Below are 72,089 nucleotides of genomic sequence, written 5' to 3' on the forward strand. Positions count from 1 at the left end.
GCTGCCATATTACTTGAAATTTGCCACCACATTAAGAAATTAATTCAGCAAATAGATAGAAAACACACTTTAAACCTGTTTTTTTAAGAATATGATAAAAAAATTCTGTCTTGTAAAAAGATATTATAGCTTTAAATATAATCTTTAAATATAATAGTTTTAAATATTTGAAAATGAAAAAATTGAAGTGCTAAACTTCACAGGGAAATTAAAATCATAGAAACATTTGACTGAAAAGATTTTCACTCCATTTTTAGTAAAAACTAGCTTCAAAACTAACAGAAACCAAATGGTGATACTCTGAATTGGTCAGATATTAGAGGCAGATCTCCATAATTTCTCTTTCCATATATGGAGTTGATATAACCCTGAAAGTTGTCTAGATAGGGAAAAAAAAAAAAAAGCCCCATGTAATACCTCTTCAAATCCCAATAAAAGCACTACAAAGTTATATTGCATTAGAATAGAAATGAGAGCACTGATTTTTCAGAGAAAGCTCAAAATCACTACATCAGGAAGGAGGACTTAATATCTAAATCCCCCTTGCAGTCTGGATTTCAGCTGACTTGTGGGATTTATGAGTAGAGGAGAATCCTGATCAGTGCCTTCCCAGCAGGGTGGGTCTCTTCCATCCCTGCTGAGGTTTGCTGCTGTCTCCCCTCTGTCCCCTGGATCCTCTCTGCTGCCCTGGGCTGCAGTTCTGGCTGTGACTCTCCATCCCTGCAGCACTCTGATTTTTTCCTTTGTTTATCCTAACTTGGTCACCAGGAGCTGCCCAAATCAGAGCTCCAACCCGAGGCTGGCATTTTTGTCTAAAAGAAAAGTAACACGTTAAAAAGGAGCATATGAAAGAAATACTCTCTTGTTTCCTTCAGATGGCTGAGGAGTTAGCAATGCTGGGGTGTGTGCAAGAGCATTTGTGGCTTGTGTCCTGCCCTGGTTTGCCATCTCCCAAACTGGGAGCAGTATTATTCACAGCAAACTTCCCAGGAGAAGTGGAACTGGGGGAGGCACCAGTGCAGGCCGTGCCAGACACAGCACAGACCCATTTCCTCACCAGCAGCCAGGGTGCTGGATACAGAAGCAGCTGCAGCCCCATAAACCTGCTGCAGTTTGGTTTCCAAACCCACTGAAATTCTGCACTCCAGTAAGCCCCAACCACAACGTTACATCCCTGCAAACTGCTTGCACTGCAAGTTTTTTCATTTTAAAAGAACTGTCTTCTGATTGGAAAGTGTTTCATATGAAATTTTTAATTACCCCTAGTAAGCACATTATGGGCTTACCTACTGTATTTGCTCTAATTGATACCTGTTTTATACATCCTGGGATGGATGGTGTATTTCTATCACTTTATCTTCTTATGCTTTAAAAACAGTATCTTTTTTTTTCTATTTCTGTTTAAAGGAAGGTAAATTTAAATCCTTCTGAACAAAACTGCTTCACCTTAATATTGATTCACTAGTAAAAACAGGAAAAATTAAACTAATCATTCACATTGATATTAATCTAACTAGATGTCTACTCCATGAACCGGCTTTGATTAACAATTATTTGAAAAAATTCTATTCATTTCTATATTGCCTACATTCCCAGGTTCGTGGGAAATGTGCAGTTTTATCGGTTTGTACATTTTATGGTATATAATAGAATTATCTTTCCTTTTTCACAGTTTCCAATTTTATTACTGCAAAGTCAATTTATTACCTTTTAGCATGTTCCTAAGGAAAAAAAAAAAAGTCTCTTTTACAGGAGTTGATGCTATTTTCTCTGAATGTCCAACTTTCATTCAATGATATGCAGAGGAAAGCAGTACAGAAAGATCAATGTCTTCTTAGTAAATACATCTCAAAACTGACAAATGTTGCAATATCATTTGAAAATCTCTTATGAAGCTAATTTTTCATTAAAGTCTTCAAATAAAGAGAATAACCTTTTCTTAAAATAGAGAAAATCTGAATTTTAAAACGTGATTTGAAAAGAAAATTCATTAAGAGACACTTATTTTTGACTTTGTGGAATTTACCTGTGTTACAATATTTGGTTAACACATGGTACAGAGAAACACTTAATAATGTCTGAAAGACCCCCTTGGTTTTGGACATACACACTTCTGATGTTGGACTTCAAAGCAAGGTGGAAATTTATCACCACTCCACATCCCTCTCACCTGTTTGGGTTTTTTTTGTTTGTTTTTTTGTTTTTAATTATATTCAAAGCCATACAGTACCCAGTTCTTAGAAAGCTCTCAATGATCCTGAGCATCTCTGACAGGATGCAATTTTCTCAATGGACAGGGGGAAGGTTACAGGGGTTTTTGTTTTGTTACACAGTACAGCCTATTAAAATAGATATGAACATGTATTTTTCAAGAGAAATCTGGTAAGTAAGGAGCAGGTATTCAGCTGACTTCAGCTAAATTAGGAAAAGTCAAGCCAGTTTCCATCAGCTGAGGATCTGACCTGATGGCTCTTTGTTTGGGATTACACACATTTTTCTGACAGGCAGACATGTAGCCTGATTTAACAACTTCTCATGCTGCTTCTCTCCTTTCTATATTTGTACTAAACATCAGTTGAATCCTTTGAATATTCATACTGAGTTTACATGTCCTTACTTTTCACATTCAGGTTTTGAATAATGATATTCTGAGAACTTCATCAGAGGCAGCAAAATAATTTGCAAATCTGAGGAGCCTTGTGTACTCTCTGTTACCTTGAGGCCATAGTACTTCAGTTCATATTTTCTGAAGCTTTTCTGCTGGCAGAAGGTGAGATTTTCAATAGCTTCATGTTCCTTCATGTTGCAACTTGTTTTCTTTTTGTGGTGCTTAATCGAGCTTCCTATAACTCACAGGATAGCTAAGATTTTTTTTGTTGTAGCTTTTTTTATTTTTTTCTTTCTCAAACACATATTCTGAGTAATGTTCACCACTGCATATAAAAAGGCACCTGGCCATGCAATGAGAGATCTCAGGTAACCAATTAATACATGATTAAATGTTATGGTTTTGCAAGCAATGGTATTGTCACAGTACAGGCCATGCCCAAGACATAGGGAGTTTTCAGGAAATGAAATTTTGAGCTGCTGGTTCCCTGGAGGAAATCTAGGTTTTGAGTTTGTGGCAGTCTAGTTATACTTGAGAATTTCAGTGGGATATTGCCCAAAACCTTTGGCATGTGAGGTGCTCCTTTGGATGTGGACCATTTCATCATATCTAGTCCAACCAAAGCAGTTTTCTGACAAAAGAGCTTCCTTATGTGCCCTAGACCCCTTAAATTTTCTAGAGCATAGGTTTGTGAATCTTACATGAACTCCAAGATGTTTATCTCAGCTAAAAATTTTGTAGATATGAGGCACGATCATAATAAAAAGAACAGCAAAAGAAGAACTGGAAGGAGATAAATATACTCCAACACAGTTAGATGTTGCCCAGAAAAAGGGACTGCAATCTTCACATGGGTGAAAATTTCTCAGTCCTGGAAGGCAGGACTGGAAGTGTGGAAATACCTTGGGACTGAAGGAGTCCACAGCACAGAAATTACAATAGAGTAATTTCCTGTGGCAGAGCTGAAAGGGCAGCATTTCCTCTGGCCTTGCACAGGAGGGTCAATTGAAAGAGTGTTGAGAGCATCTGGATGAGATCTGCAAGACCTCCTAAAGATGGGTTAGATGATCTGCAGGGATGCAATGGGTTTTTGAGGAGGCTCTCACCCCTGGCCACTCTTTCTTGATCCCACCAAGTGCACTAACACCATTATGGGGCTGAGATGAAAAGTGACTGAGTGCATCTCAGTCAAAACTCCTTGTTTGGAACAGTCAGTAACAGCAAACTAAGGGGGAAATGGCAAAATTCTAAAGGTTACTTTATTTCTGAAAGCAACAGCTACATTTTACTTCTACCCAAAGAGAAATTTAAGTCCCAGGGCCCATCTTAGCTAAGAGAAATAAATTCATAAGCTTCATTCTGACTTGAAAAAGATTCCTGTCTTCTGAAAAGCATTAAAATGGCATTACATTAAAGAGTTTCCTGAGGCTTGCTCACTGAAAAGGAGCTCAATCTTGTTCCACATTTTGAAACTAAATTTTTACACTCTTCTCTGCCATTACCCCATAGTATTTTAAGCAGTCCCAGTCTAGTAGTCAAACATTTCAATTTGTCTCTGTGATTGACATTCAGCAAATGTAAATGATGAATTCTTGGGGAAACTGTCAACAGACTGAGGGACTGAAAGCAAATTGTGTGCTGCCCCAGGAGACCATGGTTCCAGTACCAGCCTCTGTGTGACCTCTCTGCCCCTTGGCTGGCAGAGGTGCTCCTGGTCCTTTGGCAGAGCTTTTCTCACCAGGATGAGTATGGTTCCAAGCTCAGCTGGTAATTCAGCATGACTCCTTTCCTGTGCCACTGTTTTGCTGCTACTCATTAAATTTATGATCTGACACTGGAACTTCAAATACTGGTGGTTTAAGTAGCTTTTAGAAAAGGGTGGGAGGTTTTTGGGCCAGTTGTGCAGTATGTTGAATATGAAACTGAAGAGTGGAAGGAGCAATTTTAGTAAATTTCAGCCTCTAAAAGTAGGAGCAGTGCTAGGAGTTAAGGCAGTCAGTGCACAGTAAAAATATTATCAATGACAGTCACAAATTAATTGAGATGGAGTAGAAATACTTGTGAGCAGATAAGGCACTTGAAGTAGTCAGTGGATGTAGCAGTCACTTTTATGTTTACATTTCTGAAGCTTATCTCCATGTAGTTATAGCTCACATGGCTTTGATTTTGCAGTTTGGCAACCCAAAACAAAAATACCCAGGAGGGAGAGATAGGGCTGAAGATTGCAAACCTTCCAAAGAAATTGTCTTTGCACGTAATATGTCTAAATGACAGCTGTACAATGCAGCATGTACAATCTTCTGTAGAAGAAAAATATGTAAGGCATTTTCTTGTAAAAACTAAACCACAAACTGATTTAGGGACTGCTCCAAAGTCCTTAAAATCATCAGGAGTTTTTCCATGCACTCCAATGGGATCAACCTCTAAAGGTGATGGATCTTGCAACAGAGGCAGTGAAATCCATGGTAACAGTGTGATCAGTAAGAGTCCCAAATACCCACAGAAGTCATGCATGTGGTGATTACTGTAAAAGAAAAGATAGCAAAAATGGGTGTTTTGATGAATATTGACTAGGAATTAATCTGATTTCAAGAGGATGTCAGATTTCTAAAACAAGTGAAAGAGAAATGGGCACCTACCAGGTTCAAGGCAGGAAGTTTTCTGAGCACTGCTTAAAGTATCATTCAAATGGCTCAAAGGCACAGGTTATCAAAGAGACAACCAGAGAAGACACGAAAAAATATAGGAGCCTGGAAGTGCATTTTAGAATGAGCACATTTTAAAAAGTGTACTCATCTGGTTCCATCTGTGCATGACTCAGTTCTACTGCTGAGTCCTGCCAGACTTCACAGCTACATATAAACCAAAATGAAGGAGTGCAGTGTGTTAATTGGACCTCCCTTACTCCCAAATGAATCTCTGAAATTATTTGGAAAGAACTTTGTAGGAGTGTATTCAACTTCATTCCAAATCTGTCCTGCTGGTCCCAGAGGACTGGTAATTATAACAGTGCTAGCTTTGACTTCCAGATTAAGAAAGATCTTTTCTCACAATATAAACTCGTTTTGACAAGAACTGGTCAGTATTTGTGCAGTCCCAAGATGCTTTGATAGGACAAACAAAAAATACCATTTGCTTCCATTCTCATCATCACACCCATGTATGAATGGCTTGTCTTTGTCCTTTAATATCTTTTACTGAATCATGATGAGTAACTATGATATTATTTGATGTGTTTGCTGACACTGCCAGACCTGAGAGATGACTTTGTAAAGAATAATCTACTAGAAAAGTTGCTTGAAGGGCAGGTTGTGATGAATCTTTTGTTTAAGTCATCCCTTTCCCTAATGAAGGCAATGAAAGAAGTTTTTAAGATAGGAATCTAATAATAGAATATAGTATTTTCATATAAATATCCTAAAGAATTCTCCAGCTGACAAAAGATCTGCCATCACTGAACTAACAGTTCAAAACAATCTGTGCTGGATGACATTTCCTTATCTGATAATGTACAAATGGTGTGAACCTTGGCTGAGGTACAGCTCTGCAGCCTTTTTCCCAGAAAGGCTTTGGGGACAGTTGTGTGTGAGCTGCAGTTTCCTGGTGCTGACCTGGGACACACTGAGCCTGGCAGTGCCAAGGGCCCATCACAGCCAAAGGGCTGGGAACTGTTCTTGCACTGCAAGCTGGGGACAGCTCTGGGAGCCTTTGGGTGTCACCCCTTCCCAAACCTTGACAGTGAAGGAAGTTCCTCAGCTGATTATTGCTGACTCTGTGTGTATGAGTGTGCCCAGTGCATATGGAACAGGATTCCATGGGCACAAGGCTCATGGACAACAACCACACTCATGGATGATGCACACACAGGCAGTAACTCAGCTCTGTCCCACCTGCACTCTTCAGATGTGTGTCCAAAGTGCATGTCTGCAGGTGTCCCACAGCTCATTGTTCTAGCCAGCAGATTTTTCATTTTGCCACAGTGCTAAGGGAAAGCAGCACAATAAGCAATATGGATGGTATTGCATTTGTGGGTTTTGGAATAAAGAAGGCATTAGAGACTCTGAAGATCCCTGTCTAGTCATATATTTTAGAGAATATTATAATGTGACTTTTGAAAGCAAACAGGGTGGGAATCTGGCTGCACCAGGTTTATGGCACCAGATATTTGTTCAAAAGGTCCAGGCAGACTAAAGATATACTCGGTAAACTGCAAGGGTGGGAGTGGGGCAGCACAAGTGTATGATACAATAGAGCTATAATCATAAAGCATAAGACCTACTGAGCTACTTTATGACCTTTTTCTTCTCCAGTGAAGAAAGCCTTAATAAGTCACTTCTGGCTGTGCCAGTCATGAATTACTGCTGTCTGCACAAAGGAAGATAAATATTGTAACACATCATAGAACATCTCCCCCTTTAAATACTGTAAATGGATAAAGATATAAAACCCAAGAGGAACCTGAAGTAATAAGTGAAAAACTAAGTCAAAGAACAAGAATGGAATTAATTCAGTGTGTATCAGTTTTGAGAGCAAACCTTTGATATAAAATTTCTCTTTTTCTAATGATAAATAGGAACAAGACTAGAAGCACATCTGTAGCTGCCCAGAGCTGACAGTGAGCTCTCCCATTGAACCCGCAAAGGACATTTTGTGACACTCTCAAATATTTGTAGCTACCAGTCTACTCTCCTTTCTCAAATATTTATTTCAGTGTCCTGGCTGAAGCCTTCACCATCCTCTCCCTGCTCAACCCCCTCCCCAGCAGAAACTGTCTCCAGCAGAGCAGGCAGAGGAGCTGCCTGTGTGAGAAATGCTCTGACCTGTTTAACTGGCCCAGGTCTTTTGAAATGAACCAGGTTTGTAAAGAGCTGTTTAAGCTGCTTAAGTAAATATGGCTTGTGTTTGCTAAAAAGGATTAGGAGGAGCAGCAGGAACAAACAGCAGGTTTGAAGAGTTTATTGTAGGAACAATGAGAAGCATCTGAGGGAACCGTCCCCTTCTCAGCCAGCAAAGCTGCAGCTGCAGAAAACATCTGGGCAAATACTTCCTCTCATTTGCTGAGCAGAAGACATGTTAATGCCAGTGTATATCACAAAACTGAAACAGAAACAGCAGGAGCCCTGACAAAAATAAGTCTAGAAAGCAGAAATAATAGTTATGTCTGATTTCTGTGGAAACACTACGTAGCTGCTCTCCTGAAACAATAGTTAGGAAAGTGTGCTGGTTTTGGCAGGGATAAAGTTAATTTTCTTCACAGTTGCTGGTGTGGAGCTGTGCTTTGGATTGGTGCTGAACATGGGTTGATAACACAGAGATGTTTTTGCTATTGCAGAGCAGGGCTCACACTGAGCCAAGGCTTTCTCTGCTTTCCTTACAGCCACAGTGGGCAGGAGCTGGGGGTGCCTGGAGGAAACACAGCCAGCACAGGTGACCCCAGCTGACCAAAGGGACATTCCAGACCACAGACATCATGTCAGTGTGTGAACTGGGGGGAGGAAGGGGGAAAGAGGGACATGAGGAGTGATGGGGTTTGTCTGCCTCAGTCACTGTTAGTGATGCTCTGCTCTCCTGGGAATGGCTGAACACCTGCCTGCACATGGGAATCACTGAATTAATTCCTTGCTTTGCTTTGCTTCTGTGTCAGACTTCTTTCCTACTAAATATTGTTTATTTCAGCCCATGAGTTTTCCACCTTTTACTCTTCCAACTCCATCCCTGATCCCACTGGAGGGGGAATGAACCAGTGGTTGTGTGTGGCTTGGCTGCTACTGGGGTTGAACCATGACAGAAAGAATCTTTTTCATGGACACTACCTTGGACAAATATCTGTGCACCAAAATTACCTCAAAATCACTGGTAGTATGAACTCACTTACAAACTGACAATTTTCATTACTGTGCCAGATAGAAGACTGTCAAATACCAAGAGGAAAACTGCTATGTTTAAGAGATTAAAATTAAAATACAATTGAAAGATAGCAGAAGTGAGTTTTGAAAATGACACATTTTTAGTTTAGAAAGAAAAGTTATTATTTGTTAATATTATTTAGAAATAAAAGTTATTAATTATCCAATGTTTTCTAAATATATTTCATTTCTAGTGAACAATACTATTGAGATGATTATTTAACAAGAGTCAAGCATCTGACCTGCAAAAAAAGAAAGTTTATGTTTAGTTTGACAGGTAAAGGGAAGTTTCAAGGAAGTTTCATAGAGATAAATGCTCATACACATTCTTAATGGAACTTTTGGTTTCTTAGTACTACTTATGGCAGATGAATAGTCCTCATTTTAAAGCATGTTTGGGATTTTTGACATTTTAGAGAAACAATAAAACTGCTTTCCTGAAACTCAAACCATAAACTGAAGCTCAAGGTACTTTCTGCTGTTTATTTTGAGCGGGGTGTTGGGCCAGATGACTTCCAGAGATCCTTGCCTCTCCTGTTCTGTCATTTTGCAACAAAAAATATCGACAATCTGCATATTGGAATAATCAGTTTGAGTTTTTTGTGTTTTATTTTGTTTTTTAACTGTATGAGGAAAACAGAACCAGAAAATTACAGCTTCCCAAGAGACACTGTACAAAGACTATGCAGACCTCTCTCCTCTCCAGCTGGGGCCCAAAGAAATGCCAAAGGGGAAAGATGTTCCTCAAATGAACATGCCGAATTATCCCCTTGGTGTGTGCCACAAGGTACATCCCAGAAAGTTTTCAGAGCAGTTTGTTGGCTAATTTAGTCAAAATATTTAAGCCTTGAAAAAGGCAACAATGTGCAAGAAATTTCAATGTTTCGTATTTTCCTTACCAATCCTTTTTTTTTTCTTTTTATTAATAACCATCTATTTTATAAATAATCATTCCCTTTCAGCTCAGTTTTTTTCATGATTGGTATTAATTATATATCCAAAAAATCAATTTTTGCAAGTGTTATCTCCATTGAGCCATTTCATTAATTTCAAAACAGTAGGAAAACTACTTGCTCTGTATAACCTTGAGAAAATGGTAACTTATCATGCTCCCAGCTATTCTTTATCTGGTCAGCTTGAAATCTGAGCAAACACATGCAGATACAGGATGGTCAATTTTCTTGCACATCCATGAATAATGTTTACTGCAGGATGATAATCCATGATGTCTTTGGTAAGTCTTCTGTAAAACAAGGACAGTGATGCATCATAAGAGTCTTCAAATTTCAGATAGCATATTTCTCTTTCATAATGTAACAAGGAAAATTTTGAGATAACTATAAATTTTTTAGCATTTAAACAACAAAGCTTTCTGATCTTTAAAACATCAATAAAATATTTTTTAAAAAATCATACATTACAATGAAGCATATGGATGGCATTATAAAATATACATCGATATTATTTCCCTTCTGTAAATTCCCAGAGGCTGATTTCATTCTGATTCGTCTTGGGATCACCACAGGTATGTTCTTAATTTGAATGGTGAGTTTATTTGGATTATAATGGAAACAGGCACCATGTGGCTAAACCTATTCAAGCAAATGATTTCATCATTATGGTTTAGAAAAAGATCTTCCTGATCTATTAAGAATATTTCACTTATTGTAAGGACAATCTCAGTGACACAACTCAGGAATTATGTAGACTCCTTAGAAAGTGATTAATTAGAATAAAGGGAACCTGCTGAGACAGTGGTTTCCTACAGTTTATGAATAATTGTCTGCATTTCTCTTTAGATCTATTGCTTTATGTTAAAGCTTAGCTCAGCCAAAGGTAAAATTTAATATCTGTAGCTTTACTAATTTATAATACTAGATATTGATATGTTTGTGGAGGTTTTATAATTTGGTGAATTTTTGCCCTTTTTTAAGGATACAAATTTTTCCAATTCCACCTTTTTTTTCTTACATTCCTAGAAAGCCTAATTGAGACTTATTTTTCTCTCTGAATCAGGTGGTGAAGTTGTGAACATACTGGGAGTATTTGGTGGTTTAAAAAGACAATGTCATTCTCACCAGCTTCCTATGGTATCTGGCACTACTCTTGTGTGCAAAAAAATAATAAATTAATTTAAAATAAAATCTTAAGAAAAGACCTGTCTCTCTAGTGAATCTGGAATTCCAGAGAGTTGTTAGTTTGCCAGGCTGGAAGTTAATAACTCCTTAAGATACCTAATTTCATTAGGTGCCAGAAGCATTCTCTGAGAACTTTTTTTTTTCTGCTCTATATATTCTAGGGAAATCCATGTTTTTTCCTCAACATGAGCCCACCTATGAGCAGGACTAAGTTGAGACACACTCGACTTCTGAAAAAGGAAATTCAAGAAATGCAAACAAAAAAGTTGTCATCACAACTATGGTTAACTTTATTTAACATAATCAAAGTAATAATGGTAATATTCACCGTCTGTTTGATAATCTCACAGTCAGAACACTCACCCAGGAAATGATACATTTCATTATCTAGCTTTAATGGGGTTGGACCCACATTCTTTGGAAAATGTCCCGACCACAATCCGTGAGTTATCCTGGTTAAGACTGCTCTTTATCTTTATACCTGAAGGTGTTCTATTGTGTAAACAGAGGAGCAAAAGTCAGCCAAGATGGAAAAAGGAAATATGGTTTTAAATTAAGTGTTGAGACACTCAGCTGGAACTATGGTTTTGTTGGAATTTTACAAATTGTACATGATATTGTGTTCTAGGAGAAACAAAAGCAGTGCTGGAGACAGGGACCAAAGCTGCACAAGCCTTTGCAACCAAAGGCACAGATGAGAATCAGGATTGTCTTTTCCTGTCTTCATTCTGGACATGTTCTTCTACATCTCCCAGAGGAAAGATCAGCTCTGATCAGATGGATGGGACATTCTCCCTAAGGACACCCCACAGCTCAGCTGTGGAACCTTTGGGAACCTTTTGAGGGTTTTGTAGGTTAACTGTCCTCAATGCCTACTCTCTGTGTCTCCCCAGGTCACAGGTGAGTCTGCAAAACCCCTCAGACACCACTGAAAATCAAGTACCTGAAAAAAAAATGTTAACAAATAGCATATCTTGTAGTTTCTCTTCAGAGTAGAGAAAGATTGCTGCTATTTTAATCAATGATGTGAGAAGGAATTTAAAGGAAGAAAGCTGGACTGCCTCCTTCAGACCTGCAGAAGCACTTCTGTCCCCATGGATTTAGGACTGTATTTAGGATATTCTCTTATACAGCTATTGCAACTGGGAGTTGGGTATTTAAGAGTTTTGTGAGACTTTACCCACATCAGGCACTAAACTTTGGTTGGCAGCAGACTACCCTTTGCCAAAACATAGAAGAAATACTGAATTTTCCAGCTGCATTGTAAACTATTCTCACATGCCTGACCACTGAGACAAAATTATAATCTGGCTATTTGTTTAAAGTCCAGGACAACACATCTGTCACCAAAGGATGATATTTTTAGACTTCAAAGATTTGAATTGTACTGAAAATTAAGTAAAATATGACCACAACAGAAGACTAATATTTTAATGACAGTCATTACACAAATAAAGCAATATTTTGCACACAAATATGATACTACTGACTTCAAAAATAACTGATCAAAGAATGTGTAGAAAAATTGTGATCAAGTATCCTGGTTAGGTTTTTTTTTGGCTCCCACTAAATTTAAGTATCCATGAATGCCATTGAATTTTGTTCATGCATGTCTGTGTGAATACACATACACACACATATAATATACATATACATATACATATACATATACATATACATATACATATACATATACATATACATATACATATACACATACACATACATATACATTTATTTTCTCTCTTGTTCCTGTGGAAAAGCAGGTGGGATGCTCAGATCACTGTACACACAGTAAGGTCAGAGTCCAGGGGTGGCCCAAAGCTTGCTGCTGTTGCAATGTGGTTAAACTTCTGTCCAGAGGATGAAGTCCACTCATGCATTGCAAGACTTGATGAAAACTGAAGTGTTTACAGGAGTGGTTGTCCAGTCAACCTAAACAGTTTTATGACTCCATAGGATGTTGAAGGTTAAAACCATTTCAGTGTTGTACTTTCATAGAAATGCGCTATTGATGCCATCATTTTTCATAATATCAGAACAATTTCTATTAGATGATCAATGTATTATTTTCACTTTAAACTGCCTTGTAAAGTGACCCAGGGGCTAAAGAAACCAAGATTAATTTGGCAGTTTCCTGTCAGGCAAACAAAAAACATAATATCTGAAAGATTTGCCAAGGATAGCTTAATTTTAGACAGTGAACATCAGAAGCCCTAAGTAATCCTTATAATTCTGATTTTGTAGCTAAAATATACCAGAAAATATGGGAAACGAAGAGAGATGAAAGAAAGAAAGAAAGAAAGAAAGAAAGAAAGAAAGAAAGAAAGAAAGAAAGAAAGAAAGAAAGAAGAAAGAAAGAAAGAAAGAAAGAAAGAAAGAAAGAAAGAAAGAAAGAAAGAAAAGAAAGAAAGAAAGAAAGAAAGAAAGAAAGAAAGAAAGAAAGAAAGAAAGAAAGAAAGAAGAAAGAAAGAAAGAAGAAAGAAAGAAAGAAAGAAAGAAAGAAAGAAAGAAAGAAAGAAAGAAAGAAAGAAAGAAAGAAAGAAAGAAAGAAAGAAAGAAAGAAAGAAAGAAAGAAAGAAAGAAAGAAAGAAAGAAAGAAAGAAAGAAAGAAAGAAAGAAAGAAAGAAAGAAAGAAAGAAAGAAAGAAAGAAAAAGAAAATGAAAGACCAGCTACTTGGGTTAAAGTCTTGCTATAAGATTTTCTAACGACTTGAACTTTGTGTTTTGTTGTTGAAGATAAAGTAACCTGCAATCTGTAGCCTAGGATATGAAAGTGGATAATTTAATGGGGGGGAAAAAAAGAGGCCTTTATTATTGTTGGTTATTTACAGAGTTCTAAAGTTCTTTTCTTATTTCCACATGCAGGTTATGGCATGATTCTTCAGAAATCAGCTGTTTGGGGCCAAGAGTATATGCAGAAGGCCAGAAATGTTTCTTGGTATGTTTCCAGATTATAACCCATCCCATTCTGAATTTCCCAAGGGCTTTTTTCCCCAGTATAATTTAGTATAACTTAAAAAAAAAAAAAACAAAACAAAAAAAACAATAACACATTGTTTATCCTATTTATCCTCATATTTCTGGCTGAGTTTGTTTTGTAGAGCAAATGAAACAATCTTGTCCATGAAGAGAAAATTTAAAACTAAGTCAAGGTGTAAGATTCACAGATGCATGAAAACCACCAGAAACCATACATTTCTAGTAAGTGGCCATGTTCCTGTGTGGTGGAACAAATCACATAACAGATTCTGTAGCTACCACTTACAAGATAAGCTGGATAAATGGGAAGAAATCACATCATATTTTTCCCTGCTGGCTTATAATGGCACATTGAACATATCTGGATTTGGATTGTAGTCTGTTGACTGATCAAGATAAAGGACTACTCCTGAAAAAGTGTTCTGTAAATAGATCCTTAGTTCAGATCTGTGTGATTGTCCTGGAGCATGTCATGTCTGTTGACTTCAGTAAACACTTTTCTGTATTTTCTGAGAATCAGAATTTAAAAATGGCAGAGTAGGGCAAAAACATTCTCTTAGTTTACACTATCTTCCCTTCTGTCCTCTATTCATTGAGTGATTCCTTGAGAAGTCTAACTTTTCCTTCAGTCCTTTTTAACATTTTAAAGAATTAATTTTCACTTTATCAAACAGTGCACAGAAAAAGCATTCTGTTCTGTGTGGTAATGGATTCTCACACAGACAGAAGAAGGCATTAGCAAATTCAACTGAGGAGTGCCTAATATTTTACTGTGAATTTACCCCCTTTCCTTAGGAAAAAAAAAACAAAATCACACAGAACGTTTAAGCTGAGATGATATTTTGGGATAGCAAAACTTCCCTTGAAGTAAATATCGGCTGTCTCTCTTCACTAACATTCAAACTAAATTGATATTGTTTGCTTGTGGACAAATGCACAAAAACTATTTGTTGTTTCAGATCAGTAGCAATAAAATCTTGAACTTGATCAGATTTGTCATTACTCTGCAGCAACATGGAAAGGTTGGCTGCTGGCCATATATTAATACAGCAGTAATAATACTTAACACTGTTCAACTCAAAGGCAATTTACACATATTAACTAATTAGGCCTCAGAACATTTGCATGATAGGTGAACAGCATTCATCCCTCTTTAAAGCAGGGTAAGTGGAGGAACAGGAGATAAAGTCACACTTTCAGCAAGAGTCAATAACTGAACGTCCAGCTCGTGACACACTAATTTCATTTTCTGAAATGTTGAACACCTTCAGCTCCAGTTGAAGTCAAGAGAGGTGAACAGTGATCTTGACCTCTGTATATCTATATAAAGATACATCCTGGCTGCCATTTGCAAAAGGAGGCCTTCAGTAATTGCTTTGGAGAGTATTCATTTTCATCCAGATTCACTCTCATCCCTTGCAGTTTTCTGTTACTGATCTTGCAGGTACTCAAAAGTTGCTTCTCACCCTGTATTTTTCCACATCTGCAGAGTTGGATCATTTAAGACATAGATGCCCTAGAACAAAGTCCAGCATGAACCAGAAATTAATATTTGACATTATTGATACAATTGAGGGTGTAAATTGACAGCTATAAAATTCTTCCTTAAAGAAAAAACAAAAAAAAAACCCCAAAAAAAAAGAAACAGAAAAAGGCAGCTCCAGTTGCATTAAGAGGATATACCTGACTTGTGCAGTTATTTACTTATTTAGGAAAGAATTTCCCTGTCTTGTTTTTTTTCTACAATGAGACCAAGATGGATTCCAGGCATGGAACTTGAAGTCTTAGACTTCTAGAAGTAAACAATAAATGAAAATGCAACGTAGTCACTATTGTGTACCTTAAGACTTTCCAATTCAAAGTCAGGAGAGAGAAGATGTTACAGCAAAAATCAAGTTATTAAAAAAAAAAAAAAAAAAAAAAAAAAAAAGCCAAGTCCTGGATAAAGAGAATTGCTAATTTCTCCATTCTGACACAGAGACATTCATTTTTGTCTTTGGAGTTCAGACACCAAGGAGATTTGCACTTAGGTGGACTCTTAGAAGCTGGCCCTGCTCTGCACTTTGTTCCTCCTGTCACAGTTCCTTGCCTGATGTAAATTGATTTTGAGGCTATAATGCCTGCTGCTTGCTCTTTTCAAAGTGTTAACATTCTCCTTCTTTGCTCTGCATTCAGCAGAATCATCCTTCTTCAGTCATAGGTGATGCTTCAGCATTTTTGATAGATGGACATTCATGATGCCAGTGTGCTGCTCACACACCACAGATAAATCTGCCATAAACATAGTTCCACATGGACAACTGCCAGCTTCCATGGGCAATAAATAAAAATGAGGAGATGAGAGCTCACCTGGTACTGCTTCACCATGATCAATGCTGTGCCAAGAACTGGCTGCCAGTACATCCCACCACATAGGAAACAGCTTTTTATTTCTGGTTTGGTTTGGTTTTAGTTGTTTGGGGGCTTTTTAATGAATCTTCTGGAAGTATTAATCTGAGATTAATTACACAATCTCTGCCCTTTCATTTCCTGAAAGACAGGTAACACAAATGTTTTGACCCTTCAGCTTTTATCAAGTTAAGCACAATAATGTTCTGAGGTTCAGCATAGGAAACTAGGTGGTTGGTGTCAGTCTTCTATTGTAAATAATTTAAAAAAGGGGAAGATTATTTAATTAACCAAGATCTAAGTCTTCTTCATTCACTTTTAAAGGAGACATTACTCATTGTAATGGGGCATGCTGGCAGAAATCCTTTGGAGTGCTATACAGGCAACATAAATACACCTTGAGAACACTTGTTCTATTGAAACTCACTGGCAGTTCATAGACTTTAAAGAATATCTTTTGAATTCTCAGCAAAAGAAGCCATTTGTTGCAAACCCTGCACTGGTTTAAGGAACTGCTGACACCCCATGGAAAACATTAAGATTCAACTTATTCAAATATCCCACCAAATATATATTTTTTGGTCCTGCTGTGCCTGTGTCTTGCAACACTCTTCAATTAAATTACTAAAGGCGGACAAAACACAAACAATTCTAAAGTGCTGAAAAAAAAGCCTGCTGGGGTTTGTCTGTTTACTTAGATGCTGGTTTTAGAAAAGATTTGTATCCTATCTCCAGGGTGTATTATGTGATTTGTACAAAATCCAGGGTTGTGGGTGTCCTTCAGGGGATGCACAGGAGGAGACAGTGTTAGCAGAGACTCTTGGTGGTGTGAGTGGATTTTTACTGATTTCCCAAGGCCAAACAAGGAGTTCATGCCACGACCCCAGAGGTCCTTCTCAGCTTCTAGAATTTACTGTGACTCTGATGAGATGGAAAGAAAAATGTGAAGAAATCTCTCCTGTTTTAGGACTATAGACACGCTCTTAAAGGTACACACTTTTTTTCAAAAGTTGAAAACCCACATTGGTGGGTTTGTTTCCAGCCCCTTTAGCTCCTGTCTGTGGTGGTGGTACCTCCACTGGTAGCCTGGCTGCTTTTCAGCTTGCCTGTCAAGGAGGAAACAGGTTTTTGGACAAATGTAAAACCAGTGGCAGGAATGGGGTGAGAACACTAAAAGAAAGAAGAACTTGAAGACTAGACTTTATTCACCACCTTTGTCTTAGAAAGCATTAGTTCCCTCAAGTCACAGATGAAAAAAACCCAAACAAATCCATAGTTATAGACCTTATTTCTGCTGTGCTCTTACTTCAGGGTGTATCCTTGCTCTGCATCCATCCCTCCCATGTGCAGCTGGCACCCATCCCACCCTCTTGTTTAACCCTGCAGAACATGCAGGAGTGTGAAACCTGATGCTGGGCACTGCAGTGGGGTAGTGCCAAGCAGGACTGAGGAAAAAACTCTGTAAAAAGATATGCATCTGTCACTGAAAAGAAAATCTCTTTCTCTTTCATGCTTTCAAGAAAATCAGAAGGAATCCAGTAAAATGTAGGACAGTGGTGGCCTATGGAGGTTATTCAGCACATTCAGTGCCTTCATATTCAACTGAATGCATGTTCAATTCCCAGAATTAGGAAAATCTCCACTCTGCACCACTACACCATGAAGGACTCCTTAAAAATCCATTAAAAATTTAAATCATTATGTAAAAACATCAAAAAACTAAGCCAGTCCCACCACCTACTACGTGCAGTGGGAAGAGACATGAAAAGCTCACAATCCCACTTGGTTGTCCAGCTCCCTCCAGCCACAGAGAACTGTTTTGGTGAAAATCCTCAGAAGAATAAGGCCTAGGTCACCTTCCTAAAGTAGTGGTTACTTATAGAATTTTGGGAAAAATATTTTTCTAATGGCAAATGGATGACATATGGCATGTAGATTATTATAAGGCTTCCTGATTTTTTGGGAATGTTAGTACTGCCCATTCAACATGTCACCTCATACACCTCTTCACTCTCCAGGACACATTGGTGGAAAGCCCTGAACCATGCCTCAATGAAATACAATGGTAGTAGTACAAATTCCATCCAAAAATTGCAACCAATTCTTCTGCCAAGCCACAAAAGCATCACCAGCAAACCAGCTGCCCAGAAGTTCTGTCACAGGTTTTAGTTTCTGTCTCTCTTCAAATCCTGTAGTTCTTTAACCTGGCTAAGCCACTCAGAAACACAAGACTTCAGACTGTGATGCTCATATGGACTCCACAGCAGGTGTTACAAAGAGGAGAAGGGAGAAAATTTCCACTCATCTGAAGAAAAATACTGTGGTGAGTAAGGGAGAGCAGGGCAAATGAAGACTGGAGCGGGGCAAACAGAGAAATACAAGGGGGAAGCTGGGGGTGTTATCAATGACAGAGGGCAGCATGACAACAACAAGGTCACAGAATTAGGGCACAAAGCATAGATCTAACCCCTGAATTCTGTGAAAAAACATTTTTGAGAGACTGAGACCCCCAAAACTTCACCTAATGAGCCCCTTGTCCTTGACCCTCTCTGTCAGCTGAGTTTTCTCACTGTGTGGCTGAGTCTGAGCCTGAACCAGCATAGGGTCCCACAGTCTGAATTATGCCATGAGTTTTGTTGTTGCTGTTGTTTTTTTAAGAAGTGTCTCTGCTATCCAAGCCTCATGTACAAGTTTGACCTATATAACAGACCAAGTAGGTCACTGAGTGCACATTGGACCATGACAAATTGATTTTGAACCATCACTTATCTGGCTCTGTTGCTGTCAAGGAGGATACATCAGTGTGATTAATAAATTATTTACCAAATAGATAAAAGCATGCTTCCCCCACCAGAGATTGTGGAGGGTTTATTGTTTTAAGCTGCTGCACTAATTGGGCTGTACATTCACTTGCAGTTCTGAGAGAGGAGCATTAGGGGAACAATGCTCTTTGCTGCACATGGTGGTGGCACAGCAGAGGCATCCCATGAATTCCTGCAACAAATGATGCTCAGTTTGGTGTTTTCATGGAGTAATTCCCAACACCTCCTCCTTCCACCAGCCTCCATCCAGGGGACAGAACTGGCCTCACAGGGGCACTGAAACATTTTACCTCAAGTTCCACTAAGATGTGAGGAACAGCTTTAAGATTCCACTCTGAAGCCTTCCTCTCTTTATCACAGAAATGGTGCTGGATTCCTTCCTCTGGGATTTAAACCATCACAGCTGAAAAAGTATCCTAGCAGACATAAGAAAAAAAGAGATAATGCCTTTTCCTCAACTAGGAAGTTTTTCTCCATCCTCCTCTGAACTAAAAACAAACCAGAAATCAAATCAACAAGATTAAATAAAACATATTCTGCAGACAGGAGGAAAAAAATACAGGAATGTCTCCCATTCTCAAGGTATATGTCATCTGACTGTAGGAAGCCAGTTAGTAACAGAGCCTCTTGAGGGGTTATTCAGACTCCTGGGTAAAATAACAGATCTCCAAATAGGCTTAAAGTAAATGAAGCTCTTAGCAACTTAATGGTTTTGGGGGGCTTTTTGAAGAGGAAAAAGGAGGAAAGGCAGAAAATAAGTGGGAGGGGGAAAGGAAAAATTACAGAAACTATATTTCTAATTGCAGGAAAGAGACAGTAGAATGTTGGCACTTGTCAGAAATTTTTTGCAGCATCCAAGCATTTTACTTTTTTTGTCTTTATTTTTGTGTTTATTTGCCTTAATTTTTTTATTATTATTTTTTTCTGTATTGCCTTGAAAACCCTTACAAAGGAATCCTAGTTGTGTCTCTCACAGGAAAGAGAGGCTACTTGGATCTGGGGCTGTTGAAGAAAAATGCTTGAGAATCACAGTCCAGATAAAGCTACATGATGTCCTGGCACTTGAATTTAACTGTATTTATTAGCTCTTTTTTAAAATGCTATTTATTAGCTCTTTCCTGTGGGGTATCCACTAATCCTGATCACTAGAAAGAAAGACTGTATTATAATGATTCTTAATTAGATACAGATGCAGCAGATTGATTCATTATTTCCATGGGCTGCTGTCAGTGTTTTGTGTGGTGTTTCCAGTTTCATTAAGCCACTCTGCTCAAATTCCTTCATGAGCTGTCTCTGTCAGCTAAAACAACCCCTCCACCCCCAGCAACACTTCTTGTCCAAGCATCTCTGCTTCTGATTTCTTTTGTAAGCCTTATCTATGGAATTACTCTTTGCTGCTATTGTTTTATACTGGAGGACAATTTTTCACCTTCAGAACTCGAGTTTGTCCTCAGTAATAGAAAAGAAAAAACTTTTAAGTGCGAGAAACTGCAGTGTAATCTAAAATGCATTTTAATCACTGCAACTAATTATGAAGAGTGGTAAATCAGTAAGGGTCAGAGCTCCAGCACTTCACTTCAAATGACAAACAGTAGTACAGCTGATTGTAATGGGATTATTCCTGTGAGTAGCTGCCCATTACTTTTACTGAAAGATTTATAGTCTCTTTGAAAAACTGTCTGCAAGATCATTAATAAAATAATAATTAACAAGGAAACTGAAGCCATTATATCAAGGATTTCTGCAAACAATGGGAAAACTTCATTTATGGTGAAGACAGTGAATCACAGCAGTGAAAATCTGGGTAGCTCTGTATTGCTGTCTGATACAAAATCTCATTTTGGGGGTGGGCAGGGTAGGAGGAAAAAAACAATCTGTTTACAGATCCATGCACTAAATTGTTAAATTGGAGAAGAAACCAGATATTAAGACAACAAATGACCTTTAATAGGTGTTAAGTACTTTGGTCCTCATGCATTTTGAAAGTGATCAGATTTTTTCAATCCTCGTTACTTTTGAGAGAAATAACATCTGTGATTCTTCCATTGAAATAAATGAAATGTTTGTGAGAAGCTTGTGTTCAATAAACTGTCATTGTCCCAGGGCAGGGAGCCATCCAAACCCAGCCTAACTCTCTTGGAGGCAGCTCAGAGGACAGGAGGGTTGGTTCCAAGGCAAATTTACTCCAGTGCAGCATCCTGGGCAAGCAACCCAGGGATTCACAAACTGCTGGGCTCCATGAAGTGGAGCTGCACCTTTTGTGGCTGGGGTTTATCAGCTCCTGGGCAGTGCTGTGAGAGTGCAATTGTTCTGTGCCTGCCTGAAGCTCTGCTCTGCATTACCCTGAGCAGAACCAGCCCCCACTGTCTGTAGCCACTCCTGGAGAGCTGCTGGTCCCCATTACCTCTTTACAGCATGAATGTACCAAAACCCAGGCAGACAGACATGAGAAGGCCTTTAAAGGTTAGAGATGGGATATGGTGCTGGAGGGGCCATCCCTGGTGCCAGAACCCCCTCCCTGTCTGAGTTTAAAAAGGTTTGATCTGTTCAGCAGGGTGAACAAGCACAAGCTGGGCAGGGTTGTGAGGATGTCTGGTCAAGATGCACTTAAAATTTATCATCTCTTGCAAAACTAACATCAGAGCTTCCCTTTGACTTCTCATCCTCAGTGCTCTGCACTTTAGACGACTTTTTTAGGAGATGAACCAAATCAGAAAACTGCACTTGAGCACCCAGTAACTGTTTTGGCTTATCCCACTCTTACCAATTTTTGTCAACAATGTTATTCTGCCTCCTGCATTTCACCACAACATTTCTTGCTGGCAAAGTGGGAAAGGGAAGTAGTGCTTTGTCAGCAGAGAAAATTCCAACGTGTATGTTTCCCTGAGCCCTGAGGCTTTTCTCTAAACATGTGTGGAGATCTGAAACCTGTATTGGTGTCACCAATGACTGCCACTTCTGTGTGGCATGACCCAGACTGGTGTTCACACATTTAAAATAATGAGATTGCATAATGCATGTGATCTTGCAACCTCTCTGGTTAACAAAACACCTGAGACACCCGATCTGGAGCCCTGATTCCATGTGATGTGCCAGAGTGTATCAGTACCCCTGGGGCTGCATGAAATGTGTGCCATATTTCCCCAAAATCTCTGCATAATGTTATCTTTAGACAAAAAGGACAGAAAGAAATCACAGGGTAATGCAGAGGTTAATTTATGTTTTATTCTGTAAAAAAAAAATCAGCCAAAACATATATACATTCAGCCTGGGCAGGCTTCAGAGCTAAATCACTCAAGGTATTTGCCTGACTATTAAAACCCTTTATATGGATATCATGTACAAGTCTCCTAAAGATTTGTTCTATAATTAAGAGTTTTTGTGGTAGATGGTGTTTCTTGTTCCCAGTAATCCCAGTGCTGTTTTCCCTGAAGCTACTGCATCAAGACAAAGGCATGAAAAAGTGAGCAGCAAGGGGAAAAAAAAAGTGCCATTAGATCTCTTCTTTTGTTTATTATGTTTGACTAGGGAATTTACCTTTCTTCTTTTTTTAATCTTGATTTTTTTTTTTGTCTTTCATTAAAATGCAATGTCCTCTAGTTGATAGCATTTGGGCATCTTTCCCAAGTCTGCCTGACAACATCAATGGTGAGCTGTTGAGCTGCAGTGACCCCCTAAGCAAGCTGTCCTCTGCTGTTTTGGCTGCACCTACTATTACTCAAGCAGTGGGAGCCAAACAAATGCGACACTTGGATCTTTCTGACTTGTTCTGCAAAGCCTGGAGTGGGGATGAGCTGCAGAAGGAATCGACAATTCCCCACGATTGCACAGCGGGGCAGCAGAGCTGGGAACTGAACTCTGGGGTATGCAGGGCTGACAAACACAGAGACATATTGATCCTTGCAGTCTGTCTCATCAGTAGAGTAGTAATGGGCTGCATATTAACACAACACCCCTAAGGTGACACAAGACAGGGAAGGACGCTGGAGCTCAGCACCAGGGTGAACGTGCTGTGCCAGCACCACACCTAAAGTGGAAGGTCAACCACCATTGATTGCTTGGCTCAGAGCCTCACCAAGGCTTGGTTAGGCATAAGGATTTAAAATAACCACTTTGGCTGAAGTGTCTGTGCCACAGTGTGCAAGACTAGACAGAGCGAGCAAATTAAGGAAATGAGGCGATGGACAAAAGAACTGGGTAAGAAGGGCTGCTGACAAATCTGCTATTGCTGAATGAACACACAGCTCTTCAGCTGCCTTCAGGGGCAGAAGCAGCTCTCTTGGTTCCTAGAGTTGTAGTAGCAGACACTTCTCTGCCTTCTAAGCACATCACTGTAGAAGCCAGCCCAGTGTCAGGCAGTGCTCTGTGGCACTGAGCTGTGGTGCTGCAGCTTCTGCTGGTTCAGGGTGATTGATGCTGCCAAATATCTCTGCACTCCTCCTCCCCTTACAGAGCCCTGGCAGCCCTGCAACAACCAGCCTGCACAATCCAAACTCCAGAGAAAAGAGATTTAATTGCTTCAAAAGTGTACACATCTGTCCTTTACCTGCATAAAGAGAAGTGTAAATGGAAAAACATGATATCTTATGAAATTTTAGGTTTCTATCAAAAATCCTCAGTGATTTTGAAATGATGTGTTGTAGAAGACAGTGGATTTTGACAGATTATTCTTACAAAACATAAGCACTAAAAATATATTTTTTAGCACTACTATTGCAAACAATATTATTTTAAAATAAGAATACTGAAAAATGCCGTCGACAGTTGATTTTGTCATATGTTATAGGTCGTATATTATTATTACTATTAAAATAAATAACTTGATTAATAATCATGTTGCACTAAAGAATTATTTTAATTCTTGATTATCAGCATCTATTTTAATACCTCTGAGTATGTACTGTTAACACTTTCCATTACAATTTCAGGATGCATATTCATTATGTCAAAATTTCTCATGAAACAGAAATTCTGTTTCCTGGGAAACCCCAGTCTTTTTCTGTGCTTTTTTTTCTCTTTCTTCTCTTTGCTTCTTCTTACGATTTTTCTAGAGGATTTTCGGCACATTCTTGTGTAGGTTGTTTGAATTCCAGGCTTAAGAGGTCTTCAAGCTATTTTTGGGGTGTCTGAAAATGGGGTTTATATTTATTGGAGGTATACTTGCTCTTTCATTAAAAAAAACAAACAAACAAAAAAACCCAACAAAACAAAACAAAACAAAAAAAAAAAACAAAAGCAACCAAAACAAAACAAAAAAGAAAACATAAAAAAAAAATTGAAAATTAGGTAACATTGGTAGAAATTCTCCAGTAGATCACAGTAATTATGACTGATGGTTAGAGCCCCTTATCACCACACTCACATAAATAAAACCCACCTGCATCAGCAGCCAAGTAGCCAAGTACACCTGGGACCTAAATTAACTTCTAAGTACATTGTGAGGACATTCTGCACTGGATGATGAAGACCAAGGAAGATGAATTCACAATTTCATTATTATTTAAGTATCACCGTGCATCACTGATATCCTTCTACTTTGGAATGCTAGGGATAATGGAAAGAAACTAAAAATATTTTAAAAGGACTATATTTAGGCCTAACTGAACAACCTCACTGTATAACCTACATTTTTAACATCATCATATTCTTGCAGTTGCTGCTGACTTCTGCTCTGGAGAAACTCCAGGGCTGTACCCAGCATCAGGAAAAGCTCTAGAAACAAGTGTGGAGGGAGGATGGGGGCAGCTGGATGCTGAGCCCTGGCTGCTGCTTGCAGACCCCAGGAGGAGTGGAGGGTTTGCCTGGCAGGGCTCAGGGCAGGGCTCCTGTCAGGGCAGGGAAGGTCACTCTGTGTCAGTGCAGTGTGCCCTGTCCCTGTCCACACTGGAGTTGAGGATGACTCTCCCATCAGAGCCCTTGGGAGCTGAGTTCAGCCCATTTTGGACAGAGCTTGCTTACACAGCCTGGTCAGAAATGCCCTCCAGCCCCTCCTGCGGGTCTAGTGCCTTGAATTCAATGGCAACATCTCATCTGAGATCAAAATCTGCCCTTGTAGGATAACACAGATTTTCTAATATTATTTCTATTATGGCTTTTAATCGTAGTCTTGACAGTTTCCTCTATTTTCTTTTTTTGTTTTTTTCTTTAACAGAAGCCAAAACCAATGTAATCACTTGGATCAATCTCGACATTATAGCCAATAATATTGATTATACTATACTTAGATAACATCCAATATTAAAACGCTAACATTCAACACTTATTAGATTTTTAGCCATATTGATAACAACCAGAAATATTTAATAATTTAAAGTTCAATTGCATTGCCAATGCAATAAGTTAGTTGAACCCTCCTAGATCAAATCAAGGCTCACACAACATCCTATTTCACAAGTCTATTGAAGGAAACAGTGGAATAATCACAAAACTTAGTTTCCTGTTGATTGCTTGCTAGAAATCTGAAGAGTAGCTAAAATCCAGTTGTAATAAAAATTCTCTCTATATTTTTTATTTAATTTGTGAAAACCACATGGTTCCCCAGCAGTAGGAACAGAAACTCATGGCAGTTATAAATGGCATTTATGGTGCAGAGCAACTTCTTGAGCCTCAGGTGTCCTTCCACACCTTGTACTTGAGTGGCTCTTCCCCTGGGGGTGGTGGGGTCTCTCCCTAACACTGATTTATACCCCTTGGTAAAATCTTTGTGTTATTTTGTTCCTGCATGGCACACAGACACTGTGCACGCTGACTCAAGCCCAGCAGCACAGGACATCCCTGAACAGGGATGCACTGGCCCTGCAAGCAGCCATCCATCAGTGGGGCTGGACTCAGATTTACAGGGACAGGAATTAAGGTCTGAGACCAATAAGGGGCACACAGGAAAAATTCACAAGGTCTTTTACAAGTAAATGGCTGTTTTGTTTTTCCAGATGAGTAGCAACAAAATATTCTCACTGTGTTTTCTTGTTGATGAATAACTTGTGCTGTTCTTGTTTTATTCAATACTGTTCTTTGAAGTGGCTGCATGCCCATACACATCAAATACTTACACATTGAATTCTAGGTGACTGCACATACACCTGCACAGAGAGTACAACATAAAATTTTCTGTTATGAGCCCCAGAAGCTAAGAAGCATTAAACCTGTCACTGATTCAGGTGACAGTCCTAACCACCAGACTAGTCCTTACACATATTAAATGACATCTTTTCCTCCATGTCCTCATTTTTAATCTACACAACTATATATGCTATCACAATGCCCTCACCTCAAAAAAGCCACAAAGCCAACTGAAATGTAGAAGCATCAGTAGTTTTGCGAAGCACAAAAGGTTTATGCCATTTTTCCTTCCTCTCTCAGTCCTGCTGGCACATTACCCTTTGGCTCTGCAGAGGTTTAAGGTGGCCACGTGTGAGCTAACAGGCAGCAGGCAGCTCTCCCCCTGAAAAAGCTGCCTGTGACTGCAGATTTATTTAAATGTGAATGTGTAGCTGGTTTCCTGCATGCAAAATAAAGCAGGTGCTAAAATATTAAACTCTACCACTGTCCACTATTCATTGCATCCAACTGGTGCTGTCAGAAGCAAGCTGCTTGGCTAACCAGGGCCTGTGATTTAGTGTGACATCCCAACTCTAATTACTCCCTCCTCCTGATTCATTTTCTCAGTCTCCAATTTTGAGATTTAGAGAGCCTGGATTCAAGGGGATGTGGGTACAGTTGTGTGCAGGAGAGCTGGAAATGCACTTGCCTCTGAATGCAGAAGGTAATTAATCACCTTGGGGCCCCTGAAATTATATGCTACACAGCTCAGGCTTTCAAGGGTCGATGCAGTTTGCTCTCAGGTGTCTTTGAGGTGCCCTGGAATACTCAACAAGTCTCACACCCTGGGCAGGGGTGTCAGCAGCTGGCTCCCTCCTACTGTGTGCACCAGCCACTGTCACCCAGAGCTCTGCAGCCTGCCCCATCTGCTGGGCACAGATATGCCTTTTTCTGGCATGAAACAGCACAGAAGTGACTGCACTGATATCATTCCCCATGCTGTGCTCAGATTTGTGGCAGGGCATGGATCAGGGCAACCCCAGACACATCTGGGCCCTAAGCAAAGCACAGATAACAAAGAGCAAAGAAAGTAATCAGAAGTGTTTTGAATAAATACACACTCTGCTGCAGGGTTAATCTGCTCACACAACTTACATTTCACCAAGAATGGTCCTTGATAGTCCTATGAATCAACAGCACAGGCAGTAAGAAACAACAGCATCTTTAAAGCTCTATGCAAGATGCTATTTTCCCTAGGAAAACATTTTTCTGTGCTGAAGAAAGTGAATATTTTGTTGACCTCAGTAAAATACTTTTTCTTTTAAAATTTGCCAGTTAAATCAGAAACAACAGAGACTTTCTTTTTGAGAAGAAGAGGGGGAATAAACCCCCTACTTCCTTTTATTTCTTGTTTGCTTTTCAGAAGAGAAAGGCAAAACTTGAAAGCATGTCCCAGAAAAATGAAAACAAGACTTTCCAGACTGTTAAGAAATGCTCTACTTATTTTTTATAACCTCCACACTCTTTAGAAGGTTAAAATAAAATGAGCATTCAGGTTTGACTTTCCCTGGTTAATTTTTATCAATCATATTTTCTCAAGATTTTTTTTATGTTTGGCTGATTTATGTGTCATCTAATGTGCAGGAAGAGGATACCTTTTTCCTAATTGTTTCCCCAAAGTCCACATTTCAGGTGAGGGGACAGGGCCATGCCCATGTCAGGCAATGCAATAGGTGCAGTGCCTGCTGTGTGGGCTGATCCTGTGGAATACTTGCCTTGCTGCCTGCACGTTGCCAGTTCATTACAAATGCTTCCTGACACCAAAATGTTTTATTTGCCTTTTACAGACTTCTTCCCAAGAACTGGGAGCTCCTGTTTGATGTACGCATCCGATTTCTCACCAAAGAATATAATAATAATAAACATAGTCATAGTAATAGTAATAATAATAATAATAATAATAGTAATAAAGTTTAAAGTGGCAGTGGAAAAATCTGACAATAAAAATTTTCTCTGCTGAGCACAACAACCAGGCTTGTCCTCCTGCACCTTCCAAGACACTCTCATTTCCCTGGGCACTTCTCATTTGCCCTTGTTTCAGATAAAATGTGTCTTCTTTGTAATCCATAAATTGCTATTTTGTCCAGATGTGACCACCACCATATGCAGTGGGCTTGCTAAGAGGTGTGTGTAAGGCGAAGAATTTTTCAGAAATCAGTTAATTTCTTAGAAATCAGGATGGATTGTTTGCACATAATTTTCAAATTAAATAATTGTAATAGCAGCTCTGAACCAAAAAGCTCATGTCAGTTTTTTTTTCTGAAGTCAAATCAGCATATTTCCAGTATTTTCTCTCCTATGTGAAATGACTCACAGGACATTCTTTCTTCTTTTCTGTTCTTTCATTTCATTCTTTATTTCCTTTTTGGCTTTCTCTGTGAGCTTACTCATCCTCTAAAACACTTATGCTAAAACCAAACATTGCCAGTAACTTCAGTTTGAATGATCAAATTTTAATGTGGGGTAAATAAAAATAATTCCTCTAAATTGAATTAATTTGCTATCATTATTTATTAAGTTCAAACTGACACTTCTGAGGATTTAGTCAAGATAAGGACCCTTTTTTTGCTGTGCTTTTACAAATATACAACAATATATTGTTCCTGCTGCAGATTATTTATTGTCCAGATAAACAAAGGACAAGGCAAGCAATAACATACAAGGAAGTCAAAAAGGGGAAAAAAAAGCCACATCAGTTGTGGTTCTGGCTATTTATATTGTTTAGGAACAGGATTGCATTTTTGTTGCCAGATTGAAATATACAAGTTTCTCTCTTGGCATTTGGTCATATTAAAACAAGTAAGAGAGACATCTACACCCTTTTTTCTGCTACATATTTATTTTGTGCAGTGGCTTGTGAAAGAAAGTGCTGACTGCTTCTTCTGGCTCAGAAGTCATTCCTCAGTGTGTGTGGGAAACAACAGAGACTCAATTTAAGTCTGTTGATGAATTTATAAATACTTTTAAATCCCAAACTGCAGCACCTTTTTAAACCTTGACCAGGTAGTGGGGGCTGGGCAGATGTACCCACTCCCCTCCTGGTGCCAGCCCTGGAATGGAGTTTCTGGTGCCTCCAGGGTGCAGTCCCCTCTCCCCAGGGCAGGACTGGCTGCTTGCAGCTGCTGAGGTGCTGTGGGTTTGCCTGGGGCTGGGAATTGTGTGGGTTCTCTTTCCCAGGCCATGGGACCCTTATGGCTCTGCCATTCCCTTGTGAACCATACCAGATATAAAAGCCTCTGCACTTCTCTCTCTGCCTGGAAATACTGCAGGAGAAAGTTCTCTCCTCTTCCTCTTGCTCCCAAATCCAACTGTATATATACACACACACATATATATATATATATATATATATATATATATATATATATATATATAACAAATTTAAAGCCAAAAAAATTGGTGGTGTGTTCATTGTAACCTGACCAGTCTTTGTTACTGTGTGCCAGTTTGTGTATATACCAATTCGATTAAAAGCCACAATACAAATAATTTAAAAATTTATACTTCCTTTTTCAACACTGCCATATGGTATAATTACATGATTTCTAGAAGGTGCTTAAAAATGAATTATAGGGTGTTTTCTTTACATTTTCTTGTTGCAAGTGAACTACTGGGCTTGGTATTACGTTCTGTAAATACCATTCCAAATAGTCCTGAAACATCCTATAATTCAATTATAAATAACCTCTGAGAACCATAAAATGCTATATTCTAGGTTAGTGACACAAACAGATGTATTCACCATCCTGACTGTAAAATGAAACCTAAAACAAACCCAGCATTTTCACTTGCTTTTGATCTGCAATGTGCCTCTGTGTATGAAAAGCACAATGGAGCCCATACACTGTAACACTCTCCCTGGAATTAGGCCTTCTCAGAAAAACAAAGTTAAAATCAGAACAATACAAAACACTCAGTGTATTTCCCCTTAAAAAAATAAATAATAAAGGCCTTACTCAGCAGAGGTTGAGATGTAGATATACAGGAAGAATTAACAACCATTGCAGGAAAGGATGTTAGTTGTTGTTTTTTGGGTTTGTTTTTTTTTGCACACTGAATTTTCTCACACAAAAACCATGATGTGGCATTTCTACAGATGGTGTTTTTACTTCCTTGTGTATTAACTTCTGACATCTCTTCAACTTGATGTTTGGTACAATAAGCCCTCTTTGCACTACCAAATAGCAAAATTGAGTTTTAGAATGAATGAACTTTGCATGAATGAATGTGCCAAACTTAAGCTGAGAAGAAGAAGGATTGTTCTTCACCAGGTGACCAAAAGCTCTATAAATCTGTGCTTAACTCAGATATTTTAAATACAAAGGCACTGTTGCTATTGTTTAGCCCAGTTTGAGGTGCTCAGATGAAAAAACCCTGCAGTGTTTAGATCACACAGGACCCAGACAGGGATACAATTTTGTACTGTAAAGCAAAGCCTTAAAAAGCCCCAATAAGTAGCACCCAGGGCTGCATCAGGTTAATGGGGTGAGAGGACAGAGACAAGGTGCAAAGCTGTGTTTTGGCAGGGTGGCCCAGCCTGTGGTGTGGAGCTCACTCAGCACCAGCCCAGGGCTCTGCCCCTGCAGCATCACCTCCCTCCAGCATGGCTGAGGCTCTGGGAGCATCCACCAGAGACATGAGCCTCACAGGGGTGGGTGGTCATGTGTGGGGACAGAAATGAAGCTGCCACGTGTGGCTCATTTTGGTAAGAGGTGCAAAGAGACAAGTTGACTAAATGCAGGATAACATGCTGGGCTAGGTGGGTTTGATTCCTAAAAACCCAGGGTGAAGCCTCACAAATGTGTCATCTCAGATGTCACTGTGGCACCCAATATCACCCTCTGTTTTTTTAGTTCTATCACCAAGTGGGAGGAATAAAATTGATGATCTTCTTCTAGCGCTTTGATAAATAAGTGCAACTGTTTTCCTGCAAGCACCTGTTTCCTTCCTACATCTCTTCTTGGGAGAATTTTTTAAAGAATTTTTTTTTGCCTGAGAAGCAGCTGAATTCCAAATCCCAGGTCACCCCCCATCTGTTTGCAGAACACAAGTTAGTTAATTTTGGTAATGCTAAAAAAAAGTTCCTAAAAGCCTCTTTCACATTGATGCTCCCCAAGACTGGAAGGCAAGGCATATGGGGGAGCAGCAGTTGGTGGAACAATTTTATCTGTGGTATGAGAAACTAGATGAAAGTGTTCTTGTGAGGACACATGATAAATGGCAAAGGCAGATTCAATGATCACCTTTTTCCCCTTGGGCTTTTATTACCTGCATGTTGTGCAGCTGGCACTGACAGCCAGTAATGTGTGTCCAGATATTTTAATATTCACTTTTGGAACAGGGGGGCAGAGACTCCCTGTTTTGTGGTTTGTGGCTCTGTAGGTGTTTGTAACTTTGCAGCTTTCCATCTGCAAGGAAATTCATGCCCACTTCTGGGCACAGTGCTGCCAGGAGACACAGATAAGCTGAAGGGAGCTGGGAGAAAAAGAACAAAAGTTATTGTGAGGCTGGAAGGAGTGATATAAAAAAGAGATAAGTATGCACAGCTTGACTAAACAATGACTAATTGCTAGAGCATAATAACAATTCTGAAAAGAGTCTTAATTGATTTATCTGAGGAATGCTCAAGGCTTCTTTTAAGATGCTTTGCTATTAGAATTATTTATCTGTCTAGGTTAAGGACACAATTGAAGACTTCTGTCCTCATTTGATGTTTGAAATTAAGGAAAACTAAACACACACGGATCCATAAGCACCACAAGGTTATTCAGATGCCAGTGGCACTTAAAATATTCTTTTGTGAATAGTCTTGTGTGTCACCAGAGGAAGCTAATGGGTATCCTAGTGTCTCAGATGGTGATAAACAAGGACATTAAATGATAATGGTTACAGGAATCTTAACAGTGACTTAGTCTAATCCAATACACAAAATGGCACGGCCTGTGAATTGCTGTATAACAAGGAACACCAGCCATGAATCCTGGCTAAGGTGGCCAGCACAAACTGTGCGATAAGACCTGTTAAATGTGGGGAGAAAGGATATGGTATTCCTTCCAAAAAGTTAAAAATATTAGCTTATAATATTCAGATGGTATAAAATGTCACAGCTTTGACTTCAGCAGCACTGTGTTGATTTGCATTAGCTGAAGTTCTGTCTCTAAATTCTTTAAGAAAACCCAAAATGAAACTATAATGAATTTATTTCTGGAAGGACACCATCTGGTGTTTTATTGCTAGCTGACAAGAAGTAGGAAAGGATAGTCTGACTGCTGATTGCAGGAACAGTGCAGGATTTGCATTTTACAGGGGCTAGTGAGGATGATATCTAACCAAATACCTCTTTTAACAGGTCCCCCCACAATAATCTACAAGCTGTAGATGCATTCAAACCAAATCCAGTGACCTGAATATCATAAACTGTCTCTCTTTAAAAGTGATGTAAACTAGGAATAATGGCACAATTCTGTCACGCTTCAGGAGGAAATTAACCCCCTGTCTAGATCTGTATGGTGCCTAACCAATCATCTCCATTTAATGGCTTCAATATTTCTGTTGATTATAAAACTGGCTCTGAATAAAAGTTAAGTCAGGTTTCAGGATGCATAATCCTGTGTAAAACCGAAGAACCTTAATCCTTACCTGTATGCTGACTTCATTGCAAACTCTGATTTCTGTCATTTGTTTCCACACCTCTTCTTCTACACAATAAATAACTTTTTCTGTTTTCCCAGCATATAACTTCATAGAACTATCCATCCCACCACATTACAACACAAGCAAGGTAAAAGTTGCTTTTGTGCTTTGCTCTTGATTATTTTCAGGAAAACAATCTTTATTGTTAGGGTTTATTGTATTTTTTGGTTTTTAATTTTGTGGCTGTGTCAGATGCAACTCTTCCTGTTCAGTGATATTTTTAATAGAACCTCTAGGTAGAATCCTCAAGTTAAGGGACTGTAGAAGCTTTCTGAGGAAGATTAAATAATGGTGCTCTGAGGGACAGTCAGTTTTTCCTTCACCTCAAGCAACAGCCAGTCACAAAGCAAGTGCAGAGACTGAGGAGAAAAACATGAGTGTGAGCTATTTATAAAGGGAGAGCTAAGAAAGCAAAATGCTGTATTTGTCTATTTTTGTAATGAAATGCAGACATAACAAATGGTGGGACTGCAAAAAAAATTAAGGATCCAACTTCTTTTATAGAAATGCATGTTTGGTAGAGGTTCAGCAGAAGAACCTTTGTTTCATGGCATTTGTATTAATTTGCATGATTAGCAAGCACCTGTTGTATGTAGCAGGTAGAGAGAACAAAAGCAGCTGTCAGTGCTGATCCAAAGGCTCCTCATTTGCTTGTGAAGCACAGTTTTCCCTGATGAGACAAGGGATTTGCTATTCTTCACCAGCAAGGGCTGGGTGATGGTGTTTCTGCTGCTGAGCCCATCTCTGCCCCTGCCAGGCCATGGTTCTGTGCAAGAGCCCTCTGTGAGGAGCAGCAGCAGGGCAGAGCCACCCAAAGGCTGGAGCTGTGGCACAGTGGCTCTGTCACACTGCATTCCCTGGGGAGCTGTGCCCACAGCTCTGAGGGGCTGTCTGGGTCTCAGCATTTGCTTTCAGGAGCCCCTGACGTTGTGGCCAGCTCAGCTGACTTTACAAGTACTGTTATGACAAAATAGATGCTTTTCTTTCCACTAGGCACTGCTCTTAGGCTATTGGGAGTTAAATTGTGGACAGTTGCCAAAGAAATGCCTGAGCACAGGAGTTATATGCAGTCAGGGGACTGTGCATAGCTTCTGTTCTGAGGAATAGTACATAAGGATAATCCCATAGTTTCAGCATTAAGACAGCTAATATTATTATTACCTTTACTTCTATTAATGTTGCTTTGAAAATGTAATGTTAGTATATAATTGTAATTATAGCAGGTTGGCAATTATAAATAGAGGCCATGAAGTCAGATTCAGGAATAAAGTGATGTGCCTGCCCTTCTGCATTAGTGTACTTAAAAGGAGATAGTCCTAATGGAAAGCAGCCCCACAGAGACTGAATGGGTAAGGTAGGCAGAGCCTCGTGTACATCTTCTACTATATAAATCCAAAATTCAGCCAAAAAACATGGGACACAAAGAACGTCTTCTAAAGGCAGATACAGAGAGAGACAAGCTTCTCTGTCCGTGTCACACTCAAACAGCAGCTGCATCCAAGCATGGTTAGAAGGCACAAGGGTTGACTGCTCATCCATCAGTCAAGGCTGCAGCTACAGCTTTCACATGGCTCCTCTGGAACCAAGGAGTATCAGCTTGGATCACACTGAGCCAACAAACTGAAGTCAAACTGGAAAATAAGCTGGTGAGAGCATAATGCACTGCTTTGTGCTGATAGATTAACTGGTTCAAGTTTCCACTGCTCTGCACTCCACATGCTTCTGTGCACAGCCCCCATTTAAATAACAGGTTACTTCAATAATTAATGTACTTTAATGTCTCCATGACTTTGCCATAGAATTCCTATGTGCCCTAGGGCAATTCATTTAGTCTCTCTGGCCTTCACTACACCATTTTCAAAATATATATGAAGTCAGAGCTCAATTAACAAAGACAACAGAGAAATGGGATGACCCAGAGAAGGAGAAAATATGGATATTTGAATCCTTGTGGTGCACCAATTTCACAAAGAGAGGATGGAACACAGAAGATCCATGACAATGTTGGCTGTGGAGTGCAGGGGTTCCTGAGCCAGCCTGGAGCTAAGGCATTCAGCCACCCTGCACACTCCTGCCCAAGCACAGCTACAGGAGTGCATCCTTCCACAGACCTGCCAGGGTGCTGCTGCACCCACAGGAAGGGAAATCTGTCATGTGGGTAAGCAACACAGCAATGCTGTGCTGAGGGCTGGTCCAAAGGTACTTAAATGCACATAAAAGATGGATAAAATCATCCTGTAGCCAACAGTATTGTGATTCAGATGTCCCAATGCATCAGGCATCCCTGAGTGATTAAATGCTTTTTTGTTGCAAAGCAGTTTTTATGAGAAGCAGTAGATGCAGCAAATAAGGCAGACAGACTCTAACTGCAGCCTTTCTGCATGTAAGACTGATGACCTGTAACAGAAAGATTTCCCTGAAAGTGAGGTTTTTTACTTTCTATCCAAATGCACGTGTAAGTCACACCCTTTGCAACAAAGGCAAAAATGGGATATACTGTCAACCCTGGATAAATGGCTGAAATGAAAACCTTTTCCAAGCAGTGAGTGATTTAGGAGCTTGTGTATAACTTCAGTGTAGGATTTATGGTCATAACTATTATATATTGTATGCACATACCAAAAATGTTATCCAAAAGCCAAAGTCAGAGAAAGCATGGCTGATTAAGAGAAAGAATTCCCAATATGCTGAACTGTGATTAGGCTAGTGGGAGTGCTGCTGTAAGAATTAAATTTACAATGTAAGTAACTCAGTTTTATCTCTTCTGAGTAATTCAGTACATTCTCACTTTGCTGTTAAAGCTAGCTGTAGCTTTTTTTTCTCTATAATTTATTCAAATATCCCAAAGGGTCAGATAAGAAAATTGCTTTCTTGGAACTAATAATGAATATGGGGTCATTCAATGCAAAACAATATAGTATGCTACCAACAAATATTCTTCATATCAACACAATGTCTGTCTCTAAATCATGTTTTGAAGTATTCCTTCCAAAACTGGAGAATATGGGCCACGTCCCCATTTATAGACTTTCTTTTACAGATGTAACACTTCTGCTGGCCCTCCTCATGCAGCCTGACAGTCTGCCTTGCTGAGGAACATTCTTCTTCCCTTCTTTGAAACACAGAGCACAATCTCACAGACATATTAGAAACCCCTTGATTTGTAGCTGAACATTTCCCAAACTCCCAAGCATTCCTCTGAAACTGAGGATTCTTGGTCACAAGGTGACAAAAAAAAAGAGGCTTAACAAAGACATTTCTAAACAGCTTTGAGGATGCCTGCTTCCTTAAAACAAACAAGACTTAGATTTTTTTAACATAAAAGTTCCTAATGTCTTATCTTACCCTCTTACCCTTACTGTGATATCAGGAAAACCTAATTTTTCAAGCCTGATGAATCTTTCAGCAAGTTCTTTTTATACATCAATGTCTCCTATGCAGCACATTAAACTACTTTTGCCCTCTGTGCTTGTACTTGTACAGACAGTGATTTCTGCCTAGCTCTTTCCTAGATCCTTCCTATACTCCCTCTTAGCATCTGTAGGGAAGAAATATTTTTCTACAGGAGTGGGCCAGCAAGTGAGAGGCGGTCAAAAGCTCTTTTCATGCCTTTGCAGTGCTGACCTTCAATAAGGCTTCAAGAATCTCCCCTAAGCAGAGCATGGCAGAATTCACTACAAAATGTTCATTCAATAGAGAGACATGCCAGTCTGCCACAGCAGCAGGGTCAGTGCTGGTGGAAGGGGAGGAGTGAGGGGTTTAACTTGTGTTCTGCTCTGCTGCAAGCTGCTTTTCCAATTGCACCATCTCCTATTGAGGGTGTCTCTTTGGAAAGCAGACTCCCAGAATTGCAGCTGAAATCAGGAGTCACTTGATGTGAAATCTGTACCAAATCTACCATTTTCAGTGGATTCTAAATTCTGGCTTTTCAAAATCTGTGTCACTGTGTGGAAACTCTTAATGGTGTGTCTGGGTCTGGCCTGTGAGCACCATCTAAGAGAGAAGGGTTATTCATGTGTTAGGACCCCATTGACTTCCTTAATTCTCCTTCTTTTTGCTTGGGTTTTCCTGATGTAGCTCCATGGAAGAAGCATATTAGAAGTGGAAAAAATATGATTAGCTATACAGAAGAGATTTGGTACAGAAGCAGTTCCTTTGTGCAGGGCAATACAATTATTCTTTCTTCATAACAATATTCAATAGAAGAGTAATAAAGCTGATTAAAAAGTATCCTTCATTTGACCTTTTTCAAGGCATACTACCATCATATTGTCATGTGATAGTGATCTTTGATTTTCTTTTCACGATATTTTATTTGACACAGTTGATGAAAAACAAATCCATGTATATTGAATATTGTACTGTGGTTGATTCTGATGTCAAGCCACAGCCATCATCTCAAATTTTGTCTCCATAAATGTAAATGCCCATAAATAACACTTGATGTTTAAATCTTAAGGCTCAATTTCACCTTGCAAATCAAGAAAAACCCTTGGGTATTACTGATTTTAATTTAGAAGGAATGGTCTTTTTTTTTTTTTTTTTGAGTACATTTAAAAAGTAAAAAAAAAAAAGTGGAAAATAGATTACTATGAATTTCCACCCAAGGATGGAAGCATTCCTTAGCTTTCCTTGCAAAAATAGTAGCTAAGCACCTCAGAGAACATTTAGAAATTAATGAATGAATTCCAAGGATAGTCCTCAATGAGAGAACTCCAGTGGTGCTGCAGGATCTCCAGGCGGTTTTCCTGCAGTCCTGGCTGTGACACAATGACTCTGACATTCCAGGAGTGGTAGAACTGCACTGCCTGAGAGAGGGTCAGACTGGCAGGTGTTGCTGCCACTGAAATTTCAGGGTTGTTCTGGGATTCCTGTTCATATTCATCCTGTTCAAACTTAGAGCAGTGAAACCTCTAGCAAACTCTTGTCATCACCTTCTTGTGATTTCCCCTCCAAGCTCTTCCTTCTCTCATCTTGCAGCTCCAGGTGACATGAGAATTTTATTAGATCATTAAGTGAGAGAAATCCTCCAGCTCTGATGTGATGGTATATCTCCTATGTTATGGGTGCAGAAACTGGAGAGAAATTAAATTATTTAACTAAAATCAGTCAGTAGCAAAATAAATGTGGAGGTCACATATCAGGTTAAAGTCTCAGAAATCCTTCACTTTAAATGACATACCATCTTCCCTGTCCTTTAAATCCAGTTTTCTGTGTTTGATTTATAGAGATCCATCCATTAATTCACAAGCATGTGACCATGGGTCCTTAGAAGGAAAATATAGGAAGGTCTGGGGAAGGAGATGACCTGTAAACTTACTTTATACAGGATCCTATGGATAGATGACATTCCTAGCAACACATTACTGATATTTCAAATTTTATCCCAACCAACAGATCTAGGTTTTACTGCCATTATTCATGCAAATGATGTCATTTACTGAATCTGTGCTTTCATTGTTATTAGCTGTTCTCAATTTTTATGTTTGTTAAAAGACAAGAGGAATAAATATAAATCCTGGTAATGGCTGCAGGTACATTGGCTGTTCTGTGTACAATTATACTGTGATGACCTTAATAATTAATGGGTCCATCTATATTGCATAACAGCACCACTGAGAATCTTCATGATCAGACAGCTCTGCTGCCTCCTTGCCCTCACACACATGGCAGATAACAGGCAATGCATGGAATAGTAATGGTGAAATCTTAGCTTTTGTAAACTGACATAATTTCACTCAGTAGTCTTAAAGAAAAAACCCTAAGAACAATTCTTCTCATTGGCATGAGGGTAAATAATGTCTATGTTATGTGTAGTTGGCTTAAAATTCTTGATTAAATGCCAGCCATTCTTCCAGCAAGTTAAGCTCCACTATGGAGAGTAATAGGAACAGCTTCTACAAAATTACAGTGTGAATAATGAAGAGGGAAAAACAAGAAAGAGAATTATCAACAAGGCAAAAAAGGAACAGAAACCAAAGGACAGATTGGCACTAAATGAGAACTGTTCTGGCTCCCTTCACAAAGAGGTTAGGGTCTTGTCCTGCTTAACAATGCACAGTCAATTGATCTTGAAAATATCCATAACAAGCCTTACTACTCCATATCTGTCACTTTTGTTGTGATCATCAAGCTAGGAATTATTTACATAATTATTAGAGAGATCAGGTGTAAAAGTCTGAATATAAGTGAATTGAAAATTATAAAATTGAGATTACTTCATTGGTGGGATTTGTACTATTCTTAAAATATTTTTAAAGAATTTTTGCATGCACATGTTATTCCTTTCCTATATTAAATGTTTACTGATAATCTACTGAACGTCAGACTTGCCATCAAATCAGCATCTTAGAGCTTAATATCTGATCTGTCCCTGGATAGCTGCTTCAAAGGTGTATTAATCACAACCAGTGCCTAAGAGACAGCATATATAAACATAAAATAGGGAGATCCAGGGAGAATAGAAGGAAGGACCATTAGGCAATACCCCACACAAGTCAATTCTTCCATCTCTGAGAAAGTGCTGTCACAGAAATGCTACTGTTCCCATTTAGGACTCACTTATTGCTTGCACTTAGGACTAATTTGGCAAATCACTGACATGCATTAAGTTGATGGGGTTTAAATAGAAGTTTGACTGGTTTTCTGATTTAAGTCTTTATACCCTTCTAAATTATTTCGGAACTCCAATCTTGAAGCACAAAAGAAACCCATCAACATAATGAACAGGAGAACTGGATTGAACACAAACCTAAACCCTGTAATCCTAAAATGAAGAAATGAAAAGAGAAAGCAATCTACTGTGGACAGAAGATTTCTGAACCCAAGAAACAACAGAGAATGGAAATGCATTTCCTGCAGAGACAGATGAACTATCAAGCTATAGTGCAAAAATTATGAGATAATTTTAAAAATCAAGAGGATTTAAGAGAAAAAAATCATAAGAGTAAATTTAAATACTTACGGTTGTTAAGGATAAACCATGAAGAAACAATTAAGGAGTAAAATACATACATACATACATACATATATATATTCTTATATTCTTAGCACTGACTCCTTTTACTCCAAAGGGTACCTGCCCAAAAGATGCTCTTTCAGATTGTAATGATGAGGAACTATAAGAGATTGTTGTGTCAACAGAAAATGTTCAACAAGCTGCAAGAATAAAGGGCAGTAAATCATTAGCTCTGAATTGTGAGAGGAACTATAGGAAATATTCAAGATAATGGAAAAGGCAGCACTATTTAACAGGTTTTCCCCTCTACCACTAATACAGGGCTATTAAATTTAAATGGTAGACAACAAATACAGAATATAGAAGCAAATCCTTAGTTTTTCACAGCATCAAGCAAGGATTAGACATTTTCAGAGATGTTTTGCAATGGCTCCTCATACAGCTATATTATGGTCACAGTGATCCTTTTTGATGTTAAAAATTACAGAAAATGCTAGTGCTATAAACCTCTGAACTGATCTATTGATGACTATTATTAGTTAAAGGATATTGCACTAAGCAAGCCATTGGTCTGCCTTTTGGGACAATTCCCTGTTGTTTAAATTATCACTCATCTTGTGTGTCATGTTGGCATTCTTAATGTCAACTATATAAAAAAAATAAAAAATAATTTAGAAATAACAACATAATGTTGTAAAACCATAAAGAGCAAATAAGATTAGAAAAGCTATTTCCTTTACTGGGATTTGTGAGCTAAAGGTTAACTTCCAATTAGAGTTTAAAAGGAAGAACTTTTATTCTGTGTTGGTTGAGGCTTTTAGCAAATCACATTTATATGTGCAGAACATTTGTATATTCCCTAATAACTTGCCATTACATTAAAGGCTGTAAGCTTGCCAACAGAACTTGGACAACCAATCTGGACACGAGGTATGTAGGGATGAGATTTGTAAATATTGCATTATCAGATGCTATTGCTTTGCTATTGATTGCAATTATGTCACTGTTCAGTTACCAGGTAAATCCTGTGTGCCAGCCTTGTATTTTCATGTATAAATAATATTCAGTAGAGGAAGATTAATTTCTGTGTCACATTTATTTTGTAAGAAAACAGCAATAATAATATTGTATTAAAAATTACATAAAGGGAAAAAGATAAATAGTGCAAAACAATAACCAACATATTTAAACAATAGCAGGCCCAGGGGATTAAGTGATACTTTGCATTTTTATAGAGCTCTCAAAATAAGGATCTCAAAACACTTCACAAACATTAGCAAAATAAGCCTCCCAACACTCTTTAGGTAGGGAAATATTATTATCCTCATTTTACAGATGAATAAGCTTCTTTATGAGGAAGATAAAGCCAAGTGAAGTTCCCAAAGCCACAAAGCATGTCAGAAGCAGAATTACTAAATAGTCTCCGTGCTTAGATTACACAGAGACAGAGACCTTGACAGATAGAAAGGAATTCATACATTCTCTTGAAAGCCAGGTCATATTTATGCAGCCATCATCTTAATGAGAATTACAAAGACAAGAAAGCCAGATTTTCATTTCTGAAGTCAAAACCAGGCTGTAGTGAGACCCTCCCATCAGGCTGCCTGCACTCTCCCCATGGAGGCTCAAGGCAAATCATCACTCACTGTCTGCTTCCCAGATCCCAGGGGTCCTAGCTGGAATCCACTGAAGGCTGTTCCCACACTGTCCACTCCTCTTTAATCTGACTCACAACAACCCAAATTCCTCTTTCATCAACCTGTGGATTTTTTCCTGTTTTCAAATGGTAAAATGTCTTTTTGTGTGTGTGTGTGTGTGTGTAAATGATGTATAATTCAGAGTGCAAGCAGGCCATGAAGAAGATTTTTTTTGGTTCTCCTATATATATATCTTTCTTTTAGCTCTTTGGTTATTACTGAAGTGTATTTTACATGTTTAACTACAGTGTGATTCACTATGAAATATGGATGTTATCTCATGTAGTAGGCAAGACAGGAAGTAGACAGTTCATGTCAGATATCAAAAGCCCAATTCTGACAGAGAAGTTGCACAGGAAAATATAGAGTTATCTCAGGTTTTCACAGCTTTAACAAACTGCAGAACCTGACTGCTGGCATAAAATTAAAAAAAAAAAAAAATAAGTAATAAAACTGCTAAGAATAAAGCAAAATCATTCAGATCCAAGTGTTGGGGTTTTTATTCCACAGTAAATAAAAAGTAAGAAGAGGCAGATGGAGTCTGTCCTTTTTAGGAAGAAATAATGCCCTTCCCTTCCACTTATTTCTGACTGCTACAGATCCTAATGTCATTGCTGCTCAATCAGTCTCAAGGCAGAAGCTTCACCTGTGCCACGAGAAGGACTGCTCAAGCACAGAGTGTGATTTTTGTGTTGTGCTGTGCAGGGCCAGGAATTGGACTGATGATCCTTGAGAGTCCATTCCAACTTAGCATATTCTATGATTTATACATACACACACATTATATTCCTATGGGTACCTGAGCTTTCCAAGCAGGGTTGCAGCAGATTCAAATCCCCTTCTTGAACAAAATACTCTCTCCTTTCACAGCAGGACAAGCCTGCCCCTTCTACAAACAATTGCAGAGGGACTTCAGAAACACTTCTTCCTAGGAAATGTGCTCATGTCAGCTGTTCACATCAGGAAATGATTTCTTGCAGGAGATTTAAGTAAATCTATCAAACCTCATTAAAAAGAAATATGAAAAGTACAGATTGCTTTTCAGCTGGGACAAAAGGGGACACATGGCCAGGAGCAGAGACAGGGGCAGGAACAAGACTTTGAAAGGAGAATGCAGTCATTTTATCCTGAAATGACTGCAAAGACACGTTGTCCATCTTTGAAGAGATGTCACACTTTTTCTCTGTCATTTGTTCATTGGCAATTTTTTTGATATTTAGAAAATTGTTCAACTTAGAGCTGTGCTCGATGTGGAATTACCTGTGTGCCACTGCAGAACTGCTTCATTGTCCTAGCTTCCAAATCCTTTTAGAATGTTTTTCCATCCTCTGAATGAAAAGAGGGACAAAGGCAATATTAAATTTCTCATGACACGATGTTTCCATTAAGTAACACAGATATCAAACATTTGGATCCCTAACTATTTTTGACTTAAGCAGAAATAGATTTACTCTGACAACAAAAAACAAAAGTTTATCCTTAAAAAGGAGAGTGATCTATTGACATTTTGTTGTTTTTAATGAAGACACCTTTTACAGTTTGTCAAAAAGTGCATAATATTCTTACAGCACAGAACAGTAGGCATGGAAGAGCTTCCTAAACCAAGGCTTCTTAATGGAAATACTGTTTAGGATAATTCACTGTTTGCTTACTAAGTCACAGCATGAAGTAAGAATTCTCCAAAACAGCAGTTTACAGAAGAAAAGAAGCAGGAATAGTACTATCATTGGTGTTTTACATTTCTGAAATTGTGAAGAATTACATAATGAAATTTTTCAAATACACCTGAATGAATAAATGAATATATTATATATATACACTGAAAACAAGCAAGCTCAGATTCATATTAAAAGAAAGAAATTGAGGAACCCTAAGTTTGGTGATGAACAGAAAGATTCAAATAAAATCTTCCTGCTGTATCTACAATGCTCATTTAAACATGAAATGTTTTCTCTGGTCGCAAGATTTTATTCTGTACCTCAACACCCACTGCAATACTCAGCATCTGTGAGAGACTCAGTTATCCAGTCTCATAAAGTTTCTCCAAAGTCAGGGATAGAAAACACTGTTCAGCTCACAAGGCAACCACTGTGAGAAGCTCTCTAACATTGTTGGAAAAATCTGCAATCCTGGGAAACTGTCATGTCCATTTCAGATCTAACAGGAAAATATTGGCATTAAAACCTCGGAATGAGATTTCCAAAAGGAGAAAAGCAGCTGCATTCATATTTTCAGGAGAAATTTTTCTAAAAGGGTGATTCCTACTGCTTCACAGTGAACATACCTCAGTCCCCAGCATGGCACTAACTCAACATGACTCCAGCTGATGATGATACCCTGACCCCAGCTCACAGTTGGATTGGAGAGCAAACAAACACAGAAACAAACAAAAGGAAAGGTTTGTTCCGATTTTGTGGAATTAAGTGAAAAGAGGACCAAATAACTGGTTGTAAAAATTATAGCTGGATAATGGTAGTTGAACAGAAGGAAGGGGGAAAAAAACATTGAAGGGAGTAAGAAATAAAAGTGTTTAGACCAGAATCAGCTGTTCAATCACACTGAATTTCAGAATTAAGACAACTTAATGTTTTTTATTACCTTCAAAGTAGAAATATAAAAATATAAACCCATAAAAACAGAAAAATGAAAAGTATACACATATATATGTGTATGCATATATAATAAATACAGATGCTAGTTGAATTGCTATATTGATAAAAATGGAAGAAAAAAAAATTAATTTGTAGTCAAGAACAAACACAGTACAACAGATTAGGAGTAAATCTTCACTGGCAAAGGATTTTACCTAATGTTCTCAGAAGGAGAGTTTCAAGAGTTCAGTGAAGCTTGATTGTTTCTTTTGCTATTTGAATTAGTGCTTTACATGCATGTGTTGAGTATAAGGCTTACTTTCCTGACAGAAAACATTTTCCTAACTTGTTTAGGAAAAATGACCGTCTGAAAATGCCTGACTTTAACAAAGATGGAGGAAAGGATGTTGGACCATCTGTTTATACATTATTTGTGCTTATTTTGCACCTGCAAAGAAAACAAAAAACAAAAAAACCTTCAGTTCCCACGCTTGCCCAAAAAAGAATCAGCCCATAAACAAACAACAGGCTTATATGTGGAAGAGCTAAAAATTGACCTAAAGTCTCCTGATAGTCTCATAAAACTAATAGCCAATGACTTGCAAGGATTTCAGATCCAGGAGGAAACCCCCAGCTGCATCTAGACCACATCACTGCTAAACAGGTGCCTCATCAGTGCTCAGAAACCACCAGAAATCACCACCATGCCACAAAGACAAAGCACTTAATCAGAAATGTATTAGTTTCACCAAGCAAGAGTGGTCTGGGGAAAGGATGTGTCAGGGACAAGCACTAAGGGTGAAGAGCTGAAGAAGATTCACTGACCCAGGCAGTTTTTTCCATGTACAGCAGTGAAGCTTCTGATCTAGTTTTACCCAGTCCAAATTCCAGCACTCACTTCACCCAGAGCCTGTTCAGTCATTTTGGCATTTACAGGAGCAGAGCGTGGGGCAAGGGATAGTATTTATGAGACACCTGAATTATAGTGAGAGGCTGACACAGTTAAAGGAGACCTGAGTCTTCAATAAAGCCAGCACAACCAGCTAAAATTCATTTATGAGTGGCCATTCATCCTGTCTGAAAGAGAAACATTTGAGGACTGTCAGTGCCACGTTCACATGGGCCCAAGGGCAGGGAGATGTATGGGGTTTAGGCCTTACCTCAGCTGTAGGAACTCTTAAATAACACTGACTCTCGTACATTTGGGCTTTTTAATGGCACAGTATTTCATATGACCTAATTCAGAAAATGCTTTCATCATTTTCTGTTGCATCAGGTCTTATGCTCTACCCATATACTGGGGTATTTGGCTGTTTTCTATCAGTTATTTATAAAACTGGCTGATGCAAGCTACCCCACCTCAAAAGCAGCTGAGTAAAATCTCAAACCTTATCTTCTCTGCTTTAAAAGTATTTATGACCTGTAGAGAAAGTCTGGGGTCATTATCTGTAGACAACTAACATATTTGAATTAACTGGAGGTAAAATAAAACTCTGAAATAGAAGAGGTGTTAGGACTCTGAGGTCAGCTATGTGCAACCAAGATGTGATCAGCAAGCCCATGTATTTTACCTTGCAGTAGAACTGCACTGTTTTGTATTTGGTGCAGCACTACTCAGGCCTGAGATGAAATAATCAACCCAGACAGGAAAAAGAGATGCTGGTTCTACACTATTTGTGAATTAATTAGCATGCTAAATAATGATGGAATTTAGCAACTTAAATGAGAAATATCCTCCCCCAAACGTCCGATGTGTACATCCATCCCTAACACAGTTTCATTGTTTCAGCCTCCAAGAAAAACAGGATGCAATATGCCTTCTGTCTATGATAAAGTTTCCTAATACAGTACAGTAATGCAATTTATTTTCATACAGCATCCTGCATATAAAATATTACATAACCCTTTATGAGAAGATAATGCATTACAGACTCAGGCACATTACTGTCTTTCAGGAAGAAATTGAAGGATAATGTTGTGGGAAGGGATGGAGGAAATAGAAGCTGAGGTACAAAAGTAGTTAAGAGAGAAAGTAGTAAATGTACTCTTCTTGTGCCCTTATTATCTGCATGAGACTAGCAGAGGGCAGGTCAGCACTACTGCAGATGCAGTGTAACACAAAATGTTACATGCTCATGGGAAGGGATGGCTCTGATCCTGTGAGTTTGTGCTATAAATAGGCAAGCAGGATGACAAGGTGAGTCACAGAAGTGTCATGTGAATTCCCTGAGATCAAACAGGGAGCTCCAGGTTCAGGAGAGGAATGAACATGACTGTCAAAAAGTTCCAGATGGTGCATAGTCCAAAAAAATAATAGATGAACCAAAATTGCAGACCCAAACTCCTTATGTGGTCTGGAGGGACTCACCCTGGATTCAAATTGTTGCATCTCAGAACCAGAACTGAGTGCTGCAATTTGAAGGCTTAAAGAAGGCAGAGAAACAAGACCTTTGTGCAAACTCCATGGTAAAACAGGGAGATTTTGGATCTGAAAACCAGAATTCCATGCAGGAGAATTTGCTTATTATTTGGAGCAATGGAGTGCACGTTATTCTTGATTCCCTTGCAGGAAATATGAGTAAGCCAAACATGAGGCTGTGCCTAATCTGAAAGGTAGGGAGGGGATAGGGGTGTTGAGGTGCAGCAAGTCTTGTGGGGGTTGAAAGGAAAGGAGAGAAATTAGGTGCACGCTCCAAATGCGGGGAAGGCAACTCTGACCAAAGCCATTTCAATCAAGCATAAAATAAAATAAAATAAAATAAAATAAAATAAAATAAAATAAAATAAAATAAAATAAAATAAAATAAAATAAAATAAAATAAAATAAAATAAAATAAAATAAAATAAAATAAAATAAAATAAAATAAAATAAAATAAAATAAAGCCATGTCAATTACAAAACATAATTATAAAGCATTAAAAATTCCACTATTTCAACTTAAGATGTAACAAATGGAAAAAAAACCTTGCCCAGAGGGCTTAATACTGCTATGGGCTCTGCAAAAGTGTAAATAACTTATGGGAAAAAGAAGTTCCTAGGGAATCTGAACTTTCCATTGAGATTTGAGACACCATTCAGAATACAAGTTTAGGTAACAACCAGTTAAGGATGTAAAGGATGGGGGAAATACAGGGCTGTGTACAACTACAGTGTGATTGGTTTCACATGAGCTACTGAACATATGTACTCCAAGGGAGGAGAGAAGTGGATCTCAGATACACTCTTCTCCTCCTGGAAATGCACCTCTTCAGTGTGCTCTTTTTTCTCCAGAAGCTCAAGGTCTTCTGGAAATTGTGATGATGAAAGCTGGGTTTCTGCCATGACTTCCTGTGTCACCTTGAACACTATATCCAGATGTGCTCAAGGGGGTGGAAGCAGCAAACAGGAGCTACTCTGCTGCTCTGAGCCTGTGGATGTGAGCCAGCTTCCATCTGGGACCCATATGCCCAAGTGTCCCTGTGCTGAGAGATCCTCTGCTTCAGGAGACTCCAGATATTATTTTATTGCTCTCACCACTCCAGCAGAAGTTACTGTCCCATAGTAAGGCACGTACCTATGGACAGGCACATGCTGGTGTCTTGGCCATGCAGCTCCCATTTCCATTCCTCAGTGTATGCCTGCCTTTGGTGGGGTTGAAGCTAGGATGCTGAACTATGAAATGGAGCAGCTGATGCACGAGCACATCTGCTGAGCCAGATGTAGGGGCAGTAATCTCTGGTAGAAGTGTAAAGCAGACAGCTGGTGGCAGTAAAGTTTGAAGAGGCCACAACTAGATTCACCCAAGAAAGACTGTCAAAATCCTAATTAGCTCACTCACAATGAACTAATGCAGCAATACAGCTTCTGCACCACAGCTGATTCTGGCTGCACCCATCTGTGTAAACATGCCATAAATCTCTCTTTGATTTTTCCTCCATCTGTGAAATGGGAGCATATGACATTTTTAAAGTGTTTTCTCTCTCTATTTTAGGTCCTCAAGACTGGGCTCTCACTTATTGTAGCCTTGCTCATTACTATAACAGTGGGAGAGATACTTAATAGCTGTCATAGCTGGGCATTCTCATTGAATTCAAAGGCAAAACTGACATTGACTTTAATGGAAATAAGAAAGGACATTCAGAAGCCCATGAATTACTCAGTTACTTAGAACTACGTGAATTGTTAATATGATAATGATTCAAAGTGCTGTAAGATTGGGACAGTTTTCAAATGTGCAGATTTGCACAAGCCTAATCTCTGGATGTTTACAGATGTCTTATGTGCTTATGAAAATCCAAGCAGTTCTTGTGCTCTTAGGATAGAAGTATATATAGCACAGTCTGCACTTTAAAGAAAGCATAGCTGGCAGAGTCTTATGAACTTTAACCCTCAACCCCTTTCTCATGATACCTCCCACTTTCCCCCCACCCCTCTATCTTCAAAAGTCAGGGATAAGCAGTCAGAAAGGATAAAAGAATGGACTAAAAGCTGAAAAAGAACATCAGAGCCATGCTGCATTTCTGTACAGCTGCTGCTGTTTGAGGTGGGGTTAGGGCAAGGTTTGGGGGTGAGGAACAGAGAGATCACAGGACTGCAGCTGGAAATGAGATCCCAAAGCAAAGGGTGGGGAGCAAAGGGAATGTGGCTAATTTTTTTTTTTTTTTTTTTTTTTTTAATTTTTATGGGTACTGCCATGTCAGGAGCATGGGCTTATGGATTACTGCTAGGCTGAGGCTTAAATTCATCATTTAGAGACAGAAAGGTGGAGCCATGAGCTCCCATTGAAGTATGAGGGAAAAGTGGGCTGCCAAACCAAAACAGAACAGTTTTTCCATGAGGCTCTCTTGGTCTCAGCCATATTTTTGGGGCCTGTCTAAAGCTCAGGTTAAGGTCAGATTTACTTATAAATTTAAAACTGAGAGAAGAAAATGAGCCAAGACCTTCACTTGGAGGGAGGTGACAAATGGCTCTCAAAAGAAAGAGTAGACTGCAAAGTCTGGAAAGCTTCCCTGGGAGACTTTCTCCATGTAGTCAGTGACCATAAGATCCTACCTAAGGCTCAGGTTGCTTTTATATTTATTACCAGAATTAAGCATCAAAGAAAGAGGGAGCTTGTACCAGCAGTTGGAATGTGGCTGAGAAAAGGATTCAAAGAGAACAAATAGGTTGCCAAAAGAACTAATGTGTATTTGGGGGAGACACATGCTTGAGGACCCAGCCTAATGCTTAGTGGTGCTAGTGGTGGAGGAAAGAGATAACTGAGAAATTCAATTGCCATGGGATTGGAAAGCAGTTGCCAAAATAAAGGCTAGGATAAAGAGAAAATTCTTCTGTGAGAAATTTTTTGTGTAGGCACACACTAGGAAGCTTTGTGTAAGGCTCAACCTATAGTTAGGGTTAGAGCTAAGGTTGCTGCTTGGTTTGAGAGGAAGAGAGCTCTAGCTGGAGTGTGCCTGCCAAAGGAAAGCACAGGCTGCAAGGAGAATGTTTTTGCAAAAGATTTCTGATTATGGGTATTGTTAGCAGTAGGGTTAGGGCTGGTAGAAGGAAAACCAAAATCAGCAGCAGCAGGGGGATTAGGAAGGAGATGGCAGTGAGAAAGGTGCAGCACAGAGAGAACTTGTTGGCATGAGTGTCTTGGTGTGGTGCCAGCTTGGGGCCAGGTCCAAGGCTCAGAGTAAGGAGAGTGAGAGCTCCAGATGGATGGGGGCTGGCAAGGGTTTGTCAGGGATAGGCTGTGGTGCAGAGACCTTGATGTGAGAACTTTTTCACCATAACACTGGCTGGAGCCCCATGTTTTAGGTTCAACATCTAGTTAAATCTTGTTCCAGGTTAGAGAAAACCATCTTTTATACCATGAAGAAGCAAGAGCTATTGCTTCATGGAAACTAGCAATGCCTTCTAAAATTGAGCTAAATGTTTATATTGATGTCCTATTTCAATGAAACAAAATTATGTTAAAAATAGAGGAAATGTGGATTAACTATAAGCATCATCAGATCTTTTAGGTCACAGAGCCTTAGCCTCTTTCCTACAAGTACAATCCATTTACCCTGTTATTTTGGAGACACAAACTTAGAATAAACACTCAAGATTTTATTTTTCTCTCTTTTTCTTCAGTGCTGGTTTTGGCTGGTGCAGTGTTAATTTTTTCTACAGTAGCTAGTGTGTGCCTGTGTGGATCTTTGCTGGAAACAGAGGTCTTGTTATTGCTGAGCTGGGCTTGCACATCACCAAGCCTTTTCTGTCCCTCACCCCAGCCCACTGGCTGGGAGCACAAGGAGCTGGGAGGGGACAGCTGACCCCAGCTGACCCAAGGGGATCCCAGCTGCTGTGGCATCCTGCTCAGTGTATAAATTTGGGGGGAAAGAGAAGGAAAGGGGGGACATTCAGATTGATGGGTTTGTCTTCCCAAGTCACCATTTCATGTGGTGGAGCACTCCTGTCCTGGGGATGGCTGAACAGCTGCCTGCCCATGGGAAAAGATGAATTAATTCCTTGTTTTGATTTGCATGATTTCTACCTGTTAAAATATCTTTATCTCCACCCATGAGCTTTTCCACTTTTACGTCTCCTCCATCCCAGTTCTGGGGGAGTCAGCAAGAGGCTGTTGGTGCTTGGCTGCTGGCAGAGGTTCAACTACAACACTAAAAGTGTTACTATTGTGAAACAGCAAGTAGAAAAATCTTTTATAACTCTTTATGTCAACTAGGGAAGAAATAAAGAGTATAGGACGATATTGTATGACTCCCATGTAGAAAAGAAAAATAAAAAACCTTAGCTTGATTCAGCAAAGGAAAAGCCCTGGAACTTACTCCCATTTATATATTAGCTAAAAATTAATTTTATATACTCATTAAATAACTATTTAGAGATGAGTGAAAGGAAATCTAAAAAAAATTCACTTCACTCTAATACAGATTAATCAAAAAAGTTTAGCTTGCTTATATTCATCATATCCATCACTTTTTGTTTTGTCATTTTTTTGCCCTCACTTAGCCTGTGAGACCTGAAAAATCACACTATGTGATCTACCCTGTGAGCTAGAGCAGCATTTCCTTCCTTTTATGAAAGAAAGTCAAGGCTAGGAGGAAGCCAAGATCGTTGTGGTTACGAGGCTTCAAAGCACATGCTTCCAATCCAGTTTCTAATTTCAAACCTGTCTTAGATGTGGCCTGGGACTTTCAACTGCTCATTTCACTCCTTGGGTTTACAGTTAAGCTTTCTGGAAGATTAGACAGCCACCTTAATTACAGCCTCCTGCTATATGAGTCAACATCAATCCATGCAGCACAGGATGGTGAGGGCTCTGTGTGGGTATGGAGCAGGCTGGAGATGGGAATAGGAGTGGGAACAGACTGACCTCCTACTATTGTGATTGCTGGACCATTTCCACAAAACAGGTTGGTCTAAACTCCAACAGGGCTCAAAGTTTCAGACAGAGAGGTGGACTCTCTTTAATTAAATGTTTCTACACTGCTAGGACATTCTGCTTGAAAGAAATAACTACTTATTTATGAATTGCACCTTTTTTCTAATCTGAATTCAGGGTCTTGAATTCCCACCCTGGTTCAGCACTCTTCAGGACATGCAGGGTGAGGGGGATGAACTCTGAGAAGTGCTCCAGGTTTGCTGCTGCCCTGTCAGGAATTGTCATTGGGCTAAGCCACCTTCCTGGAGGGACCCTGATGGATTCTGTGCCTGTCAGATGTACAGGTGATTTACACTTAGACTGTCTCAAAAAATCCACCCTAAGCAAAAAGGTGAGGAAGCTTTTCTTCACTCAGTACTGTTGTTTTTTCATATTTGCCCAGCTGCATGAATACTGGAGGCATTCTGCAACAGCACTGAACACAGCAATTCAGCTGCCCTAGCAGTCTCCAGTGTTAATTACTCCAGGCTGTAGCCAGAATTAAAGTTAGCCTGCCTTTTATTCAGCTCTAATCATTATGTTTATTCTGTAATATTTATTTATATTTGTATCATTTATACATTATTTTGCTTGTATAACCAGCTGTTTTACAGTCAAGGACCCCATTGCAATGAGCTATAAATCCATGCTGCTGGCCCTTGGGAAAACTGGTAAATTAAACTTTGTGTGCATAGACTTCAAAATGATGAAATCTATTATACCTTCCCTTCCCACTGATAAATGACAGTGGGTTTACTTGCTGAGTACTTATGAAAGGCTACTGTTTATTAATACCTCCCTGTATAAATATTAACAGAGCAAACCTATAGGAAAAATATGTGAAGGGTCATCTTTAAATTGTGAAAAGTCAGGCTATTCAGCACAAATGTCCATGTCTCTTTCTGTTTGGAGACTTAAACAGCCTCATCACCATAGTATCTGGAAGGTGCACACAAGTGTGACATGATTAGCATCTGTCATGTGCAAGTCTTTCTAGTCCTTCTGCTCTCCCTGGGGAGAACAGTCCAAGGATTTTTCAAAATATACGGTGTGTACACTGTGCTGTGTGTTATATTAGCAAAGTCAAGGTCAAAGACCTGTACTTCACTCCCATCTTTTGCCTCATTTTAAAGGTATAACACAGAAAGCAGAGTTATTGTGTCAGAAATATATGCTCAGGCACTTTGTCATGTTTCTTTAATTGCTTCTATTAAGAATGTGAACAGAAAGTGGTTCAAATGCCTTTTATTTCTCAGCATGCTGAATATCACTGCTCTCTTCTAATTTATCTCCTTTTCTGGTACTTAACAGAATAGTAAAGATTTCTGTGGAAAGAAACAAACATTTCCATAATCTAAGGATCATTGGTATAATAATAAATGTAAAGATTCCCACACAGCCATTATAGTCTGTTGTGTCAATGCTATTAGGCACCTTTTGTCTGGGTGTTATTGACATGATAGATTGCAACAGCTCTTTTGAACATTTTCTCACATAAAGCAAAACCAGCAAAATTGCTTCAGGTGTCCTTTAGAGGAGGCACTAAACCTGGGGTTCTCCTGTCCATTTCGGCTCTGTCTGAAATTAAAGGTTTGAGGACACTTGCTAAATGTATTTGAGGATGACCCTGCCACCTGGGACAGCGATTTTTCCTTCTTAGTGTCTCTCCTTGCCCCACAGAAGGGACCAAACCTTTGCTGTTGGAGTAGGGCTGTCCTTGGCTGTTTCCATGACTACTCCCTCGGCAGAAGGAAGGATGCAGGGACAGATGCCAGGATTTAAGGAAATAAATATGCTCCCACCTTCACTCACTCTCTGCTCATGTGTTGCCACCTGGCACAAAGGACACCCCCAATCTCATAGAGCAAAAGCAGCTGTGAGATGTGCCCCCTGCCTTTTCCCAGTCCACCAGCTACAGGCACACTGGGACCTTTACTAAGGGCTTTATCATTCTTCTCTTCCTAATATAATAATAATAATAATGATCACAAAAGCTATTTCTATTTGGGAAGGGGATATTTGGTTTTGAACCCTACTATTCTTCATCAGGGAAACAATTTTGCAGTAGGGAAAAAATCCACATTTGCAGAAAATCTCAGTGAGGATCTGCATCACAGGTACTAGGACCCTGAGGACTCCTTAGTCCTGGTAATTTGTAGGAGCTTTGTGACAAAGCAATTTAACCACCACCTACCAACATCTCAGTGCAGAGGGTACATATTTGCACCCCAGCAGCTGCCACTTTTTCTGTAATCCTGCCAAGGAGAGGAGTTACAGAGAATGAATTGACCTTGGGCTGTGGCACAATCAACACCCCAGCACAGTCTCCCCAGTCCCTGTATTCAGCTCTGGCTCTCTGTCCTCACAGTGAAAATGGGCACTAGAGGGAATGGGGATGCTGCCAGGGTCATCGAGTCCTTTGCTTCAAAGACTTGGAGAGAATATGGAGATGTGTGCATGGACAGTGTGTGAAACACTCTCTGCATTTTCACCACCTATTCAGGGAGTGCTTTAGAGACCAGCTTTAATTGGTTTCTTGGCCAGCCTGAGGAATGGAGGGGAAACACCTCCAGAAGGCAGTTTCTGTTTCTCATTTCAATTTCTTTAGAGCTCTGCATTGGGATGTTTCTGAACACCAGATGAACATGAAGGAGCAGTATTTTGGCCTTTTATTGTGCATTCTCTTTGGTCCCTTTTGTTTCTGATGTAAGTAGGCCAAACCTGTATGCAATATTTAAAATTATGATATCATTGATTTGTATAAGGACGTATTTTCCTTTTCCCAACCATTTCACTCATTTCACTTTCTCCTTCTCAGGAGGAAGTGAGCAGACATTTTCACTGACCTGTGTAGGGAAACTGAATTCTTCCTCCTGAGAGGACATGACTAATCCTGAGCCAGTCACTATGCTCAAGTCACTGAGCACACCTCTCTCACAGCTCATTATTGCTTACCTTGCCCTTGCCTACACCTTGACTTTTCTCAAGCAGACATGGAAAACCAGTCTTCAGAGGAGAGAAACTGGGGAATCAATGGTCAAGAGACAAATGATATGTGTTTACATTCCACTCACTGTCTACCATGCAAGTCCTGGGTGTAAGGAAAGAAGGTTGGGAGAGGAAACCACTGACTATTCATAAAGTAGAGAGCAAGTTCAATGGATCAAACACCTTCCCACTTGCCTTGTTTTCTAAACTTTTGGGTTGCTACCAACTTTTCCTTTCCACATCAGTGGCAATTTATCCCTGACAACATTATACAGTCTGCACTTTCACGCTCCTTTCCCCCCTTCACTATAAAAAGCTCTCTGCAAATTTATGCAAAGACTTTAGCATTCACTGAGTCTTAAAAGCAAAAAGAATCTCCCTGTAGGTCATCAAATCCAGGCCCCTGTCAGCTTTGGCATATTAAACAGTGTCTTAAATAGGCTGCTCAAGGTTCATATTGGTATTAATGGGCTCTTCTGCTTCAGTGGCTCTTATCAGGAAGCTGCTGTTGCAGTTCATACCTGTGAACAGGTGAGGAACATTCTCACTGCCATGGTCAGTCTCAGCAGGGTGATACACAGACCCACACACCCAGTTGCCATTCAGCTTGCCTGCCAACAGGACAGGAGGAAGAGGCTTGGAGTAATTTAAAGAGTTCAAGTGCCCTGAGGAATGGCAGAGCTCTCTGTGCTCTGCTGTTCATAAGCTCCTGTGCCTGTGTCTAATACCAGGTCTTTCTAATCTATCCATATAGGAAGCTTTAGGGTCATCACTAAGCCAGGAGGAGCGCCAGAAAATGATATTTCTGAATTATGGTACAGAGTTTGTATCTCTCTATAAAGGGATTACAAAGTTTGACATAGTCCTGACCTCTAGTCCCTAAAAAGTGTGAAATAAATAATAATTCTATGTGCTAAATTTCAAGGAGTGCAGTATGTAGGGAGTGTAAGGGCACTCAGTAGTGGTATTTTCACTGTGCAGTGAGGGCATTGCTGAACTCTTCCAGGCTCCCTGAGCTCCCCAGGCAGCCTGGCAGCAAAGGGACAGAGTCTGTGTCAGGAACTGGACTTCAATGATATTTGTGGTTTCCTTTCAAGTCAGGACATTCCATGACTCTATGATATAATCCTTGGTCTCTTGCTACACAAAACATCTGTGATTTTTCTTTGTCTTTTTTTAGCCAGGGACAGGTGGAGGTGAGGAATGGACTGAAATCAGGGTTTCCTAACATTTAGAAAGGTCAGCAGGAGAGAGAAGCAAGAATAGAATAAGGAGTGGAAATAAGAATAATTAATGCCTAATGCAGTTCCCTTTCCAAAGACCAGGCAGCAAGGGCAGCTATGACAGCTGTAACATTTCCATTTCCTCCTGCTCTAAGTAGTGCCACTGGGGTAGGTGAAGGACAGCAGTGGTCTTGGAAACACTGCAGCATGTAAATTCAGTTAGCATGACTGCAAAGAAAACCAGCAGGGAGCTACAAGGGCAACGAGTGAGATGTCACAGGCAGCCAGCAGACACAAAGAGGCAGCAGATTTTTGTGCATGATATTTTCGAGCTGGCATTTTCAGTCACATTTCCCTTATGAATAAAATGGTAGGATGTGCTGAGAAGCAAAAGACTGCAACAAGGAAGCAGAAAGCAACCTGTCGACTGTGCAAGGACTGAAAAGCAGAACTGCAGGCTCCTGGCATCCCCTTCACCACAGTTAAACACTGCTGTAGGTCTGACATTGCAGAGAGCCTCTCCCTCTTCCCCACTCACTCAATTTCCAGCTCAAGAGAAACAACAGGATGCTTTGGGCAAGGGTGGGATATTAGTGGGAGGAATGAAAAAATGCAGAAGAGGACTGACCTACTGTGAATTTTCTAACTTTCTCACATACTTGTTCCCTTCACACACAGAGGATAAAAGTAGGCCCCCAAGACAGGCCAAATAAATATCCCGAATGAAACTCATTTTTCTCCAATAACTATAAGAAAGTTTGTAATGAGGATCTCAGACTATCATGTTCAAATTAAGGTATTTGGTACTCAAGAGACAAAAATCTAAACCCAGAAACAAACAAAAAAAAAAAAAAAAAAAAAGAAGAATTCATCAACTCCTTGCATTGTCACAGCTGAAACACAGCTCCTTTGCCTCATTCCCAATCTCACAATGAATAGTAACTTATGAGAGGGATATGACAGCAAACAAAGGAAGCAGGAAAATCATATGTCAGACCAGCTGAACCTTATCACTAAAGTAACCACAGGGTATAAGCAACTCTACAGAGAAAAAAAAAAAGCTAAGACAGAATTCATATGTACACCACATGCACAGATAAAAGAAAAAAGAAAACAGAAAAGAAAAAGAAAAAAATGAAATAAGAAAAAGAAAAAAGAAAAAAAAAAAAAAAAAAAAAGAGAAAAAAAAAAGGAAAAAAGAAAAAGAAAAAAAAAAAAAAAAAAAAAAAAGAAAACAAGGAGGAAAGAAGGAAAGGAAGAAAGAAAGGAAAGAAAAAAACAAAGAAAGAAACTATTGTATTTTAATATAGGCATCCAGTTCTGTCTACACTGGGGGTCTTATTCTCCATAGCACAGATTCATGTGTGTTCATTACACTTGAGCTAGGGGAAATCCTGAATAAGGACTAGAAAAAACTGGGTTCACTCACTATATCAAAGGAACATTTGCTGGGTGTCTATGAACAAGCTGTGTGATCTTCTGTCTTATTTTCTCTCCCAGAAATAGTGATGTGAATTCTGATACAAACAGTATAAAAAATTTGAATAATGCTTGCCTATTTCTGTAGTGAGAGCACTCTGCTCCCTGCATATACTATTTCTTCATAAGAATAAATAAATAACCAGTTATATGGCTCTAAAACTTGTACCACACATTACTCATTGTGAAATAATTTAATGGCCTTTGATAGCAAAAAGAAAAAAGGGTTCCAGTCTGCAACAGCATATTCACAAACCAGGTCTTCTCCTTGGACCTCTTTTACCAAGAATATAATCAGATTCTTGCATAAACACTTTGAGGACTTCCTTGTAAAAGCTTGAGGACAGAAAGACAAATATGTGGTTGATACACTCCTAATCTCAAGAGAGTGGTAGAAACACCTCAAACAGAAGTGTATCTGCTTTGTTTCCTTAAAGCAATACATTCAAGGAGGTGAACAAAGGCAAAGAAGGGCAATGACACCCCAACTCTCAAGTTCCCACTGCAAGAGCTGAAATTCCATGAATCATCCTATCAGTCACCATAGAGCACACAATGCAGTTCCTCTCCATGCAAAAATCCAGTGTCCACACAAACCAAGCAAAGGGCAAAACCCCAAAGCAAGCAGAGCCAGACTAAAAGCAAAACAGAATTTGGCTTTGTGATTGCATATCAGCCCTCTAAAACTTCAAGTTTAGGAAAAAACAACATTTAATAAAAAACAATAAATAACAATTCATTTTAAAAAAAGTCAGGAAACGGGCAGCAGAAGCCAAGCCAAGCTGGAAATTCCACATCTGATGCAACATCCTTCAGTGTTACAATGCTGCTCAGGACCCTAATGTGCAGATACTCACTAATGGAAAAACTTGTGGATTGCTTAGATCCAAATAGGGGAAATGACTGATTTCCTCTCCCCTTCCTCCAAGCTATGCAGTGCATAGGAATGCAGCATCCTGCTTCTTGGCTGAAATTCCCAGAAACTGTGCTGTCTATAAATAAAAAGCCTGGTCATTTTCTCAAGAGGGCTAGGCATGCAGATGTTCCCTGTGTCACAGCATCACGTCATGTCAGGGTTAGGCTTGATTCCCTTTCTTTAACTTTAGAGCCCAGCAAGAAGGAAACACAGAAATTTAAGGAAAAAAGCAAAAGCAAAAGCAAACCAACCAACCAACCAAAAATCCTCTGCAAAGCCACCCAAAGAAACTAAAACATGAAAAAAAATTAAAATTAAAAAAATAAAAAAGGAAAAAAGAGAAAGATTTAAACAAAAAAAAAAAACAAAAAAAAACCCCACAAGCTAACAAACAAAAAAACCCCCAAAAACAACAAAAAAAAAAAAAAAAAAAAAAAACCAAACAAAACAAAACAAAAACACAACTAAAGCCTCATTCCCATTATGTTTGATTTCTCCTGAGTTTGAATGTCATCCCTCTGGGGAGCCATGGCTGGGACCAAGCTTCCACTAGACACAGCTGAATGGGAAAAAGCATCTCTTGAGCAGCTCTCAATAGCTCATTTCTACTGCTAACAAGGATGTTCAAGAAGGGAGAAAAAGGAATTGTGATCTCCTCAAAGACTGCCAATGAGGATGCAGGAGGTGTGGGGATTTTCAGGTGTCTGAGGAGTATTGGGAGAAAACCTTAATTATGGATTTTCCTGTATTGTATGGATAGAAAGATGGGCTTTCTATTGAAATATTGCTGCTACTCAAATTGAAGATAGACTAGTAGTAGTCAAAGAATTAGTGTCAATAGAATTACTCAAAAGGAGAGCATAAACAGGGCAAAGGATTAAAGGCCCTTCTCCATGTGGAGGTCCACTGAGAGGATCTGTCAAATGGGTGGGACAGTAAATTTAAAAGCAGATTATTCCCCTCATGAAAAGGGTCAATTAAACCTCATTGGAATTGGGATATGTGTGATGCAGTAAAGGATTCAGGTATTTTAATGACTAGTGTCTTTGGTCTGATATAAACTTAGGTCAAATCAGATAATGACTACTTATCTGAGCACAGATTAACTTGGTTGGAGCATGGTGATAATAATGTCAAGGTTGTGGGCTCAGCCTCTGTATGGACCATTTACTTAAGAGTTGCACTTGATGATCCTTCTGGGTCCTTTCCAACTCAGGATATTCTGTGATTCTGTGGTCTTTAATTAGGTTTGTGCTCCTAAACAGATGCATTAAAGCTATTGTAGAAAATACTGTTTTCTTTCCCATTAAAACCAACAAACTGTAAATTTTTACTCCAGTTCTGAGCATATGCACAAGTATTATAAGTTAATCTTAACAGCTTGTTATCAAAAGGTTATTCTGATTTAGCAGGAGCAAATGAAGGAGAGCTATCAGAGTGTTCTTTTCAGGGCCAGATTGCTCTCCTCCACATTGTTAAATATGTTGGTTTCCTTATTCACAAAGTATCTCATTCATATCCACGTTTGGAAGCCTTGACTGAGTGCCCACCTTACACAACACTTAAACATTTATTGGATAACTAAAGAATTACATCATGCATATTCTACGGTGTCATTACAGGCAATGCTGTCAAATATTAACTTGTCAAATGCCCTACAAAACAGCTTCATGGGTCTTTCAAGCACACTCTCTGCTTCAACTTCCTCATTATCTACTTTACAAACCTTTCCAACACAACTCGTTAATTCCTTACAAGGTTAACTGCTCTTGTTACTTCATTAACTGAAATAACAAGATTTTTCTTGTGCTTTAGTAGAAGATTTAATTTAATAATTTAATGCAATTTATTTCATTCATGATCATAAACAAAAAAATATTCTTGTGACTAACAAATTTAAAATATTTTCAGTAAGGCTGATCAGAATTGTTTTCCGTTTGTACAATCTTTACTGCAAAAAGCTTTACTATAAACAACCAATATTTTAGAATAGTCAATGTAGGAATAGCTGACCTACAACAGCCTGTGGAGGAAAATATTAGAGGTGAAAGGGGATTAGAGAGATCTGGCTCTGCTGCATTGGGCCTTGCTGCTAAATTCAACAGATGTTTTAGAGAAAGCCTGCCCTTATTTGCCTGCAAGAAAATATTATAGGAAGCCTTTTTTTCTTTGCCTTTGTAATATGAGATACTCTGATGATAGTGTTCACTTTATAGACAATATAAACCTGAGGATAACTGAAATCAGTGAAGTTTCACGTGCAGCAAACAGAACTAATATCATATGGAGTTCTTGGTTTTCTGCCCAGAGTTATTCAGGTATGTGGCAACCCCAGGAACCAACATCAGCAATAAAATTTCATGATATAAAACTCATGGGAATATATCCCCTATTGCTGTAAGCTGGCAAAGCTCCATTTAAATCACTACAACAAGAGAAAATTTGACCCAAGGACTAGCAGCAACATAGAATAATCCTCCATGAGGATTCCTAGAAAAAAGATTTCTATTAAAATAATTCACAAAATAAAAAGTAAGGTTTCATTTCAACCTCTGAAAAAAAAAATCTGAAATGAAAAAATGAAAAGTCCCTGGAAGTTAATGCTGCAGAGAACATATTTGATCTCTGAGGCCAAGGTGGACTTGACCTGTGCATTTATGGCCTGAGAGGGGGAAATTTAGAACTGAAGGAAGGAGAATGGCAATCATAGTACATTTCTGGGGGTTATTAGTACATCCCCCTGACAGCTTCTACCATCTCTGTGTCTATGGGGATTTCGGAGCTGCTTAAATGCTCTTCCCACTCCTGTTCAAAGGATTGCTTTTAAAATACTCCTTTAGCTGGCAATTTATACTGTAAAGAGGGATTCAAGGCCAAAAATGCATCCACAGAATGAGAACTTGAAGCAATAATGTTGTCTGACCCCTTGGTTGCCACCATTAGATGCTGTTGTTTAATGCACAGTGAGTGCTTTATTTTGGGCTGGCTTGGCATTCAGCAAAGAACATTTGCAATGGTTATTAACCCCGTGTTCTACACTTCCACTGCAGCAAATATTTTTGGTAGATATTATATAATGGTAGTGATACATCCTGGATGTAAATTTTTCTTGGGAGCTGACCTCTTACTCGATTAAACAAGTGGTAGGAGGTTATTTGCATGTGCTCATTCAAGATCATCTTCCTCTTCTAATTCTGTATGAGAGATTGTTTCCTCTCCTACAGCCAAGGACATTAGGGAGCAGATAATTTAGATTCAAGGTCGTCATCCTTCAAAGCAAGTGGCCTGAGCTACTGCAAGTAATCCTACAGCATGCAAGGGAATTGCCTAATATGAGTAGGATTGCAAAATCAGGTCATGACTGGACTGATGATGTTGGGAAACATGAGGTACTTCCTTCCCTTAAATGACCTTGTGGGATATTACACACCCAACCTTAACCAAGAATGCAACTGAGGAACTAGCATCAATTTTCAAAACTAGGTTTCCACTTAATGGTGCAGTCTGTGGAAAATGCCACTACTTGCAGGCAGGATTAATTACACTAAATAAAGGAACTGTCTAGTTACTGTTCGTGCCAAACAACATGACATACTCACCTGTGAATTTTCCCAGCCTGGGATAACCACAGTGATTTAAGCAACTCTTTGTTGCATTTCATGAGAATGTGAAAATGAGTCATGAAGAAAACCTACTGAGAACCTTGATTGAAAAGAAACCAAACAAAAATCACAGTACGTTGCATGACTGAGATATTACATGTGACACAAACTTCATTAGAGCCTCGTATAACCTGAGGGCTGTAATCTCTGTTCAGCTGAATGGCCTCAGCTATATATGTTACATGAATATGCATCAATCCTTTGAGGTCTGCAGTATTCGTCTTAATTAAAGCAAAACAATGTTTGTAAGTCAGTTCATCAGGTGCTGATCCTGCTGTTACAAACTGCAGAACTCCATGTCAGAGCTGCATGCTTTGTACATATACAAAAAGCCCTGTTCCAGCCTGTATTCTTAATTTCTCAGATAGTGTCCTTTAAATGTAATTTGATAATCCAGATGTGAAATGTACTGGGTCATGAGTCTCTCTCTTCATTTTCCATTGAAATGCCCCACGTGTGGCTACCTCTGGTGAGATTTTTGCAGCAAAACAATTGTGTTTCCAGACAGCACAGCCCTGTCCTGCCCTGCAGAGCCCATGAACATTTCCCCACAGCAGGTGCTGAGCCAGTAGCTGCACAACCTTTTCTCCTGAGCCCCCAGCTTTATCCCTGTGTCTCGAGTGCCTCTAGGTTGTACAGCAGAGTGCAAATATTTAAAGCTGAGCTCTGTCACACAGCACAACAACTGGCACAGAGGGGCTGTGGAGGCAGAGGTGGTGGCAGCCTTCCCTTCCCCTCTGCTTGGCTCCCCAGACAGAGAGAGCCTCATCCTCTGCTACCAGAACTGCACTCCATTTCCTCACCCAGGTGATTATTAATAAACCTGAAGTGTCTCAGCTGGCAGAGGGCTGGTGTCCTAGCTGCAGTGCCTCCTTGCACATGGTCTGAGGTGCTGAGGTGGTGAGAGGCTCTCCCTCTGTGCACACCAGGGAATTGGGCTGTGCAGCCCAGTGAGGAGTGGGAACAGCCTTGGGTCACAGGCACTGCTGCACAGCTCTGCACCCCTGGCCAGGCTGGCACAGACACAGCCCCTTGCTCTGCTGAGACCACCACCTCTCCCTTTGCCTTTAGAATCCAGCCCAGCAATTCCTCCTGGTACCATTCACATGGCTCTCCTTGACTTGTCATTGCATTAATAGGCTCCAGTTCCTCTCTATTCAAAACTTCTGTCCTATTAGGACCAAGACTTGCTGTTTTCCTGCTGAAACCCTGATTTTACAACATCTTCTGACATTCCCACTGAAATTGATGTGGATAAATATGCACTGTCTAGTTGTTTCTCAGACTCTGCATGAAACACAACTAAATATAAACACATATCCACAGAGGAAATTGTCCTTTTTTTTTTCTTTTTATCCACACTATTGGTACTCAGCCAGAAATTTCCTCACAGGTGTAAAAATCATGTGTCATAAATAATTGTTTAATTATGTAAAATTCCAAGTATCAGAAGTGTTAATATAATATATAAATTTTTACTGAGAGAACTAATACTGAAAACCTGATTTTTCATTGAGCACAGTAGGAAAAGAAAGAAGGAAATTTCATTAAATTAGCAGTGACATAAATCAATAGTATCTCTTTGACTACAGAGTTTTTCTGAATGAAAGTTTCCCACTGTATTTCAGTTATATCCATTAGGGAAGTAGAAGTGAATTTTAGATCTGAATTTTTAATGTCACATCCTATTGTTTCAAGACTACAGCTCCACATTTGACGTGTTTTGAAAGAATAGCACGAAATTATCTTAAAGTGAAATATGAGTGTAATTACAAAGTGCTAAGCACTCTCCTAATGCACTTGTTGAATATGCTATGCTAGCATAAAATATGTCATGATTGATAAAATTTAGAACATGCTTCAGTAATTTCACTTAACTCTTAAGAGCAGCATAGAATAAAAGAGCTTCTGTGCACCTTCCTTGATGCAGTTATAAATGTTTCATTGTTACTTTGGGAGACTAGATTGATCTGGAGTATTTTAATTCTTTTTGCATCAGCAATGCTAGAGTAGATAGGGAATTTAGGCAAGTTAAAAATAAATAGCGTAAATAAAAAATAAATAGCGTAAATCAGCACTGAGATCAATACAATCTGTCACTTTACACTGGATTAAAATCTAAGGGCATAGGTGCTAAATCACAGTATCTTCCTGCCCAGTTAGCTGCTCTGCTTGCAGATAAACAAGATCACCATTGCTTTGCCCCTGTGAGAAACAATTTGACTCCCCTTGGCACATTTTTGGTTTACTAATTTGAGAATAGAAGCAATGAAATGATTTCACTATAACACTTAATGTGGAAAAACATTAAACTAAAATTTCCTTTGGTGCAGTAGAAGGGCAAAAGACACAGCAGCTGAGCTGGAGGTGAAATGTTGGAGTTTTGTGGCCAGAGGCTGTGATGGAGAGGAGCACAGGCAGGGCCCTCCTGCCAGGCACCTGCAGGAAGGGGAAGCTCTGGTGCTCCTCCCTGCCTTGCATTCCCTGCTGTGTCCATAGCACACAGTTTTCAAACTCACAACAGGGTTTGAAATGAAGTGTAATAAGCCACACTGTCCTAACTGAGAATATCCTTCCTGCACACCTCACAGTATCAAAATATGAGTGGAGGCAGGGGCATGATCAAAACCCTTATTATTTATAAAATTAACCTGAGAAAAGCAACATCTAGGTTGGATTACCAATTATTTAGGGTTTTTTTCTCTAATGTTTTCAAGAATAATATATTTGCAAACAATAAATTTATCAACACTATAAATCAATATATATATGGACTCTTTACCACAACTATCAAAAGTCTTCAAGATATGCAATTTTGTCTTTGATCACACCCAGATAAAAAGTTGTACTGACCATCCATTTTTCAGTCAGATAACAACAGGACATTGCTAGAAATTGAAGTCCACCCACAGGCTTTTTAATTTTTATAAATGCAAGTAGAATCAAATGTCACCAGCATCTTGCACATCAGGAAAACTAAAGAAAAGTTCATACTGGACTGGACCTCTAGAGACCATGTAGTCCCGGGCATTTGCCATCTGAGTTTTGAAAGTCTACGGGTGGAGATTTAATGATTTCCTGGCTGCCAGTACCACTGCTTAACCAGTCACACTTTTTCCCTTTATATTAATGAGAAACTGTGTTCTCCTTCTACATTCAGAGGCTCTCAGAAGTGAAATCTAAAGCCAAAGATCTCTGCTCCAACCTTTGAAGCACAATATTGGCCATAAAATTTCACCCATTTATTCCAGTCCTAGTGTCAAAAATTTATTTCATAGAATCATCCCTTTCAAAAAGAGATCCAGTCTTTATCTGCAGACATCAAAGTTTCCCCTGGTTTCCTTGGCAAATTGCTCAAACAGCTAATCTTCCTCTTTCCTAAAATTCTGTGTCTTACTTCTCATTTGAATTTGTCTGATTCCCTCTTCTAACTACTGGTCTCTTTCATTTCCCCCATCCCTAAATTAAAAGGCTATTTAGTTTTCAGCATTTGCCCATGTCCTGTGATCGTGTGTATGACTTAGAGGCACATTCTGCTGTACAGGAGCAGCTACAACTGCCTTTTAACAATATGAATATAAAAGGATGAGGAAAATGATCTCTGGAAAACAAGTGGTTATTTTCTTATTTCGGTCTTTTTCACCTGCCAGGTATGAGAGAAATTATTTAGGTTTCTTTTAGGTGCTGTAAATAAGCTTCCTTTCAGTGTGTTTTTTGGTCAATTAAACACTGTGATATCTCTAAAGGTGTGGCATCTATCTTTGCATCTTCCCTAATTTTTCAATTGCTTTTGTAACATATGGCTGCCATAACTGTACAGAATCCGTTTTACTACACAACAAGGAAAAAAAATGTGTCCCTTCTCCCCCTCATTCCTGTATATCAGCCAAAGAAAAACCTTTATAAGCCTCTTGGTATTCATTTCTTTTTTTTTTTTTTTTCTTTTTTAGCATATTATTTCATTATTCTGCATTCTTATAGCTGCTTGCAAATGCAAAATTATTTCCACAGTATAGCCCCTTATTTTAAACATATGGTCTACCATCTTTATTCCTAGAAAGCAATTGCTTAATTCGCTATTTTAAAATGCATGTGTGTGAAAGGGAATTCTCCCTTCATCAATTAATTATTATTTGCTTTTCTTCCCAGTGTTGCTCCATTAATTTATTTCTCAGTACTGGCTTTGTATTTACTCCCAGGTTATGAACTGAAATGTTAAACACTACTGGACAATGTGTAGACACTTATCAAACATGATTAGAGCATTCAGTTACCACTGTGGAGGTCTGGGCAGTAAGGAGTTAATGTGTGCTATGCCTCAAGCAACAATGCCCACTCAAGTGGGCAAGTTAGAGCAGGATGTGGCTGGAGCAGGGTCTGCACCTTTCTGGGGCTGATTTTCCTGCTCTGATCCACCACACAGAACAGGCTCAGGAGCAGGGTGGGGGAGCAGGCAGGACCAAGGCACCAAGAGCACCAAGAGCCCCTCAAAGCCCCTCAAACCGTGTCCACAAAGGTCCAGAAGAACAAACTGCACATGCTCACTCATTTGCGTGAAGAATAAGAAACAAATCTCAGGGTGGGGAAAATTGAGCTGTGCAAAGGAACCCCACAAAGAGCAGCTGGTGCTTTGTCACCTGGATGGAGCTGGACCCAGGGCAGGTGATCTTTCCTCTCCTACCTGATCTCACTTTAACTTCCTCTTTCCTCCCTCTCCTCTTTTTTCCTTTATTATTAGAAATTAGGAGCAAATATATACTAATTTCCATGCTGAATGTGTAGTTTGCTAATAAAATTTTGTGATTTTTTTTTTTTTTCTTCTGAATCTTTCTGGCCTTTACCATTCTTTTTCTATTATGGGCATCTCTGAATCTTGGGTGTTCCCTTTTGTGTAACAGAAGGATGCTACACCCATAGATGACTATTATTTGAGACTTGCCAGTTAATTAGTGGTTAACTTATGTAAAGCATGATTTATTTGAAATTAAAGTATCTTGTGGAACTAAGGCAAAGTATATATCCATGGGCCAAAATTACCATTGAATATCAGATAGGAGCAATCATACTAAAGACTAATAATGATGAGCTTATAAATATGTATAGCCACATTATTATTATTATTTTGGAGCATTTCATTCTGCTGCTCTGAGAGAAATCAGCTCCCTGCTTTACTTCCAGATGATTGACAATTCAAGGGTCACACATTGGTCTGTTTCTCTTCTTAAAGGAGGAAATCTAATTTTAGTCTGAAAGAGACTTAAAAAATCCTAGAGCAAGAGGTCATCCAGCTTTATTAACTGCTCTTTGGGCTAAAATCTTTGATGGAGAACTATGAATTTGGAGGTGCAAAAAAAGATTCCTGTAAAATGTTGATGCCTACCCAGATAGCATGTTAGATCTTAAGAGCACCAAAAGTCATGTGAAAATAAATGCACTGATTTTATCAGATAGTCTTTCAGGCAGCAGGAGGAAGGGGAAGGAACTTGTTCTTGTGAGCACACAGTACATGGCTCCAGAAATTCTGCTTTTGTTTCCCACTCTCAAGTACCAAAGGCAAGGAAGGAATTCCTAGAAATCAAAACTGTATTAGAAAAATCTTCAAGTGTACAAAGTCAGAAATCAACCCCTACAAAACAAAGAAACTAAACAAAGCTAAACAAAAATATAGATGCACAGGCAGAAGCTACTGATCCTGTTACAAGTACACATGGAGTTTTGTGGTCACAGTGAAGAAATCAGCAACACACATCACCCCAGAACAACAGACACACAGGTAGCCATGTGCAAATCCTACTGGAGTTATTGGGAGGGTTACCACTGGCTTCAGATGGATTAGGCAAATTCTGCATAATCTGTAAAATTCCATTGATCTGTACCTCTTACACAGAAATTCACAGTCTTACATTCTCAAAAACCAAACCACTGAATTGCACCTGAGCTCCCCACTTAGCTAACACACTCATCTGAATGTTGATTCTAAAACAAAACCAAAATATTTAATGAGTATCCCTCCCTAATTTCAGTTTGCCTGGCAGTTAAAGGATCTTTTTAATATAGGGGAGAACTAAGTTCAAATCTGATATTTTTGTGATTTCAGATATAGAGATTTAGGGGTTAAGTAAGAATGGAGAAAATAACTCAGGAGACTAGTGAGATAAAATTCTAGTCTCTCTTTCAGTGAGAATTTTCTTAATTTATATTGAATGGAGCAGTTCTAGTTGAATATTGAATTTCAGCAGCATTCCAGAATTTCCCAAGGAGAATGATTGTTTTTCTCAGCTGTGGAAAGCATTGGTGCAATTTCTTGCCCCAAAGTGGGTTTCAGAGATATATGAACGTGGATCTCACACATAGAAAGAGAGTATCACTTCTGCTCTTTGCAAGACAAGATGAAGCTGACAGATGAAACTAATTCCAGGAGTCATTTGTAGCTGCAAATCCAAAATTGGAAAAGGTGTTTTCCTTCAGCCCTGTGTTCATTTAACAACCTTTGATGGCAGAGAAGTCTGAACATTTCTTTGTCATTTCCTACTGTTTAATACTTCACACAAAGCACTGGCTTTTTTGAACCCTATTTTTAGGTGTCTTGTTCTGCCCATAAATTATAGATAGAGCTCTGATTTCACTAGGGAGAAGGCCACCTGAAAAAATGTTCCAAACCTTTTTAGACTTCATAATTTTTCCTCCTTCAGCCTATTTCACTTTAACAATAATCCTGAAAGGACTACAGACTCAAATTTCAGAGATTCAAATGCAGTATAAATTGATGCATCTACTGAGCTACCCTGGTTCACAATAGCTGAAAATAGAACTCCAGTCTGGAAGGGACAGTCCAGTATCATAGAATCAGAAATGTTGTAGGATCATACTGTGAACCAAAGCAGGGCCAGAGGCCTCATAAATACTGTGTGAATTAAGCCTGTAAAACAAATTAACCTATAAAATTAATTAACCCATAAAATACATAAAGGGTGGTTAAATGTTGGTTTTTGCTTGTTGTTGGTTTTTTAATGAGAATTAGATCTTCAGCAGGTAATTGAACTGTCATGTTTGGAGATGTGCTGATTCAAATAAGGCAAACAAAACATATTTTTTAAATTATTCTCCCTTCTTAGCTTTTAGTGGAAATGGACAATAAGCAGTAATTTCACTGAAAAGAAGAAAAATCATGACAGATTAAAGCTGATTCTTCATGCCTTATGGAGAAATTTTACTGATGATATTTACCTCATGTTTTCACATTCTTCTCAAGGGAAATAAAAACATATTATTTTACAATAGTTAAAAAGAATTTAGAAGCACATTCTTTTACTCTTTAAAGGTTGAAAATTTCAGCCTTTAAAATTGACAATATATTGCAAGTGCACTTCTGGGAGGAGAAAATGTCATTTCCTAAGGGTGAGTTTGTCAGCAGCAGGGCCAACTCAGCAAAAGCTGAGTCATTTTCATCAAATGGGTCTGGTATCAGATTAAGGAAAAGTAACATGTGGAGACACAAAGGTATGCAGTATATATTTTTACTCACCTTTACATTAATTATCTATTGTCTTAAATCCTCCCTACAGTCAGCCGACTCATTTGACCCACCAATAAAATAAAATATTGTGAAACTACTGAGGTACCACATAGTGACTCATTTATTCTTTAGCCACCTGAATTCTCAAATAGGAAATGTTTTTCTGTGCTGTTTAAGTCAATATTAATTTTCCTATTTATTTCAAAAATACTTTTCTTGTAAAAGTCAGTAACAGTGAGCTACCTAGCTTAAAATGCAATGTGTGTATATATATATATATATATATTTACACACACACATTCAGGCCTTATAACATTGACTACCCACGAGTGAGATTTTTGAAGAAAATGTGTTAGGAGTGAGTACAAGGAAGGATCTGAACACCTACAAAGTGGTGTTTTAGGTGAGTGGCTGAAACCAGACCCTGGTTTATGGATGTATATTGCCTGTACCATGCACAGGCAGATGTAGGAGCTCCACACTGAATCCCAAAGCAGAGACCTACAGCTGCCTTCCTCAGCTGGTGAGGATGATGTCCTGCTGCCAGTTCTGCCTAAACACTGCCCAGGAGGTGAGCCTGAGTCTCCAGGGCTCTGGGATGTGGGAAATGCACCTCCTGCTCCTCAGAGAAAGCCCAAATTTGTGTCTGAACACAGCTTTGTGTGTATGACAAATGCTCTGAAACTGCTGTAGTGATGGCACAGTGGCACATCATGTAGTGGTGGCACAGTGGGTGGACTGAGATCAAAACTAAGCTCACAGATGTTTTTCAGGTGTAATTCTTTGGCAGCTATGCCTTCCTCAGAAAACAATGTCTATTTTATGTGTGGCCCAAGTTCAGTCTTTGAACTGATGAAGATGGTAGATGTTACACAGGCAGGCAGGATCACACCCTTCCATCATGTCAGTTTTACACAGTTCTGACTCCACTGACTTTGATGGGGATATCCTCAAATTTAAATAGACATCAGAGGAAAGAGTCTATGATATTTCTAAGGAGCTAATATTCTTAGACAGTCGATTTTATGCTCATCTGACATATTATTCACATAGGTTTTATCATGGTTAGATTTAAAATTGAAGTTGTAGCTTCATTTTAGAAGAGATATGTCTTTCTCTGCTTTAGCCTATAGGTCAAGGAGATGTGAGTGACAAAATACTTTTGCTTGCCAGAAATGCAGGTTTCTGCATGCAGCTATTTCTCATAACAATGCAAAAAGAAGAAATCTGGGTCATTTCAGACATCTGCTTCCATTAATAGTTAATGTGAGTTGTTGCCATTGAAAGTATTCTAAAACTAGGGATTTTATTTTTTTTTTTCTACATGTCGCAAGCAAATAAATAAACAAAAAATATTTTTAGTCAAAATAGTTACGGAACTAATCATAAAAAAAAAAAAAAAAAAAAAAAAAAAAAAAAAAAAAAAAGAAAAAAGAGTTTACCATGATTTTTTTTGTGGAAACATGCTGCTGCTGTTTTTTATGAAAAATCAAGATTTTTATACAAAGTTCTTTCCCCAAAATATGTGCTTTAAGAAGAGTAGTGGCTTCCTGTACTGCAAAACGAGCAGGGGGTAAGAAGGATTCTTTAATGTATGTACAAGCAATTTCAAGCCTGGTAAGTTGAAGAAAAGTGTTTATGACAAGAGGAAACTTTGAAATCTAGTTGCTCCTGCTGTTCCAGTTAGATTCCTTGCCACTTGCTTTTGCTGAATCAGCATTTCTAGAAAGCTGGACCAGATTCAGCACAGTGGGGCACAGGTAGGCTAATTTAATTCCCTCATTCCTAAGCAGCTCTGGCTGTTTGATATTCTTTGTTTTCCAGCCTTAACGACAAATACACAACTTTTGTGCAATTCTTTCTTACTGTAGTCTGTCATTAAGAATCCTCAGCAAAGAAGTTGGGATTGCCAAGTTCGCTGGTGCAATAATGATGCAGATGATGAAATACTGTGTTACAGCAACGTCCATGTGGACAGGCACATGTGTGTTTGCCAGAGTGGGAAACATCCTCTGGTGGTGGTGTGAAGAGATGGGGAGCAGGGCTGGGGCTCCTGGGGTCACCCCTCTGCCCTGGCCAAGGGACAGCTCTGAGCCTGCCCCTCTGCAGCAGCACAGCCCCATGCCCAGGGCTTGTCCTGCTGTGCACTGCTCCCCTGCACGAGTGTGACCACTAACAAATGTTTTCAGAGACACCACTGTCCCATTCTTCCCTGTCCTGAGGATGAGGAGGGAGCTGCCTTCCACACTGTGCTTCTGCCTTCATATCCCACAGGACCCCCATTTCCATAATATTCCAACATGGCAAAGGGGAGGTAAGGAAGAAATTTACTATGTAGGTAGTAGGGCTGTTTGATGCTTTTAATACAGTGTCAATTGTTTGTTATTGCTGGTTATATCTGGGTCCTGTCAGCTCCCATCTTCCCCCCACCACTCCCTCCCCTGCACCCCCTTGCCCCAAGATTTTATTGAAAGCAAAATTATTTTGTCAGAGCAGGGACTTAGGTCTTGGCTAATATTTCACTAGTTGCACAGCTTGAAATCACAAATAGACAGCATTTCCTTTTGAAGAAGTGGCAGACTGAAAAAGGTGAAAGATAGCAGAGCAAAACCCTGAGGACAGATCTGTCCTACTCTTTGTGCAGAGTTAAGAAAGGGGGAGGGAGGAATAAAGATAACTAGGGGGGAAAAAACCCCAAACATATACTTTGCGTTTATATCTTGAATTTGGAAATGAAGAGTATAATGTTTAAAAGCATTATCTGTCACTCTTTATGATCTGTCTTCTCTTCCTTTCCTTCCTCCAACATTCCCTCCCCCATGCCAGCTCGATCTCTTTGTGTGAATGTAATAATAGAAAGCTCAGCAAGGCACCATCTTTGTTAACATACTTCTGAAGCTCTTCTAAGCTGCTGCTTTCAGTGGAAAACTCTGCAGCTTTATGATATGATATCTTTCAATATAATTTTCCCTGAGTGATTCATATAATTATTGTGGCTACTTGCAGGCAAAAAGCCCTCATCCATTATGCCCT

Source organism: Erithacus rubecula, assembly GCF_903797595.1.
Source record: "Erithacus rubecula genome assembly, chromosome: 3".
Classification (NCBI taxonomy): Eukaryota; Metazoa; Chordata; class Aves; order Passeriformes; family Muscicapidae; genus Erithacus; species Erithacus rubecula.